The sequence below is a fragment of the Arachis hypogaea genome, chromosome 17 (assembly GCF_003086295.3).
Source record: "Arachis hypogaea cultivar Tifrunner chromosome 17, arahy.Tifrunner.gnm2.J5K5, whole genome shotgun sequence".
Taxonomy (NCBI): Eukaryota; Viridiplantae; Streptophyta; class Magnoliopsida; order Fabales; family Fabaceae; genus Arachis; species Arachis hypogaea.
This window is the reverse complement of record NC_092052.1, coordinates 114870014-114942102: the sequence shown is the minus strand read 5'-3', so window position 1 is coordinate 114942102 and position 72089 is coordinate 114870014. Positions and strand designations below refer to the sequence as shown.

The 72089-nt window shown below is 36.6% G+C and overlaps 2 protein-coding genes, 1 long non-coding RNA gene and 1 other non-coding gene across 4 annotated transcripts; 2 read left to right on the top strand and 2 right to left on the bottom strand.

The window, feature by feature from the left end:
• The first annotated feature begins 12015 nt into the window (after positions 1–12015).
• LOC112767737 (small nucleolar RNA R71) lies at positions 12016–12123 on the top strand. Its single transcript, XR_003185178.1, has one exon. It is a non-coding gene; the product is annotated as a small nucleolar RNA R71 (small nucleolar RNA).
• A 20177-nt stretch (positions 12124–32300) lies between these two features.
• LOC112764840 (zinc finger protein ENHYDROUS) lies at positions 32301–36123 on the bottom strand. The gene is made up of 4 exons (XM_025810634.3): positions 35378–36123; positions 34845–35241; positions 34542–34750; positions 32301–33311 (listed from the first exon to the last, which is right to left on the bottom strand). Exons 1-4 carry the CDS (start codon positions 35508–35510, stop codon positions 32659–32661), a joined length of 1392 nt encoding a protein of 463 aa, XP_025666419.1. The 5' UTR covers positions 35511–36123; the 3' UTR covers positions 32301–32658.
• LOC140181037 (uncharacterized) lies at positions 34395–36241 on the top strand. Its single transcript, XR_011875547.1, has 2 exons — positions 34395–35287; positions 35390–36241. It is a non-coding gene; the product is annotated as an uncharacterized lncRNA (long non-coding RNA).
• Positions 36242–39642: 3401 nt separating this feature from the next.
• LOC140180687 (uncharacterized) lies at positions 39643–41484 on the bottom strand. The gene is made up of 3 exons (XM_072221964.1): positions 40756–41484; positions 40133–40194; positions 39643–40030 (listed from the first exon to the last, which is right to left on the bottom strand). The coding sequence occupies exons 1-3, from the start codon at positions 41482–41484 to the stop codon at positions 39643–39645; spliced, it is 1179 nt and encodes a 392-aa protein (XP_072078065.1).
• Positions 41485–72089: the final 30605 nt, after the last annotated feature.

The following is a 72089-nucleotide window of genomic DNA, read 5'->3' as shown; positions in this document are numbered from 1 at the left end:
CTACTCGATAGCGACCGTCCCATCTGGATCTCAGCTTGCCTGGCATGAGCCGCAATCTGGAGTTGTAAAGGAGGACTAAGTCCCCAGGTTGAAACTCTCTTCTCTTGATGTTCTTATCATGCACAGCTTTCACCTTCTCTTTATACAGCCTGGAGTTTTCATAAGCTTCTAGGCGAAGGTTCTCTAATTCTTACAGTTGCAACTTCTGTTCAGCTCCGGCTTTTTCATAATCCATGCTGATCTCTCTCACCGCCCAGAATGCTTTGTGTTCTATCTCTACTTGGAGGTGACAAGCTTTTCCATAAACCAAGCGGAAGGGACTCATTCCTATAGGTGTCTTGCATGCAGTCCGATATGCCCAAAGCGTGTCTTGTAGCCTGGCGCTCCAGTCCTTCCTATGAGGCTTGACTATTTTCTCCAGGATACACTTTATTTCTCTATTTGACACTTCTGCTTGTCCATTAGTTTGCGGGTGGTATGCTGTGGCTACTTTGTGAATAACGCCATGCTTCTTCAATAGGGTGTTCAGTCTCCTGTTACAGAAATGGGTACCTCGATCGCTCACGATTGCTCGTGGTGATCAAAAGCGACAGATAATATGGTTTCTAACAAAAGAGACAACAGTGTTAGCATCATCGGCACGAGTTTGCTTCCACCCATTTAGAGACATAATCCACAGCTAACAATATGTATGTAAAACCGCTTGAGTTTGGAAATGGTCCCATAAAGTCAATGCCCCAAACATCAAAAATCTCACAGAACAACATAATTTGTTGGGGCATCTCATCCCTCTTGGATATGTTACCAAACTTTTGGCATGGGGAACAAGATTTACAAAAAGCAGTAGCATCTTTAAAAAACGTGGGCCACCAGAATCCACAATCTAGGATTCTTTTAGCTGTTCTTTGAGGACCAAAATGTCCACCACTCTCAGATGAGTGGCAGGCCTCTAAAATAGACTGGAATTCTGATTGAGGCACACATCTCCTAATTATATGGTCAGCACCATACCTCCACAGATAGGGGTCATCCCATATATAATATTTGGACTCGCTTTTCAGCTTGTCCCTCTCGTGCTTAGTAAAATTTGGAGGGAAAGTATGGCTAACGAGATAATTAGCTACATGTGCATACCAAGGAACTACTTCAGATATTTCATGCAAGCTGTCAAAAGGAAAAGCATCATTGATAGGAGTGGAGTCACCCTTGATGTGCTCAAGGCGACTCAAGTGGTCTGCTACTAAATTCTGAGAACTACTCCTATCCTTAATTTCTAAATTAAATTCTTGTAGCAGCAATATCCATCGTATTAGCCTTGGTTTTGGACTCTTTTTTGGCTAATAAATACTTTAGAGCTGCATGGTCGGAGTACACTACCACCTTAGTACCAAGTAAATAGGCTCGGAATTTATCAAGAGCAAAAACAATAGCCAAAAGCTCTTTTTCAATAGTAGTGTAATTAGACTGAGCAGCATCTAATGTCTTGGAAGCATAAGCAATTACGAAAGGATCCTTACCTGCGTGCTGGGCCAGCGCTGCTCCCACAGCATGGTTGGAAGCATCACACATAATCTCAAAGGGTTGGCTCCAGTCTGGTCCTCTCACAATTGGAGCTTGAGTCAAGGCGATCTTCAGCTTGTTGAACGCCTCTATACAATCCTCACTGAACTCGAACTCAATATCTTTCTGCAGAAGTCTGGATAAGGGCAGTGCTACCTTACTAAAGTCCTTGATGAACTGCCAGTAGAAACCTGCATGGCCAAGGAACGAACGAACTTCCCTCACAGAGGAGGGGTAAGGTAGACTAGAAATGACATTTACATTTGCCGGATCTACAAAAATACCAGTGTTAGAGACAACATGTCCTAGTACAATACCTTGTTTGACCATAAAATGGCACTTTTCAAAATTTAAAACAAGGTTTGAACTAACACACCTGTCTAACACTCTAGATAGACTATCCAAGCAAAGATTAAAGGAATCACCGTATACGCTAAAATCATCCATGAAAACCTCCATACAGTTCTCAATAAGATCAGAGAAAAGACTCATCATACATCTTTGGAAAGTAGCTGGTGCATTGCACAAGCCAAAGGGCATTCTCTTATAAGCATAAGTCCCAAAAGGACATGTAAAAGTTGTCTTTTCCTAATCTTCAGGAGCTATATGAATCTGGAAATATCCTGTGTAACCATCCAAAAAGCAATAATGTGATTTACCTGACAGGCGATCCAGCATTTGATCAATGAATGGCAGGGGGTAGTGATCCTTACGAGTGGCCTGGTTGAGGCGTCTGTAATCAATGCAGACCCTCCAGGCGTTCTGTACTCTGGTTGCTATGAGCTCTCCATGCTCATTCTTCACTGTAGTGACTCCAGACTTCTTGGGCACCACTTGTACTGGGCTTACCCATTCACTGTCTGAGATGGGGTAGATGATATCTGCCTCAAGTAGTCTGGTTACTTCTTTTTTGACAACCTCTAAGATAGTGGGATTCAGTCTTCTCTGGAGTTGACAAACAGGCCTTGCTCCCTCTTCTAAAAATATTCTATGCTCATAAACTTGAGGGTTGATGCCCACTATGTCTGCCAAGCTCCACCCAATTGCCTTCTTGTGTCTCCTCAGCACACTAAGTAACTGCTCCTCTTGTTGGGAAGTGAGTTCCCTTGTAATTATTACTGGGAGCTTCTGATCATCCTCAAGGTAAGCGTACTTGAGGTGGGGTGGTAGAGGCTTTAATTCCAATTTCTGCTCCTGACCGGGCACTGGGTCTTCTGGAGCTGGTAAAAATGGCAAGGTGTCCTCATTGTGTTCAGTGGGTTTTCCCACACTTGGACCTTGCTCCATGTGACTCCCTTCTATCTCTTCCTGATGAATTGCAGCTACAGTCTCATCAATGATGTCGCATTGGAAGACGGAATGATCTTCCGGAGGGTGCTTCATAGCTTCATTCAGATTGAAACTTACTGCTCGGCCGTCTATTTCAAAAGAGTAGGTTCCTGAAAAGGCATCCAGCTTGAACTTTGAAGTCTTCAGGAATGGTCTTCCAAGCAGGATTGATGACGGCTTCCCTGAGTCATTTTGGGGCATCTCCAGGATATAAAAGTCAATGGGAAATGTGAGCCTCTTAATGCCCACCAGCACGTCCTCAGCAATTCCAACCACTTTAATAATGCTCTTATCTGCTAACACAAAACGAGCTGCCGACCTTTTTAAAGGAGGGAGCCTCAAAGCATCATATATGGACAAAGGCATTATACTAACACACGCACCTAAATCACACATGCAGTCAGAAAATATTACACCCCCAATGGTTAAGTTAACTATGCATGGTCCTGGGTCACTACATTTTTCAGGTATATCTCCATTAAAGTAGATATGGAACTACCTAAAGGAATAGTTTCTAATTTATTAATCTTATCCTTATGCATGCACAGATCCTTTAGAAATTTTGCATATTTAGGTACTTGCTGAATAACATCAAAAAGGGGAACAGTTACCTCAACCTTTTTGAAGATTTCTACCATTTTAGGGTCAAGTTCCATCTGTTTCCTGGATTTCCTTGCAAGGTGTGAAAATGGGATAGGAATAGCATCTCTAATGACTTCTGCTTCTTTTGGTTCTCCATTCCTTGGTTGAACTGCTTCTTCTTCAACCATGTCTTGTATTTCATTTTCCTCTCCCACATCCTCCACTTCAACCATGTCTGCATCTGGGGCGTGTTCCTATGGGCTTGGCTCTTCCTGATTCCTCTCTTGTAGTGTGGTTCCAGACCTTAGGGTGATGGTATTGATGCCACCCTTTAGATTGGGTAAGGGTTGAGAAGGAATTCCACTGGAGCTTACAGGTTGAGTGTTAGAAGTGTTGGATGATCCCATCTGAGAGATGAGAGCTTGTATAGCATATGTTAGACCGTTGAGTGTACCTTCCATGTTCTTTTATCCTTGTGCAATGGACTGAAGCAACTCGTCATTGGAAGAGGAGGGGTAAGTGATTTGAGGGACTGCTGTTGGTTGTTCTGAGGTGCTTGGGCTTGCCTCAGGTGAGGTGCTGTGTAAGGCTGGTTCTGGTTCTGCTGTCTGTTGTTGTTATTATTCCACCTCTGATTTCCTTGGTTGTCTCTGCCTCCTCTGTTATAGTTGTCCCTCCAGCCATGGTTGGAATTATCTCTCCAGCTATGGTTGGAGTTGTCTTGCCAACTCTGGTTATAGTTTCCACCTTGGTTGTAGTTGCCGCCTTGTTGGTAGGAGCTTTGATTTGGGCGGTCATAGAAATTATGAGTGGCTGCCAAGGTGTTGTCCTCTTGTTGGAGCTGTGGACACTCATCAGTATAATGACTATAATCAGCGCATATCCCACATACTCTTTGTGGAACCAACTGTTGGCTTTGCTGTGGTGGAGAGGGCTGAGCTTGCTGTTGACTCAACTGCATCTACTTTAGTAAGTTGGTCATTTCACATATACTCTGAGTTAGAGCAGTAGTCTCTTTGCTAGAAGATACCTCTGCAACAGCTTTTGACCGACTTTGTTTCTGCCTGTGATTCCGAGTAGATTCATCTAAGTCGCTGATCAATTGCCATGCCTCATCAGTGGTCTTGTACTTTTTCATAGACCTATTGCTAGCACTTTCCAATGTGGTCTTATCCAGAGGCTTCATGCCCTGTGTGACGTAGCCGAGCAACACTATCTTGTCAATCATATGGTGGGGACATGCTTCCAGAAGATCATTGAAGCGCTCCTAGTATTCGTAGAGTCTCGGATTCGTCCTGAACAATCGTGGAAATGTCTTTCCTCAGTTTATCAGTAACTTCAGCTGGGAAGAATTTTTCCAAAAATTCTCTTCTAAGCGTATTCCAGTTAGAAATAGTTGCTCCGGGTTGAGGGTAGTACCACTCTCTCACCTTTCCCTCAAGAGAGAATGGGAAGGCTTTTAACAAAATAGAAGTTTCATCTGCACCATCACGCCTGACAGTAGAACAGGCTGCCTGGAAATCCCTAAGGTGCTTGATAGGCTCTTGAACAGGTAAGCCATGAAACTTGGGCATCAAGTTGAGTAGTGCAGTCTTTATTTCAAAATCTACAGCCACCGCTGGGTGATGCGCTTGATACGGTTGTAGTGTAAAATCAGGGGCTCCAGCTTCCTGGATAGTAACTCTCCTAGGTGCTGCCATGTCACCTGCACGTAAATCAACCGAATCAGTAGAAAGGGAGCTTGTTTCTTCCTTAAGTGACGTTTCAGATTCGTCTTCGGAGAGGACTAACCGACGCCGAGCTTGCCTTATACGTGAAATAGTTCTTTCAATCTCAGGATCAAATACTGGCAAGCTTGGATCAGGAAGTGAACGCGTCATTCAATGAAGGGAACATGTAGCTCATAGTAGCAAGATAAAATAAAATGCAAATAAATAAATTCCAATCAATAACTTAGCACTCTATTGCAACTCCCCGGCAACGGCGCCAAAAATTGACGTGGCAGAAATTGGCAGATTAAGAATTATTAAGAAAAATGGCATTGCAAGTACAGCTCTTAACCAGCAAAAATCCACTTGTCAATTTAGAAAAGAGTTGTCACAAAATTAGAATTAGAATACTGGGAGTATGAGTCCCAGGTCGTCTCCCAACGAGATGCAGAAAGATGTGATATTTTATTAATCAGAGGTTTTTCCAAAATGGTTTTGAGTTTGATAAACAGGAAGTTAATTCAGAGAATTTATGTAATTTAAATAAAAATCTTGACCGGGAGAAGATTAATCGGAAGTTCTATCCTTGTTGGAATTTTCTCAAGATTAATTAATAATTAGTAGTTGTTCCACTTAGTTAACCCTCAACGAATGAAGGAAAGTCAAGTTAAAAGCCAACTTCTATTCACAAGTCCTAATCCTCTCCCTTGGGAAGGATTAGAGTTAGTGACTAACAAGCCACCAACAACGAACCAATTACAATTGAACTCTTGAGTATTCCAACTCAAGGTTCTCCTTTTAATCAACTCCCAATCAAGTTGGGGGACTACTCCATTATCATAAATATAGACTTCACAAAATAAAGAGGGGAAATAAAAAGAGACATGATAAACAATAATAAAAGAGATTAATTAAAAAAAAATAAAAATAGTCTTTGTATTAAATAATTCTAAAAATAATCTAATTGTACTCTGGACAAATTAAGGATATGGAAGAGTAAGTAAAAAGTAGAGAAAACAAACTAGAGAGATGAAGTCTTGCGGAGGTAACAACTCTTCTCGATATCCCAATCCAAAAAGCAATAAAAACAAAATCCTAAGAACTATGAATGTGTAGAGAGAAAACCTAGAGGATGAGTAAAATCATATCTATAACTCCCAATTATGCAGAATGAATGTCGTCCTTTGTCTCTGCATGTTCCCTGGCTCTAATCTGCGTTTCTGGGCCAAAAACTGGGTTAGAATGCGGCCCAGAATTCACGCCAGCGACTTCTGTAAATTCTACAGATTGCGCACGCCACGCGACCGCGTCGTCCACGCGTTCGCGTCACTCAACATTTTCCGTGCCACGCGTGCGAGTCGTCCATGCATTCGCGTCACTCGTGCAGCCTCCAATCCACCCATTCGCATCATGTACGCGAGCGCGTCACTGCAATTTCCTCTATTTCACGCGGTCGCGTGAACCATGCGCCCGCGTCACTTCTCACTGGTCATCTCCTCAATTTCTTATGTTTCTTCCATATTTTCATGCTTCCTCTCCATTCTCTAAGCCATTCCTGTCCTATGAAGCCTGAAACACTTAACACACAGATCACGGCATCGAATAGTATGAAGGAGAATAAAAAAATATTCAATTAAAAGATCTTTAGGAAGCAAGTTTTCAATCATAGAACAATTTTAGGAAGGAATTGTGAATACATGCAAATCATATGAATAAGTGGGTGAAAGACTTGATAAAACCACTCAATTAAACATAATATAAATCATAAAATAATGGTTTATCAATCTCTCTATCCTTTTGCACACTGTCACTGCGCCCAACATTCGCAAGTTTGAAGCTCGTCATAGTCATCCCTTTCCAGATCCTACTCGAAATACCACAGATAAGGTTTAGACTTTCTGGATCTCAGGAATGCTGCCAATTGGTTCTAGCCTATACCACGAAGGTTATAACCTCTGGACTCGGTCTGTGGATTAGAAACCCAAGAAAATATACTCCGACTGTCGTCCAATGACTACGTTGAACATCATGTAGACCACTTGTGGTTGTCAGGCACGCGGATCTTGGCTAAGCGAGTAACGAAGATAGTGGGTGATTGTCACGGGTCACCCCTTCATTCTGACTTAATTGAATTAAGAATGAGAGTATATCTTGGAGAAGAAGTAAGCGTGAATTGAAAGAGAAACAATAGTACTTGTATTAATTCATGAAGAATAGCAGAGCTCCGCACCTTAATCTATGAGGTGTAGAAACTTCACCGTAGAAAATACATAAGAGAAAAAGGTCTAGGCATGGCCGAATGGCCAGCCTCTCCAAATGTGAATAATGGCATAAGCTCGTTTCCTAATACAATAGTAAAAAGTGCTATTTATACTAAACTAGTTACTAGGGATTACAGAAAATAAGTAACTAAGTGCAGATAGTGCAGAAATTTACTTCTGGGGCCCACTTGGTGTGTGCTTAGGATGAGCATTGAGCTTTACACGTGCATAGGCCATTTCTAGAGTTAAACGCCAGCTTGGATGCCAGTTTGGGCGTTTAACTCCAGTTCTGGTGCCAGTTCTGGCGTTTTACGCCAGAAAAGGGTCTTTGTCTGGCATTTGAACGCCAGTTTGGGCCATCAAGTCTCTGGCAAAGGATAGACTATTATACATTTCTGGAAAGCCCAAGATGTCTACTTTCCAACGCAATTAAGAGCGTGCCAATTGGGCTTCTGTAGCTCCAGAAAATCCACTTCGAGTGCAGAAGGGTCAGAATCCAACAGCATCTGCAGTCCTTTCTCAGCCTCTGAATCAGATTTTTGCTCAGGTCCCTCAATTTCAGCCAGAAAATACCTGAAATTACAAAAAAACACACAAACTCATAGTAAAGTCCAGAAATATGATTTTTTCATAAAAACTAATAAAAATATAATAAAAAGTAACTAAAACATACTAAAAACTATGTAAAAATAATGCCAAAAAGGGTATAAATTATCCGCTCATCACAACACCAAACTTAAATTATTGCTTGTCCCCAAGCAACTAAAAACAAAATAGGATAAAAAGAATAGAAAATATAATAAATTCTAAAATTATCAATGAAGATTAGTTTTAATTAGATGAGCGGGACTAGTAGCTTTTTGCTTCTGAATAGTTTTGGCATCTCACTTTATCCTTTGAAGTTCATAATGATTGGCATCCATAGGAACTTAGAATTCAGATAGTGTTATTGATTCTCCTAGTTCAGTATGGTGATTCTTGAACACAGCTACTTTATGAGTCTTGGCTGTGACCCTAAGCATTTTGTTTTCCAGTATTACCACCGGATACATAAATGCCACAGACTCATAACTGGGTGAACCTTTTCAGATTGCGACTCAACTTTGCTAGAGTCCCCAGTTAGAGGTGCCCAGAGCTCTTAAGCACACTCTTTTTGCTTTGGACCACGACTTTAACCACTCAGTCTCAAGCTTTTCACTTGACACCTTCATGCCACAAGCACATGGTTAGGGACAGCTTGATTTAGCCGCTTAGGCCAGGATTTTATTCCTTTGGGCCCTCCTATCCAGTAATGCTCAAAGCCTTGGATCCTTTTTACCCTTACCTTTTGGTTTAAAGGGTTATTAGCTTTTTCTGCTTGCTTTTTCTTTTTCTTTCTTTTTCTTTATTTTTTGCTTTTTTTTCTTTTCTTTTTTCGCAAGCTTTGTGTTTTTCACTGTTTTTTCTTGCTTCAAGAATCAATTTTATGATTTTTCAGATTATCAATAACATTTCTCTTTTTTCATTATTCTTTCAAGAGCCAACAATTTTAACATTCATAAACTTCACTATAAAAAATATGCACTGTTCAAGCATTCATTCAGAAAAACAAAAAGTATTGCCACCACATCAAAATAATTAAACTATTTTTAAGATAGAATTCGAAATTCATGTACTTCTTTTTCTTTTTCAGAAAACATTTTTCATTTAAGAAATGTGAAGGGTTCATAGGACATTCATAAATTTAAGACATAGACACTAAATGATCATGTAATAAAAACAAAAAACATAGACAAAACATAAAGCATAAAAATCGAAAAACAGAAAAATAAAAACAAGGAAATTAAAGAACGGGTCCACCTTAGTGACGGTGGCTAGTTCTTCCTCTTGAAGATCCTATGGAGTGCTTTAGCTCTTCAACGTCTCTTCCTTGCCTTTGTTGCTCGTCTCTCATGGCCTTTTGTTCCTCTTTGATTTCATGGAGGATGATGGAGTGCTCTTGTTGAGGTCCATGAGTGGGCTCTCTTGTTTGCTCCATCCTCTTTCTAGTGATGGGCTTTTGAGATGAATCTCTCCATCTCCCATGACTCTGAGGTGGAAGCAATTGCCTTCCCTTTCCTCTTTCTAGAGGTTTCTCCGACCTTAGGTGCTATTAATGGTTATGAAAAAACAAAAAGCAAAGCTTTTTCCACACCAAACTTAAAAGGTTTGCTCATCCTCAAGCAAAATAAGATAGAAGGGAGTAGAAGAAGAATGATGCAATTAATTTTGAAAACTTATTACTGTATACAAGAAGAATTAAAAAGAGTTGAAAAGAATTTGAAAAGATATGTAAGTTTTGAAAACATTTTGGAAGGAATTGAAAAGAATTGAAAAAGAATTAAAAAGAATTGGAAAGATTATTAAATTTTTTTTTGGAAATAGAAATTGAAAGATGAACGTTTAAAATATGTTTGATGCAAAAAATTATGAATTAAAACATGAAAAATTGAAAAAAATCGAATTGGAAACAAAATTACCTCCCTTGTGTCATCCTGGCGTTAAACGCCCAGAATGCTATCCATTCTGGCGTTTAATGCCCACTTGACTGCCTCTTTGGGCGTTTAACACCCAGCCAAATACCCTGGCTGGCGTTAAACGCCAAGAATCCTTCTTTACTGGGCATTTTTCTGAACGCTCAGAATGCTGCCTGCATGGGCGTTAAACGCCCATTCTGCTATCCTTACTGGCGCTTAAATGCCAGTAAGCCTGTCCTCCAGGGTGTGCTATTTTTGATGCTATTTTTTATTCCGCTTTAATTCTGCAGCTGTTTTTATGATTCCACATGATCATCTACCTAAAGAAAACATAACATGATAATGGAAAACAAATGTCTATAAAAATAAATATAATTAAATAACATTGGGTTGCCTCCCAATAAGCGTTTCTTTAATGTCAATAGCTTGACAGTAAGCTCTTAGAGAGCTTCACAGAGACTCATAGCTTAATGGTGGCCTCCCAACACCAAACTTAGAAGTTGATTGTGGGGGCTCTGTTTGACTTTGTATTGGGAGAAGCTTTTCATGTTTCTTCTCCATGGTTACAGAAGAAGATCCTTGAGCCTTAAACACAAGGTAGTCCTCATTCAATTGAAGGGATAACTCTCCTCTGTCCACATCAATCACAGCTCTTGCTGTGGCTAGGAATGGTCTTCCAAGGATAATGGATTCATCCTCATCCTTCCCAGTGTCTAGGATTATAAAATCAGCAAGGATGTACAGGCCTTCAACCTTCACTAAGCATCCTCTACAAGTCCATAAGCCTGTTTCATTGATTTGTTTGCCATCTCTAATGAGATTCTTGCACCTTGTACCTCAAAGATCCCTAGTTTCTCCATTACAGAGAGTGGCATGAGGTTTATACCTGACCCTAGGTCACACAGAGCCTTCTCAAAGATCATGGTGCCTATGGTACAGGGTATTAAGAATTTTTTGGGATCCGGTTTCTTCTGAGGTAATTTTAGTTGAACCAAGGCATTCAGTTCGTTGATGAGCAATGGAGGTTTATCCTCCCAAGTCTCATTACCAAATAACTTGGCATTCAGCTTCATGATTGCTCGAAATACTGAGCAACTTGCTCTTCAACAATATCTTCATCCTCTTCAGAGAAAGAATACTCATCAGAGCTCATGAATGGCAACAGTAAGTTTAGTAGAATCTTTATGGTCTCTGTATGAGCCTCAGATTCCTTTGGTTCCTCAATAGGGAACTTCTTAATTGTCAGTGGAGTCCATTGAGGTCTTCCTCACTGAAAATCACTGCCTCTTCCTCCTCTATAGGTTCGGCCACTTTGGGTATATTGATGGCCTTGCACTCTCTCTTTGGATTCTCTTCTGTATTGCTTGGGAGAGTACTAGGAGGGATTTCAGTAACTCTTTTACTCAGGTGACCCACTTGTGCCTCCAAATTTCTGATGGAGGATCTTGTTTCAGTCATAAAACTGAGAGTGGTTTTTGATAGATCAGAGACTATGGTTGCTAAGTCAGAGAGGCTCTGCTTAGAATTCTCTGTCTATTGCTGAGAAGATGATGCAAAAGACTTGCTATTGCCAAACCTATTTCTCCCACCATTATTATTATTAAAGCCTTGTTGAGGCTTCTGTTGATCCTTCCATGAAAAATTAGGATGATTCCTCCATGAAGGATTGTAAGTGTTTCCATAAGATTCTTCCATGTAATTCACCTCTTCCATTGCAGGATTCTCAGGGTCATAAGCTTCTCCTTCAAAGGAGGCTTCTTTAGTACTGCCGGATGCAGTTTGCATTCCAGTCAGATTCTGAGAAATCATATTGACTTGCCGAGTCAATATTTTATTCTGAGCCAATATGGCATTCAGAGTATCAATCTCAAGAACTCCTTTCTTCTGAGTCATCCCATTATTCATAGGATTTCTTTCAGAAGTATACATGAACTGGTTATTTGCAACCATCTCAATGAGTTCCTGGGCTTCTGCAGGCGTTTTCTTCAGATGAAGAGATCCACCAGTAGAGTGGTCTAATGACATCTTGGACAATTCAGACAGACCATCATAGAATATACATAAGATGCTCCATTCTGAAAGCATGTCAGAAGGACACCTTCTTATCAATTGCTTGTATCTTTCCCAAGCTTCATAGAGGGATTCACCTTCCTTCTGTCTTAAGGTTTAGACTTCCACTCTAAGCTTACTCATCTTTTGAGATGGAAAGAATTTGGCCAAGAAAGCATTGACTAACTTTTCTCAAGAGTTCATGCTTTCCTTAGGTTGTGAGTGCAACCATATCCTAGCTCTGTCTCTTAAAGCAAAGGGGAAAAGCATAAGTCTGTAGACCTCGGGATTAACCCCATTGGTCTTAACAGTGTCACAGATTTGCAAGAATTCAGCTAAGAACTGATGAGGATCTTCCAATGGAAGTCCATAAACTTGCAATTCTGCTGCATTAGAGAAACTAATTGAGGCTTAAGCTCAAAGTTGTTTGCTCCAATTGCAGGAATTGAGATGCTTCTTCCATAGAAGTTAGAAGTTGGTGCAGTAAAGTCACCAAGCATCTTCCTTGCATCTCCACCATTGTTGTTGTTTTCGGCTGCCATGTCTTCTTCTTTTTCGAAAATTTCTGTAAGGTCCTCTCCGGAGTGTTGTGCTTTAGCTTCTCTTGCTTCCTCTTTAAAGTCCTTTCAGGTTCAGGATCAGCTTCAACAAGAATATCTTTATCCCTGTTTCTACTTGTATGAAAAAGAAGATAATAGAAAAGAAGAGGAATCCTCTATGTCACAGTATAGAGATTCCTTTATGTGTCAGAGAAAAAGAAGAATAGAATGAAGAAGGAAGAAGAATAAATTCGAACACAAAGAGAGAAAGGGTTCAAATTATGAGTAGAAGAGAAGTGTTAGTAAATAAATAAAATAAATAGAAAGAGATGAGAGGGAGAGTATTCGAATATTAATTAAAAGAAAAGAAAAATATTTTTATTTTTATTTAATTAATTAAGTTAGTTTAAAAAATATTAAAAGAAATAAATTAAAATTAGAATTTAAAACAATTAGTTAATTAAAAAGAATTTTGAAAAAGTGATTAGTTGTTTTCGAAATTAATGAGAGAGAGTAGTAGTTAGGTGGTTTTGAAAAAGATAAGAAATAGTAAACTTTTTAAAATTAAAACAAACAAAAAGTCAAGTAGTTAATTGAAAAAGATTTGAAAATAAATTTTGAAACGATAAGAAGTTAGAAAAAGATTTTGAAATTAAGTTTTGAAAAAAGATATGATTGAAATTTATTTTGAAAAGATTTAAAAAAAGAAGTTTAAAAAGATTTGATTTTGAAAATTAAAATTAATGACTTGACTAACAAGAAATTAAAAGATATGATTCTAGAATTTGAAAGTAACAAACTTGAAATTTTTGAATCAAAACATTAAATGTTAGCAATAATTTCGAAAATTATGAAATAAAATTAAGAAGAAGATTTTGAAAAATTTATTTTGAAGAATTTTCGAAAAACATGAAAGAAAAATGAAAAAGATTTCATTTTGAAAAAGATTTGAAAAGATAGAATTTTTAAATTGAAATTTTGGCTTGACTAACAAGAAACAATTAAATTTTAAAAATTTTTTACTAAGTCAACCCAAAATTTCAAAATTTATGAGTAAAATAAGGGAAAGATATTATTTTTTATTTTTAAATTTTTAATGAGGAGAGAGAAAAACAACAAAATGACACAAGACACAAGAATTTAAGATCAAAACAAATAATGCATGCAAGAACACTTTGAATGTCAAGATGAACACCAAGAACACTTTGAAGATCATGATGACCATTAAGAACATATTTTTGAAAATTTTTTAAGAAAAGAAACACATGTAAGACACCAAACTTAGAAATTTTTAATGTTTAGACACTATGAATTTGAAAATGCATATGAAAAACAACAAAAAACACAAAACAAGAAAAATTAAAGATCAAACAAGGAAAATCATCAAGAACAACTTTGAAGATCAAAAAAAGAACGCATTGCATGAATTTTTGAAAATCTAAGAAAAATTAAAAACATGCAGTTGACACCAAACTTAAAATTTGACACTAGACTCAAACAAGAAACACAAAATTTTTTTGGTTTTATGATTTTATTAAATTTTTTTGTATTTTTTTCGAAAATAAAAAATAAAAAGCTTAAACATAAAATAAAATTACCCAATCTAAGCAACAAGATGAACCGTCAGTTGTCCAAACTCAAACAATCCCCGGCAACGGCGCCAAAAACTTGGTGCACGAAATTGTGATCACACTTTTCACAACTCCGCACAACTAACCAGCAAGTGCACTGGGTCGTCCAAGTAATACCTTACGTGAGTAAGGGCCGATCCCACGAAGATTGTCGGCTTGAATCAAGCTATGGTCATCTTGTAAATCTTAGTCAGGCAGATTGAAATGGTTTTGAGGCTTTGATAATTAAAAGATAAATAAAATATAAAATAAAATAAAGATACTTATGTAATTCATTGGTGGGAATTTCAGATAAGCGTTTGGAGATGCTTTGTTACTTCTGAACCTTTGCTTTCCTGTTGCCTTCTTCCAATCATGCGTGCTCCCTTCCATGGCAAGCTGTATGATCCTCTCGGATGAAAAATACCAGGTACGGTTTCTGCACGGCTAATCAACTATCAGATTTCTCGTCTTGGATGAAAAATACCAGGTACAGCTACTGCACGGCTAATCATCTGTCGGTTCTCACTAGCGTCGGAATAGGATCTCTCTATCCTTTTGCATATTGTCACTGCACCCAACATTCGCAAGTTTGAAACTCGTCACAGTCATCCCTTCCCAGATCCTACTCGGAATACCACAGACAAAGTTTAGACTTTTCGGATCTCAGGAATGCTGCCAATTGGTTCTAGCCTATACCACGAAGGTTCTAACCTCCGGACTCGGTCCGTGGATTAGAAACCCAGGAGAATATACTCCGGCTGTCATCCAATGACTACGTTGAACATCATGTAGACCGCTTGTGGTTGTCAGGCACGCGGATCTTGGCTAAGCGAGTAACGAAGATAGTGAGTGATTGTCACGGGTCACCCCTTCATTCTAAATTAACTGAATTAAGTACAAGATTATATCTTGGAGAAGAAGTAAGCGTGAATTGAAAGAGAAACAATAGTACTTGCATTAATTCATGAAGAACAGCAAAGCTCCGCACCTTAATCTATAAGGTGTAGAAACTCCATCGTAGAAAATACATAAGAGAAAACGGTCTAGGCATGGCCGAATGGCCAGCCTCTCCAAATGTGAATAATGGCATAAGCTCGTTTCCTAATACAATAGTAAAAAGTGCTATTTATACTAAACTAGTTACTAGGGATTACAGAAAATAAGTAACTAAGTGCAGATAGTGCAGAAATCCACTTCCGGAGTCCACTTGGTGTGTGCTTGGGCTGAGCATTGAGCTTTACACGTGCATAGGCCATTTCTAGAGTTAAACGCCAGCTTGGATGCCAGTTTGGGCGTCTAACTCCAGTTTTGGTGCCAGTTCTGGCGTTTTACGCCAGAAAAGGGTCTTTGGCTGGCCTTTGAACACCAATTTGGGCAATTAAATCTCGAGCAAAAGATGAACTATTATACATTGCTGGAAAGCCCAAGATGTCTACTTTCCAACGCAATTAAGAGCGCACCAATTGGGCTTCTGTCGCTCCAGAAAATCCACTTCAAGTGCAGGAGGGTCAGAATCCAACAGCATCTGCAGTCCTTTCTCAGCCTTTGAATCAGATTTTTGCTCAGGTCCCTCAATTTCAGCTAGAAAATACCTAAAATTACAGAAAAATACGCAAACTCATAGTAAAGTCCAGAAATGTGATTTTTGCATAAACACTAATAAAAATATAATAAAAAGTAACTAAAACATACTAAAAACTATGTAAAAACAATGCCAAAAAGGGTATAAATTATCCGCTCATCACCACCTGTGCTATGTCTTCAATGAGCCTCACCTAAAACATATTTGACTCACTTAAATGGAATACAATAACAAGGATTAAATAGAGCTTAAGAGTGATAAGATGTTGTGGTACCGCATATACATCTAGCATGCTCCGTGCTGTATCATGTAGTTTAGTGTGTATGCTATCTAGTACGAACAGCCTTTTCCTGGATACATCAAATTCATACACCCACCAGTGACGGGTCATACATATAGAAAAACTACTGCAACAACATACAATTGTAACTAGGTATATTACGTGCACTTATAAAGAAAAACATATATATATTGTGATAGGAAAAGTTACGATGATAGTAACTTATCATATGGCAAACAGACTTACCCATTTTCTCTTTGAAGTTGCTACCTTATTAAAATACCTTGTAGTGGCACCAAAGTGTTCACCCAATCCAACATACACTAGATTTGGCCCGTCCTGAAAGTGCATCAGATTCTTTGCGATTGATACCATTTCCTGTACAAATACGAATTATCAATCGTTCAAAAGTTGTAATGTACATAAATGATTCATATAGAGGTATCCTTACCAGAATCTCCAGACACACACAGTGGAAGTCATGCATGAATCTTCTTAACCCTGAGTCATTGAATGCGCAACACATCCATTGTACGACCTACAAAACCAGCTTGTAATGCATAAATGTTGCAAAAACATAAATATAAAAACAAATTAGAGTAAGATGATTTTGTGTTACATACACTGTTATTGAGCCAAGCACATGGTCTCAGCGTCCACAAGTCCTCTCTTGTTAGCACTAGGTGTGGTCTACCCTCATATGACGCCACTGTTTGTTGGCTATCAAGAGAAGCGTCCACAACCCACCCTCTGATTCGTTGTTCATCCCGCTCAGTGTGTTTTCGTCCCCAAAGTAACGAATAAATGGGTTGGGGGGACGGTGTCGGTGTTTTGAAGAGCTGCGTCATCCCAATTGAGAATGAGGGGCGTTGTGGACTAGGTGTGCGGTAGGAAGATCTTTTTGGAATAATTGTTTGCATCGGATCGATGCTAATGGGTCTTGAGCCGTAACGCCGTTCGATATCTGCCCAAATCTTTTCATACTCCGGATCTCGCTGAGATAAAATGTACGGATTCCTATTTCAAAAATAACTTCGTGAGGTGATCAACCTTTATGAATTTTAAGGAAGCGAATACAAAAACCTTGCAGACTATTACCGGAAACAAAGTTATTTAGTATTCACTTGCCTGTCAAAAAATTCGGTAGAATATTCCTTAACCCTTGCATACTCAACCAATGCTGTTGACGGTGTTTTTGGTTCGGGATCATCCGTCTCAGGTGGTTGTTTTGTTGCTTCTGGCAGGTTAGATGTGATGGTTTCCCCTTCTGTCCTGTGACGCTGAGGTCTTTTTCTATGTTCGGTTTTGATGCGTAGTCTGTAGCCAATGGGCTGGTCATCATCATCATCCTCTTCGGATGCTACTGAATGAGCATTCGTGTGCATTGACGTGCTACTAGCTCCCCCCTCATGTTGGATTCCTGAAACCGCAACATCAAACAAGTGGTACACAAAAACTTCAAAGTGCTTTCACATCACACAAAGAATGCAAGATAAACTAATACAGCATATCATATAGGTTTTTTAAAACATGGCATCACCAGTAACTGGTTTAACCATAATTCAAACCCGTGCTCGTCTTGTACTTTGAAAACATGCAACTTACAAAGTCTTAAAACGCAACATTTTACTCACTTTTGGGTTCTCTATTTCATTTGTCTCACCGGTCGTGTCGGCCTCCCTTTTTTGTCATACGAGGTTGAGGTGTCCTCGTCGAATCACATCTTCAGCGCAGTCTCTTTGCAATGGGCTCGTCGTCATCGGCATCACCGTCCGATGCAATTTCATGTGTATCCGTGTGCATCGATCCTTCTCTAACACCCTCTCTGCGATCAGATCCATGAAATCACAACACCAAACTATTCAGTCACAACAAGCACATAGTCCCTTCAAATCACACTAACAACACAAATTCAATGTATACATCTCTTTAAGGAATATTAAACATGGTATTAGCAGCAAAAGGTCAAATATAAACTATACAATTTTCACGATCTATGTTTAAACATGTAAACAAAAGATTCATTAAATTTTAATCTTAACTCACTTTTGTGCACCCCATAGGTCTTATTGTATGGTCCGCGTCTTCTCTTTCAGGACTTACATCTATTGTGTCCTCTCTTGCAGCACCTTCCATGACCCCACCATTATTCCCGCCGGGTTCATTGCAATCCTGTTTGGGCCATTAACTGGTCAGAAGACACATAGAGCTAAAGACACATCAAGCCCAAAAAAATCAAAATACGGATATAATAGAAGACACACCCGTTATTGACAACTTAGAGTAATTAATAATTAAATGGACAACCATAAATGTCAGGACTTCAAAAAGTCTACGTGTAGTCAAGTACAGCAGAAAACGAGCTTCGAATTATAAATAGCTCATAAGAACACATGAACAAAAACTAGGAAAATTAAAAAGGTTCTGCGTGATACAGGAAATCGTTAGTGCTACGTTGATGAATACCTCCGGTTGAACAATTTCTGCCATAGCGCTAAGCTCCTCGGTAGTCCATGCAGAAAGCCACGACACAGGTTCTAGACAATTCTCGAGTTCACCATGCTTTAGCTTCTGGAAGTACAACACCTGCAGATATTGGATAAATAACTTAGTTTTTGGGATGCAAAGGTTAGTCAGATTACATTGCATTTTAAATTCACAACGTTACCAGCAAGACGAACATGCATCCCTCATAGGACTTGTTCTGTTTATGTTTGTACTTCCTAATTGCTTGCTCTAACAATTTGAAAATATGCAACGGCCAATGGTAACTCCCCGGATCAGATACATCAAGTACTGTATCGATGTGCCACGGTGAGATGACATGTTACACGGTCGGACACAGAAATATTTTCAGCAAGAGCAGGATGAAATGCCTCCTGAACTCCATCCTGTCATCTTCAGTATCCATAACACACTGGTTGACAAAACACTTCAGCTGTATAGTTTTCAACCGGTGAAATCTTCTTTTTTATTGAGACATGGGCAGCATTCATACCGTTGAATGGTGGGAAGTCATCAACTACAACATGGATGGGTATACAATAGTGTAAAATGAGCTATGGCATAGGTAGAATAAAGAAAAAATCACGGAGACCGAAACCATTTTAACCAACTGAATTTTGTGCAACAGATAAAGGTATACTCACCACCGGGCAGGATTCCAAAAACACGCTGAAAAAGCTCGAGCCCAATGCGGATATTCCCATGATCTAGTTTTAGGGTGCTCATTTCAATGTCGTAGGCCTTGGCCAACATCACCATTATGCCTTGTTTCACATGCCACTTTGGGACAAGTTTCAGGAAACCAAAACCAATTGCTTCTATCTCATCAAGCTTTGCTTGAGCCTTGTTGGTTTCCAGGTCTTTGAACAAATCCACGATGTAGCATGGTGAGCACCTGGTCTCTAATAATTTCTGTCAATATATGACGCGATCATTAGAAGCAAATAATTGTTTAGGAACTATAACAAGAGCATAATTTTGTGAATGATGTATTACCATCTTTTCTATGTGTTGAAGGTGGTTTCTGGGGAGAGAGCACAAATTAAATCCAAGTACGAACTTCTCTTGTATTGCCCAAATTCAACTAAGTCAGAGGTACAAAAAATTGGAGAAAATAAGGTCAATATATAGGAACCTCTATAAGTGCAACGGATAACAAAGAATACTGAAAATAACCAAATAAATTCAGATTAGGATAATCGAACGTGTAAGACCAACCGTGTGACGGTACATACGATATTAACTATAGAAAGAAGACACACCCATTTTAACAAAATTAAGAACTCATTTCATCCAGTGTCGCGCAAAATTATAAACAAAATGACAAATAAGACAGAAAAACAAGGACCAAGTTTCAGCTATTGTATTTTCAATATCAACATAAACACTTGTTCAACAATAACAAGACATAGAGTAATTTAACTATCAAACTCTATTAATCAAAGTATTGCAAAAATGCTCAAGACACAAGGACTATATACGCGTTCACACTATTCTAATAATAGGAAGATTTACTTACATGACAATTAAATTATTCAAAACCTGATATATATATATATATATATATATATATATATATATATATATATATATATATATATATATATATATATATATATATATATATATATATCAATCTGAGTAGGTAAAACCTTTTAGGAATATTCCTTAAAAGTTAAATTTGATCACAAGATACACCAATTTAAAATTGAATTTACACAGTTGCACTTATTGCTCCTTGGACGATAAACCAAACAATTATTTAAAAAACTCATTATAAAATTCAATGTATTTTCAATTCCAATTTTGAGCACATACATTAAAACAAGGACTAAGTTTTAGCTTTTGTGTTTTCTATATCAACATAGATACACATTCAACAATAACAAGACATAGAGTAATTTAACTATCAAACTCTGCTAATCAAAGAATTACAAAAATGCTCAAGACACAACTACCATATATGCGTGCACACTATTCTGACCATATGAAGATTTACTTCCATGACAATCAAATTATTCAAAACCAGCTAAATAATGACTATTAGAAACCAGCTATATATACATGTATAGTAATAGAATCAATCTGAGTAAGTAAAACTTTTTAGGAACATTCCTTAAAAGCTAAATTTGATCACAAGATAGACCAATTTAAAATTAAATTTACACCGTTGCACTTGTCGCTCCTTGGACCATAAACTATACAATTATTTAAAAAACTCAGTATAAAACTCAATGTTTTTTAATTCAGGTTTTGAGCGCATCAATTGATTAACAGGATATTACCATCCATGTTGTAAATATTTATATTTGAGGTTTCGTTAAAAGCTACTCTAAGTAGTAATTGAATACACAGGTGCTAAACCTATACTTTTCCTAAACCACTTAATTAACTTATATGTATAGTAATAAAATCAACCTGAGTACAGAAAAATCTTTTAGGAACATTTCATAAAACCTAAATTTGATCACAAGACACACCAATTTTAAATTGAATTTACACCTTTACACTGATTGCTCGTAAAACCGTAAAACAATCAATTATTTAAAAATCTCAATATAAATCACAATGTAATTTTAAAGAAAAATAATGAGCACAACAATTATTTAACAAGATTTTATCATCCATATTATAACTATTTGTTTTTTCAATTAGGCTTCGTTAACAAGTACTCTAAATAGTAACTGACTATACAGGTCCTAAATATACTTTTCCTAAATCAAAACACAACCAGCAAAAACAAATTAAAACAATCCAACCAATTATTTTTTGCTTACTCAACACAATCAACTATGCATATTCAATTTAAAGAACAAGCAACATTGCAAAATATATTTTTGAAGACACATCCAAGATAACATTCAGTTACTGCGAGTACGTCTAATTTTTAACTCATCATCACAAGACTTGGCTTCTAGTCTACAGGAATAAGCTATTTCCTAAAGCAAATTATACATTGACTTATTTCAAAACCATCTACAACAGGACAAATTATACGTTGACTAATTATAAAAAGACACAAAGGATATACTCAATTTTTGTCTCTAAAAAACACAAATAGAAGAACCATCTTGTATTTATCTATCTCAGACCAGTAAGAATCCATGTTTATAAAAAATGTTTATAACCACTAATTCTGTATGGCAACGCGACTAGGTAGCGAGATTGTAAGCGGCAATGGCTCGGGCTCCACAAGCAGAACAAGGGCCACGCTTGCTAGTTGTATGTCCATGCTGGTGTGCGATGTGGCGGAGTAAGATGAGGAGTGGATGTAGGACCGACGGTGACATGTAGCAGAACTGGCAGCGCAGGGGTGGGTCTCCAACAGTGGCGTGGGTTGTTGCGGAGCGAATTGAGGAGTCAATGTGTCTTCGTGAGTCTTCGTGGCGTAGTTGTGACTTTGAAGCGCCCCTGTTTGGGTTGATGACCGGCGTTCCAACGGCGCTGACCACAGGTAGGAGGGTTTAGAATAGCACTGAAAGTGGAAAAGTTGGAGGAAAGATGATGCACGGTAATCCTGTGTATAAATTAGGTTTACATTGGTAAATTGGATACAATAGGATTTACCTTAGGTAATTGGGAATGTGGATTTTTGAGAATATTGGAATTTTTGGTCCAGCCCATTAAAAATTAGCAAGAGTTGGCAGAATCTGTGTTGGTAACGTAGCGGGATTAATTGATAATATTAACTTGAATATTACCATCTTATTCAATTTTATTAAGTTGCATGGCAAATTGACTTTAACTTCTTTATTCAACTTTACAATATGTAATTTTCTAGCAAATTATTTTTTGACTAAGTCAAAGATTACAACTAATTAACTTATCTAATTTGATTAAGATTTTGCACAATGTCAACTTATTTTTTTTACTATCTATGTCATTTTATAATATTGTTTTCTTTAAAAAAATCATTCTTCAAATTTAATTTTAATATCAAGAGGACTTTATGTTTTGCATGATTATTAGACTAAGGGATATAATATAGCAGCGTAAAAAATTTTAGAAAGACACAAATCAAATGGTCCATCTAGAGTACATAAATCGAAGGGTCCAATTTCACTCTTTTTGCTTGGCACATGCTTCTGGTCCATCCACTACTTCTCTTTTTTTTTTTTTTAAGTAAATATCTCCTCTCACCTATCATTGATCACTATTTGATTCACACTCACTTACTCAAAACTCTTTTCACTCTTTGCTTACAAAACCAATAAATTAGAGAAAAAAAATCTCTCTTCCAATCAATGACTCCCTCATCATCAATAAATCTAAGTTTAAGTGTCTTAAAATTTAAGATGTTGATTGTCTTAAAAAATACATAATTTATTATTTTAATTGTCCTAATTATATTGCATAATTATTTTTTAATTTAGTTTTTCAATAATAATAAAAGTAATAATATTATAGATTAATCATGTTTATGTTGATGATTAAATGATAATATTATAATATATTGTGTCTAGATAATATGTATTAGTAAGAGTTAGTTTATGTTAATGTTATGAGTTATCGTGTATGTTATTAGGGAAATTACATAAAAAAAAAAAAATTTTGGGTAAGTTTAATGTTAATTTATTAGCATGATCACGAAAACTAGAATTATAATTTAGATATTTTTGAATTTTATTAGTTATTGTTAGAAGCTAAATTATATTTAGTATTATTAGATATTATAATTTAATATTTTTAAATTATGTAATTTTTAGTGGATGTGAGATTTAGGATTTTTGGGGTGCGATGGTGGGTCTTTTCGAAATATAGATTTAGTATTTTTTGGATAATTAATTAATTATTATAATATTATTTATTATATGTTAATAAAAATAAGATATTTTTATAATTTTATTAATTATATTATTTTTTTATGTAAAATTAGTTATACTATTTTATTAATTATATTATTTTTATTAATTTTATATGTTAATGTTAAATTAATTATTAACTTCAAGAAGGGTTTACTTCTGATACCATATTGAACAGAAAGAAGGAAAAAGTAAAATCTGTTATTGAACTTCCCAATTCAATGTTTATATACATGCACTATAATAAAGTTGATCAAGCCTGTGACTAATTAAGCCCTAATTCTAACTAATTAGTACAGCTAATTTTAATTTCTAACTAACTTTAACTTATGCTACTAGTCATACATCTAATAGTATGTGATAAGAATTAGAATTTTATTTTTGAGGTAATTATAATGATAATATTAGTATGTAATAAAAATTATAATTATATTTTTCTTTTTTTTAATATTATTAATTTTTGTTAAAACTTAGAACTAATATAAATACAAATCATATTAATCTACGAATTCTACAAATCATATTAATCTATAATATAAATACACAATTTTCATCCTTATCATGATAGTCAAGTAACTGCATAACAAACTTAATATTAACCATATTGTAGTACACGAAACTTAACTAAATTTATAATATTAATCTATCATAATATATATATATATATATATATATATATATATATATATATATATATATATATATATATATATATATATATATATATATATATATATATATATATATATATATACATTCAAATATTCAGGAAACTTTGGTGTAGGTATGATCTCCAGATCCAATGCATGTATGAAATATGGCTCTTCAAATGAATGTTAGTTTGCTAGTATATTTGCTACTCCGCTACATCTGCTTTTATAATGCCATCAGTTTGGTCCTCATTTTCATTTGGATCAACAATTGCATAGTTATTTTCAAACTCGTCTTCACTATCATTATTATAGTCTTCCCATTCAATATTTCGATCGACTTGAGATTGTTCAAATTCAATATACAGATTGATGAATGACACTTGTGATCGAGTTTGATAATAGACTAAAAATTAAATATCTCTTATATGCTCGCTTCATCGGGTACATACTTCGTTTGAAAAATTGAACAAATTTACCAAACATTAATATATGATACTCGTACAAAATACATGACGGCACTTTCTTCAATATTTGAGGATCTATCCTTTCTCAAATCACACTTTTTAGTTCTTCAAATGATAATATCAAATGAACAACAAGACAAGATGAATTATCACAACCAAATCTTTCTCCCTCATGTGTTTGTAATAAAATCTACCCACGATAATATATTCTTAACATAATTCTATCATCCATTTTATTTTTCACTACCAAAAAAATTACTAAGTACTGTCGGAAATATCGTCTAAAAAACGATAAAATCCAATGGTAAAATATTTACCATCGAATTTTACGTCGGTATTTATCAGACGGGATAAACATCGCCGGTAAAATATTACCAGCTGATTTTTGTGTCTAAAGGTAATTTTCGTCAGATTTAGGAACGAAATATAGATAGTAAGAAAACAGAATCTGTTGAACGTTATCGTCAGAAATTTGTTTACCAATAGATTAATCCGACGGTAATGCCAATGGAAATTTTTTTTAATTTTTTTTGAAAAAATTGATTGGGTTGTTACCCTCAGTATATTCCCATGGTAATTCTGACGGTAATCTTTTTTATTTTTTTAATAATTTTTTTCGTCCATCTATAATGTACCCTGATAATTAATAATTGAAATAGTATTTTAAACCTGATGTGAAATATCAAACATACATATTAAAATACGGAATGATGGTAATTAAAATATCTGAAATAATATTAATTATATTACATTCTTCTCAAAGTTTGGTAAAGAAATACATATCATAGAACTATATTTATATTAACCTTATTCAGATTCATTATCTTCTTCTTCTAGTTCACCATCCTCCTCTTCCGAGGTAGTTTCCTGATCAACAAACTCGTCTTCCTCTTCTTCATCGCCATCAACCCTGTTTTCTTCTTGAAGATATCGCCCTCTGGTGGTAGTACGTCGTCATCTATTCCAATGTTAATGATGTCATCATCCGTAATAGCCGACCTAAGGGTGATCAGCTCACTGGTATCAACCACCGTTTTCGAAGGAGTTGGGTCATCAATCTGGTAAGGTTCCTGACCCTCTGTCCTATCATCATACTCGATGCAGCCTCTTGGCTTAATCTTAACCACAACCACCCAACTAGACTTTCATGAACTCGGATAAGACAAATAGTATACCTGTCGTGCATTTTGAGGTAGAATAAAAGGATTGTAGTGCCTATATTTCTTAGTTACATTAACTTTAGTAATATCGTAGTCCTTATGCTTTCGTGTTCTTAGTCGCGAACTTGGATCATACCATTCACATTTAAACACACACACACACCTTGTATGTAGTGCGACAGAAATACTCTAATTCAACTATGTTGTGCAACACAACAAACCAATTAGAATGACCACCGCCTGAATTCCCACAAACCTAAACTCTGGTGTTATCTATTTTCTTTTCAATTGACCATTGTAAAGAATAGAACCAATATCCATTAACATTGTATATCGTATAGGTAGTAACCTTATTCATTAGGCCCCACTAAATACAACTAGTTTTGAATCTGTTGTGTCACCTAGATGTACATTGACTTATTCTCTGAACCAACATGGAAAATTGGTCAATGAGGTACCAAGATTTGCCTCTTGGAATAACCTATATGATAGAATAGGATAAAGAAGTTTTGATTAGATTAAGAAGTTATTATCTTACTAATTGCAATATTTACAAACAAACTCACATGAGGTAGGGTGAAATCTAGTCACAGTTAAGCAACACATGCGGATGTGCGGTATCGATTTCCTTTTGCTCTAACCAATAGTTACTGCCCGCACCCATTGCAGCTCCTTCCGAAACAAAGATTGGATATGTTGTTCCACTTGACGAGGATTCTTCCCTCTCATCATTCCTTATAACCCTTGTTCTACGTGACTCAATATGAGGGTGAAAATAGAATAAGCAAAATGCAGATATTTCCTTAGCTAAGAATGCTTCACAGATGTTTCCCTCAATTCGAGCTTTGTTCTTCACAATGCGCTTGAATGAATCAATCATCCTCTCAAATGAGTACATCCACCGAAATTGGACCAACCCACATAGTATTGCTTCATACAACAGGTGGATTGCTAAGTGTTCCATAATGTCAAAAAAGGATGGAGGAAATATCTTCTCTAACTTATAAATTATGATGGGAATGTTCTTGTCCATGACTGTGAGATCATTAATGCTAAGTTTCATAGCACATAACTCCCTAAAGAACTCACTTATTTCTATGAGGAGTTTCCAGATATTGGTTGGAGGTTCTTTGAACATGATAGAAAGCAAAGACTCCATGAAGACGTGACAATTATGACTCTTCAACCCAACAAGCCTACCCTGTGAGATGTTTTCACACCTGCTCAAGTTAGAGGCATAACTATCAGAAAACCTTAATCCTCTAATCCACTTACAAATATTTTATCTTTGTTCCTTCATTGGAGCGAACATCACCATTGGTTTATTCCACTGCTCGTTATCAAATATCTTTAAGTTCAAATCTGGATGCTTGCAAATGTCCACCAAATCTAACCTAGTCTTATCATTATCCTTTGTTTGCTCATCGTCCATTACTGTGTGCATGATATTATCAAACACGTTTTTTTAATATGCATCACATCAAGACAATGTCGAACCAAGTTGTCTTTTCAATAAAACAACTCCCAAAATATACTCTGTTTAGTCCAATTACACTTCCTGCCATATCCCGGTGGTCTCAAACCTGCCTCGTTATCGACAATCCTTGGGATTCTACTAACACGATGCCAAATTTGCCTACCATCTAACCTCACGGATGCCTCTTGTTGTTCAGTTGTATTCTTTTTGAATGAGTCTTTGTTGCGCCGAAAAGGATGATCCATGTCGAAGAATCTTCGATGGCAATCAAACCACAAGCTCTTACTGCCATTCATTAACCAAAATGTCTTTGTATCTTCAGTACAAATGGGACATGTCATTCTGCCCTGAATGGACCAACATGACAAAATCTTGTATACAGAAAAGTTGTTAATGGTCCACATCAACGCAACATGCAGTTGGAAGTTTGTCTTTGTCAAAATATTATACGTTTCTAGGCCATGAATCCACAACTCCTTTAACTCATCCACCAAGGGCTACAAGAAGACATCTATTTTTGGCCTTTGAATTGTTGGGACCGGGTATGATGCAAGTTAGAAACATGTATGTGTCCTTCATGCATATTTCAGAATTCAAGGTATAAGGTGTCATGACTACAAGCCAACATGAGTACGCGTTACCGAAATTGGAATTTGGTGCGAACCCGTCAGAGCATAAAGCTAGTCTAACGTATCTAGGCTTGCTCGCAAATGTAGGATGGACCCAATAAAATGCTTCCAGGCTTCTCCTGTAACAGATGCGTCATGATTCCATCATCTCTCTTATTGTTGCTATGTCAGGTCATGTGAGGGGCCGAACTCATCGATGCATACAATCATTTCAGCCTAAGGATTAAGAGTAACTAGTGCATCTGTTTCATTGAAACTCTCTTTAACTGACATTTACCAATCTATTCTCTCTCGACTTGGAACTTCGGTGATTTACAAAATCTACATTCAGTTAGGTCTGCATCCCTATTGTAATATAGCATACAACCATTCAAACAACAATTAATTTTCACCGAGTTTAGACCCAATTTCAAAACTAGCTTATTTGCTTCGTAGTGGTTTTGGGGGATGCTAGTGGTCCCGACAAGTACCAGTTCGTCGCAAAGAGTGTCCTACTTATCAAAAGTCTATTGAGTATGATTTGACTCTGACTTAATACTCATCATTCTAACACGTGCAGACAACACCGAATGAATGCACCCCTCAAACAAAGGTCTCGCAGCAGATTCTAACAGATGATAAAATCTCTTTCCCTCTAAGTTAGGTTCTTGTTCAGCCTCTTCCAATTCTGTAATACCTCTTGCATCAAACATCATCTCGTTGTGTCTCTCTTGGTTACCCTCCCAAATTATTTCTTCTATGTTTAGTTCTCTCACCACCCGAACCCTCGTTGATCGACATCAAATTTGAGGCAGACTGGTTAATTCCCTACTCATCCACTTCGTCATGTTCCGTCCACATCCAATACCTATCCTTGACCCATTACAGTAGAGGTGAGGTGTTATGTCTGCAAGTCCTAACCACTTAATCGGTCGGCACTTTTGACATGGACACCTAGATTGGCCTTCAGATCTAAACGGTTCCATTCTGAAGACATATGCAACAAATGCGTCAACCCCCTCAAAGAATTCAGGTTTTAAACTCCCCGTCCACCGTTATCCCTATCATACATCCATAGACGATGACTTAGAATCATATTGAAATATATACCCTAGAATTCAACAAACAACATAAGTTATTAATTTTTTTTAGAAAATTCGGTAAAGTGTACCCTATAATTAGAATCTCCCACCAAATACAATTATCATTTTCTGACAAACCAAACATATTTTAAACAATTTAAATGACAATTCGGCATAACTTTTTAATTCAAAGACATCCATCAGATAAATATAACAGTTTTCACAGAGAAAACAGCTGCTGGCATAAATTATAACATACACGCATTCAATAAAATATCAAATTCTAACTGTTCTAGTGTGCAACCACTTATAACTCCACAATTTTTAGCAAACAAGTGTTTCGAGAAGGTGCCACTGCGCGACCTTCTCTCACTTCCATCCTAAAACTCTATCCTAGAAAAAGTAAGTCTAATAAAATTTAATAATTTATTATATTCAAAGATAGAAAATCAACCTGAAATATTATTGCAGAAACAACAAAAAAGCAAACTCCAACTAATTTTAGAGAAAATAATACCGTCTTAATAAAAAGGACAACGTATTAAATTCACAAGTTGAAACTAATTCAAAAACTAATTTAAAAGAATAAGTAAAACTCATTATTCTAATTAATTAAAACTTAACTCTAATTTCACCAAACTAACAAGAGGCATGACAAAAATAAGTGACATAAGTTTAATACAATTGAAAGAAACCCATTCACTAAACTCAACTAAAATCTTCCAATAATACAAGCACTTTTAATCTCACCTTACTTAACCTACTTTAACATTATTTAATTTTGATATCCATTAAATTAACATAGCAAATCCTAAGCGCACACTTCATTAAACAAATTTAACCACTGGTTTAACAAAAACTTTAACAAAATATTAAAATCACAAATTAATATGTAAAAATAAGATAACCATATAACCAATAAATCCAATGATAGTGGCTGCATGGTCTCTTTAACATGGTGGTGACAGAGGTGGCAGTGACGACAACGTGAACAAAAACCACGGCAAAAAATACGGCGAGGACAATAGCAGTAGCAGAATCAACGACGACGTGTAGCGGTGACTTCAGTGGGTACCCCCGGCAGTGGCAACAGTGATAGTTCGACGGTGAGGGAGAGAGAAGATGAGAAGAGAGAGAGAAGAGATGGAGCATTCGCACAACTGAGGGGGAAGGGTTTCGCATTTGAATTTCAATCCAATTTTACCGTTGGATTTTTTCAACTGTAAATCACCAAAACGACGCATTTCATTAAACCGTAATACCAGCGGAAAATCCAACTGTAACATTGGCGCCGGTGAGTTATATTTTCGCGCCAATAATTACCATCGGCTTTAGCGACGGAAAATCTCTTCCGACGGTAACCTTTTATGGCAACGAAGTTTTCCTCCTTTTTGCCGGAAAATCCAATGGTAATTCTGACGGTATTCAACGTTTTTCTTGTAGTATTTTTGTCACTGTTACTTTCACTCATTCTCTTCTGTTATTAAAAGAAAGAAAGAACGAGGTGAAGATGAAAGAGAAAAATGCACAATTGGTAAAAACACACTGCATATTTATAGATTCCACTAATAGAAGTAGGGATAGCAAAAAAATTTGCACCCGCAAAAATTATTCACAACAAAGAGGTTAACAGGGACCTACAAAATTTCTATCGGAACAAAAATCTGTCTCACAAATAAATGAAGACAGAGGTGGAAATTGAGATACTCGCCTCACAGGATTAATGAAATTTTTGCAAAAAAAAAAAATTACTTAAATATTCATATATATAAAAGTTGTGTAAATAACTCTAATTTATTTTATTTTAATTTATATATTAAAAGTTTAATGTGTGTTATTATGTTAATTTTGTGTTAAATTATGTTTTATTTGATATATTTTATTAAATTATATAAAATTTTATTATAATTGTATTAATTTTTTAAATTAAATTTAATAATATTAATAAATATCTACGAATATCTGCCTCCGAAAAAAAAAAAAACGAAAACTCATAACGAAAATGGGAAAAAAAAAAAAAGAAAAAGAGAGAGAGAAGGATAAGAGAAGCGTCTCACCCCTATAAAAATTCCCATCTCTAAGTAGGACACTCTAATTTTCTATTTGGCTTTTAAAATTTTTTTGCATCAATGTAAATCAAACCCAGCAATTTGCAATTTTATTATCTAAAAAAAACATCAAACCATAACTTAAACCCTCCCAATTTTGTCCCCCTCCATTTTGGGCATCATAAAATCGGACTGTCGAAATTCCTTTTACATCATGTCAACAAACAAATCATTGGGAACAATTTGCTAATTTACAATTTATAATAAAAATTAGTTCCATATTAGAAAAAAATTCGAACGACTAGAATAATCGGCGATAACACACAATTTTAATTCATATAAAAAATACAAATATTTTATGTGTATACTAAAATTAAAATTAGTTATTAAAATTAATTATTAATATAAAATATATGTTAAAATATAAATACATATTAAAAATAAATTAAAAAAAAAAATATATATATATATATATATATATATATATATATATATATGTGGTTGTACCAATAGCATTTTTTAAAAAACTTAGCCTCAGAGTTACTGTAAACATTAAACATGTACCGTATCCAAGGAACTCGTAAGCTGTACCGAATACTCTGCTTTGGGGGACGTTACTGTAACTCTGTAAGCATTAGTCTTCAATTCTTACCGATACACTGGTATCAGAACTTTTTGTTTTTCTGGTGGCTACTGATATTAGAACTTTAAAATCGATTAAGATTTGAAGGAATGTTGAAAAAAAAAAAATTAACCTGGGTAGATTTTCCACACAATTGGTGCCTTGGTGGTCACCACACGCCAGCTATACGTACATTGAATATTAAAAAGACGGAGAAGGAAGGGAAGCAGGACCCCCCATAAGCTAAGTCGAATTCACGTACACACACATACACGCCCCACAATTGACTACCGCCACCGCCATCCACTCTCTCATAAATCCATTCCCGAAGCAATAATGATGCCAACACTCCGAGTTTGAACTTGGAAGTTGAAACCCGCCCTCCTCTTGAGACTTGTTTCCCATTTTCAAGGTTATCCATTTTCATGTTAAAAAATGATTTTACTTATCTTTTCTTTTGCTTTTTATCTAGTACTATGTTTTTAAATTACACTTTCAAATTGTTTGAACATATTGTATAATGTACACTTATTAAATTACACTTTCAAATTGTTTGAACATATTGTATAATGTATACTCATAAGTGTTTTTTTTCTTTTAAAGTAAAAAGTGCTCAACACATCAAGGTCGAGCAACAGGAAGTCTAGTAGTAAAAGACAACTCATAAGTGTTAAATACAAAAAGGAGCATAAATATCTTTTCTAAATAAAAACATTCACGTAACACATTGTTTGACTAAGGGTTGTATCAGAAGATACAAAATATAAAGAATAAAACAACTGCAATTCTTGGCGAGCAGTAATCTTCTGAGAAATGAAATTTGAAGTTGAACACTTCTCCAAAGAGATGAACTAACTACCAAGGGAATCTTACCTTCGTATGTACAAAATATTTTCCTTCATCTAAGGCGTATAGTTACAGTAGCTCAGTTCTACATTATCCCATGCATGTCATATTTCATCATTTTTCTACAATTTTAATTGTCCGTTGATCTACCAAGAAGGGGGTAAGGAACCAAATTAAAACACTCATTACAGAGAAAGACAAAAGTACAAAACACTTGGGCATACAATAATTATATCCCGAAAAAGAGGTTTGTATACTACATGTGACGTGAGATTAATATAAGTGTGACTTTATGTCTTTACCCGTCATTTTTCTGACTGGGAAAGCTCAAAGGATATACAAGGGTAGAGTTGATTTCTCGTCACCAAAAAAAGCGCGGCGAGCCACATCAACTACTGGTGGCGAACTCCACCTGCATCTCCAGATGAATCGAAGTTCCCTCCAAAAGAGGTTAACAAAGCAGAAAGACCACCCCTGCTAACATTATCACCGCCATTGCCACCGATCCCAAGACCAAGAAGATCCCGGGTCATGGGAGGGGACCCCATCATCACATCTGCAAAACCCGGATCCCCACATGGAAGTCCAAGCCCAAGGTTATGATCTGCCAAACTCGGATTCTCTTGCTTCACATGGCTGCTCATGTTCCATTGCATTATTGGGTTCTCAATGCCGCTCTCGTCTTGAGGATGATATCCCGTAGATGACGTGGCTAAGCCTAAACCTCGAAGAAGCGACGTGTTGGAAGAAGCTGCACCCATTTGAGCTGCCTTCTGGAGCAATGCGGTGGCAGACAGTGCAGCTGTTGTTGATGGCTGTGGACATGCAGTGTAGTGATGGCGAGGGTCGTTAACGTTGTTGGAGAGATAGAGTGGCACGGAGAGGGAGAGTGACGTGGCTGCCGTGACGTTGGGGAATGAGGTGGTTGATGGTGCTGCTGCTCCGGCTGAGGATGCCAACACAGTTGCAAGAACAGTGCTAGTTGTCACAGCTTTCGCAACACACGTTGTTGGCGGTGACAGCCTCGTCGCATTTTCCGGAATTTCTGATGCCAAAGCGAAAAAAATGTTATATGCATCACTTGTATTTTTTTACTTTTAATATTAAAAATCATTATAGAAAACAGATATACACAAAAATAATACAATCATCGTTTCCCTAAATATGAGTACTAAAAACCAAGACAACAAGCCCATTGATAAATGGAAATATCTGGTACTACTTTAACTTCAGTATCTCACTTATGTCTGTTATTAAATTTGGAGACAATGGCCTAACTCCACACTGGAAAATCAAGGTGTTACTATATATCCGTATGTTTGGATGGGTGGAAAAAAGGTGAGATGAAATGGAAAGAAAAGAAACATTAATGAGTTGTAAGTTCTAAGTTTTAAATTATTCTATAAAAATAAATAAAATGAAGAATAAGAGAACGTACTTCATCTCCGTTTTCTTGCTTTTCTTCTCAAAATAAATTAGGAGAAATGTGAATTTTTAACATTTTCTTTTTCATAAAACCACCACATGACAACGACCAGATTACGGGTTTGTCACTACTCGCTACTGCTTAAATTGCCTTAAATTGTCAGCTTCCAAAAGACCCCGTCCGCAAGAGCAAAAACAATTGGAAAAAAATAAAATAAAATAAAATGGAAACACATGGTAGTATGTATATACTATAGTAATGACAAAAAACGGATCCTCTGAGTTTAATTGACGTCTGCGTCATGCCTCTAAAAGTATCTTAAATTAAATAATTAAATAGCTACAACTATAGAATATAATTTTGGGTATATACTCAAACAGGTTCAAAAGAAATTTTGCCCTTGGCGTTTTTTATTTTTTAAAAAAATTTATTATATTGAAATTATTAAATTTTATAAAAATAAAATATGTAATTTTTTAGTTAAATTTGTTATTTTTATTTAAAAAAATAAATGATGTAAAATATAACAAAAAAATTTATATATCTTATTTTTATAAAATTTTAAAATTTTAAAATAATAAAATTTGTCAATACTTATTTTAATATATATTCTGTAAATTTTTAATAAGTTGAATATACAGCAAAAAAAAATTATTCTAATTCTTTGTATAATACACCTAAGACATTCTTTAGCAAAATTTCATAATTAATTTGAAAATTCTAGCGTGTAATTGAATGTGGATGAAAATAATTTCAAACATAAATTGACAAGAGATTTGACCCGATGTACGAAAAGGAACGTGCAAACAGCAAAACGACGCTCGGAAACAGCCATTGAACAGTACCTACCTGAGCTCTGAATTGACAGAGTCGGAGACACCACCGAAGTCGACGGAGTAAGCGGTGGCTGCGGCGGCGATGAAGAAGAAGCCGCAGTCACACCAGCACCAGCACCAGCACCAACACCGTCCTTGTCATCAGTGCTTAGGGTTTGAGCCTTAGCACTCTCTTCAGCTAACGCATCGCAAAAAGCTCTATGCGTAACAAAGCTATCCCTCCTTTTTCACACACACGAGACACACACTATTAGAAGCAGAAAAGAGAAGAATCAAAGGATCAATGATTTTGAAGGAAATTGAAAAGAAGAAAAACCTAGAGAACAAGGTTCCGCAACCGCATCTGTACTCTCTGGTTCCGCAGGTCTTCATGTGTGCCTTCCAATCGGATTGAACGGCGTATTTCTTTGAGCAACGTTCGCATTTGAGCTTCTTCTCGCCGTGCTTTCTGCAGAAGTGCTTCTTGATGCCGGTGAGGTCGCCGAGCGCCCTGGAAGGATTGTGGTGGACACACGAAGGTTCGGGGCACACGTACACCCTCTTTCTTACCTCCTTGGTGGCACGCTGCCGGAGCTTCCACGGGAGGTTGTGTCCCCGCCGGTGGAGCTGGAGGTTCTGGTCCCTCTGGAACCCCTTGTTGCAGATCTCGCACACGAAACGGTTCGTCGCTAACAGCGTCTTTGGCGACAAAGCAATCACTTCAGCATCCGGATCTGAAGAACATTATTCAAAAGCACTCATAAAGTGACACAAAATGGAGTAAGCTTTTTAAAAATTTAAGACATCTGAGTTAAAAAGATAGTGGTGTTGTATTAATTAGTTAATTAGTTAATTAATGATTGAATGTACCTGGCATTCCAGGGAGGTTTCGCTTCTTTTTTAGGGGCGGGGCGGGTGGTTGAGGTGCGGTTTCTAAGTCCAAAGCCGATAAGGTGGCGGCTTCCTCGCCGGAAAGTGGCATTGGTGGTGGCTCCGTCGTCATAGCTGCTCAATCAATTTATGAATGAGGGCAGAGGCTCATTCATATGCAGATGTAAGTAGTACTCTTTTCTCTTCTCTGGAAAGCTGAAAACTACCTGTTTAGTATTCCATGAAATGAAATGAAACACAAGGATCACCTACGTTATAATCACTGGTCAACTGAGACCTTATGATAATAATTAAAAATGTGTGTTAACTTTTGGTTTTTCCCTAGAAATGGAGAGGAGTGTTGGGATTGGAGGGTGAGAAAAGAGAGAAAGGTGTTGCTGGTTCCTATGAGACAGGGTTTCAAGTGTTCAACATTTTCTGGGTGGAGTCGTGGGCGGTGGGAACTGTGTACAACGGTCCTATAAGGCGGCGGTGTTTGGTAGGGGCTCAAGCCTCAAAGGAAGAGAGAGAGAGAGAGAGAAACAAGGAGAGAATATATTATTTATTTGAAAATGAGTTAAGACTTAAGAAGTAAGAACTTAACATAGTATCTGCATATGCATTAAAAAAATTAGGCTAAAGCGGCGCCACTTAACCATGGGTAAGTACTACGGGAGAGTGAGAAGAGTTTCTTTGTAAAAAAATAAATATTTGAGGGATGACTGGAACATCAGATTTCCATGGGCTATGACCACCGGTGTTAATTTCATTGTTAAGACAGCGGTGCTTTTCCTAATTTCCTGTACTACAACCTTGTACTATTGAATATTCTTCTCTAATCAATCTAGTAGTAGTATTTATTAATTTTGAAATTTTAAAGTTTATTTAACTTATTTTTATGTAAAATTTAGGAGAATATTAAGTTAAGAAGGATATATCACCTCATATCAACCTGATACTTGGCCTTAATTAGATCACCTCATCTTTCATATTGGTTTTTCTCGCAATAGCCACCTAGCCATCCTAAGAGTATGATTCCAATATTGTCCCCTACAGTATAAAGAACGCGTGATAAATATTTGGACCATGAAACACCTATTTGATTATCAGTAATAGTAATGTTAGAGCGAAAAAAAAATTATTTAATAAAATAAATTTTGACTATTTTTTATTAATTTTTTTTTGTTATTAAACATTTTTATTTGATTATTAATTTATTTAATTCTCACTCTTGCAATTTTAGAGTAATACGGATAATTCACGTTAATAAAATTTATGCAATTTAAAATTATGTAGAATTGATTATACATCTTGGGTTATGTTACGTGTACACAAAAATTAGCCATTAAAATCAGCTACTAGTATAAAATATATGTTAGAATATAAATATACATTAAAAATAAATTAAACCACATATATATTTATACACAAATATATTGGTGGCTGATTTTAGTGGCTGATTTTGGTGTACAAATAGCATTTCTCATACAAATCTTATCTTAATTATATATATAAAAATTGAATTAAGTTAAGTCGATTTATACTAAATACATGTAACATATACATGTAAATCGAATCAACCTGATTCAATTTACTATTGTATAGCATATATATAGTAAATCAAATCAGCTTGATTCGATTTACTACTTGTACAGATTATTGATATTTCTTACTTTAAGTTAATTTATTAATTTTAAAGCATAAATATCAATAAAAAAACTCCCATTTGAATAAAATAAAATATTAAAAATCAAAACGAATTAGAATAAAAATTCAAATTTTATGTTTTAGTTCTAATTAAAAAAATTTACATTTTTATAAATTTATGAATTTAAAACGAAACATTAATAAACGATTTTTAAAAATTCATTAAAAATTATCTTTTAACTCATTAACATCAAAAGAATAATTTTTGCGATTTTTTATGTTGAAAAAATTAATATAATAAAGTATAGCCTTCTAAGGTGATATAGGAGTTAAACTAACTTGGCTTTTTTTCAAAATCAAAAGTAACGCACAACATTATCAAAGCGTTTCTACTACACTTAATTTTACAATTTAAATAATAATTTAATTGATATAATATTTTAATTATTGTTCAAATCACATATTTTATAAGAGTAAAGTACCAAAATTGACCATGAAAAATTATATATGCTGACAAATTTGACCATAGAAAAATTAAAACTAACTTGTAATTATGAAAGATGGAATTTCATAAACAAAACTATCCAAATTCTAAAAATCTATCAAAAATGTCTAAATTGCCTCTCTACTCTAACTTAATCACTCTCAAACTCTAACCCCACCTTACCTCCATTTTCCAATCTCTTCACCAACACTCCCAATCTTCGGCAAATTCCTCGTCTACTGTCCTTTTTTTGCATGGGTTAGGCTAAACACAAATCCGACCGAAAAGAACAACTATTCCTGTTAGCCACCATTGCAACTTGATTCACCATTCTTTAGAGATCCTATGCACAGTTTCATTGGTGAAGAAAATCTAATTCGAGCTGCCATATCCTCCTCCAATTTGGCCTCATGACTTCGTTGCAATTTTAATCGTCACTTTTTGTCGCTTTGCAACTAACTGGCACTCCATCCTTCCTGATCTCAGCTACATTCGCCGATGATTCTGGTGTGACATGGAAGATGACGAAGGAGCTCCCTCCACAAATTGCAACAGTAACTGTGATACCATCAGAGATTATGCTACTATGCTGACTCTGTTTTTTTGGACTTTAGTTATTGCAATTTTGATCTTCTATGCATGAAGAACAGTATCATCCATCTCCAACAAAATGCAGTAGTTGATGATGAACTTGAAATCGATAGAATTTTGGAGTGTTACTGTTGTTGTTAGTGGTGTTGAGATTGAGATGGAATAGATGAGAAAAGAGAGAAAATAGAAGAGGAACTGGGAGATTGGGGGTGGTGAAGAGAATTGGAGAATGAAAATGAGGTGGGATTAGAGTTTGAGAGTGATTAGGTTAGAGTATAGGAATAATTTAAAAATTTTTAATAAATTTTTAGAATTTTGGTAGTTTATTTTTTTTTCCAAAGATAAATGTTATTTTATTAATATAAAATAAAAGTGTTTTCATAAGGAAGTACAAAAGAATTGGGTATTCCCATTTATCACCAACTGTGACTAAAAGAGTAAGAGCTTAAAGAAGAGTAAAGTAAGAGTAAAGAAAATTAGCAGCATCTATCAGGTATGGCTCACGAGTTCACGCACTAAATTGCTGGCTTCTTTCATTATCTCTGGTGCCGGGCTTATTACCTTCTCAAAAACACACCGATTCCTCGCTTTCCAAGTGCTCCAACACAGCGCCGCTATGAGGAGGGTCTTTTGTCTACCGTCGAATTGAGCCGCTGCCCAGGATAAGACTCGTTACCACCAATTGAAAAAGATCTCTTCTTCTCTCATCCATAGGTCAGGGGTTATTAAGTTTAGACTCCATATTATTGAAGACAAGGGGCATTGGAACAAAGCATGAGAAATTGATTCAGCCTTCAATATGCATCTTGGACAAGTGGCAGGAGTGGATGCGAACCGGCTGTGAACTTGTTGCAACACCGGAAGCTTTTTATGAAGACTTTTCCATAGAAAAATCTTAATTTTATGTGGTAATTTCAACTCCCAAATGCTATTCCAGACTCTGTTGTGTATGTTCTGGGGCCTCAATGAAGTAGGAGAATGAAAGAATTCATAAGCAATTTTGTATCCTGACCCAACTTCATATATACCAGATTTTGTCCAGCACCAATTAACTTCATCCTCCTCCTCTGTTGGTTTGATTGAAAAAATTTTATTGCATATATCAACTGAAAAAATCGGCTCAATCAGATTTCTATTCCAACTTCTATCAGGATTTAGTAACGTACTAACATAATACACTTGCAGATTTGGCGGAATTGTGAGTGCATTTTGAGGGACATTAAGGGGCACTGGTAGTGGGAGACAGGGGTCATGGAAGATGCGAACATTAGTGCCAGAGCCTATTTTCCATAACAAGCCTTTCTCGATCACCTTGCGCCCTTCAAGAACACTTCTCCAGCCCCACGACGGTACACTTCCTATCTCTGCATGTAGGAAATCTGTATATCTGAAATATTTAGCTTTGAGCATTCTTTTTTTTTTTTTACCAAAGATAGGAGACTCGAACCCGCAACCTCTTAATTGAGTATGAGGAGACTATGCCATTTGAGCTATAACTCATTGGCAGTTTTGAGCATTCTTGATAGAGTAGAATTAGGATATTTCATAGACGCCAACATTGCTTGCCCAATAAAGCCAAATTTTGCACCCTTAGGTCCTTGATCCCCAGCCCTCCATCTTTCTTCGGTCTCGTCATTGTGTCCCATTTAATCCAAACCATTCTTCGTTCTGCGCCTTTTTGACCCCACCAAAATTGCGAGAGCATGCTATGAATCTCAGTCAACAGCGTGTCCGGGAGCTTGAAACAAGAGAGTGTATAAATAGGAATCGCCTCCCCCACCGCTCTCAATAGCGTGTGCCTGCCACCTGATGACAATAGACTTCTTTTCCAACCCATAATCCTCTTCTGAGCTTTATCCTTGATAGCTCCAAAGGTTGCTTTCTTTGATTTTTGAACTATAGAGGGCAGTCCCATGTATTTGTCTTGTGCTCTGATATGTTAAATGTTTAGTGTCTGAGCAACTGTTAGTCTTGTGTTATGAGGTGTGTTGTGATTGAAAAAGATAGCCAACTTATTCAAATTGACTTTTTACCCACTGAAACCCTCATAGATCTCTAGCAATTCTAGAATACTTTGGCTTGTATTAGGTGCGTTCTTGCAAAAAAGGATTGAATCATCAGCAAACAAAAATTGATTAACTGTTTGGCATCTCTGATTAACTTGAACTCCTTGAATTAATCTATTTTGCTCTACCTTGTGTAGCAAGAAGGAAAGCCCTTCTGCACAAAAAAGAAAGAGATATGCAGATAGGGGATCACCCTGTCGGATGCCCCTATTTGGCTTAAAATAGCCAAAAGGTTGACCTTCCACAACAACAGAGTAAGAAACAGTCGTTACCAATTCCTTAGTCCAGTTAATTCATTTAGCATCAAAGCCCAGCTTATCCATAATATACCATAAAAAATTCCATTCAACCATATCATAAGCCTTGCTCATGTCTAGTTTAATAACCATCTCATGCTCTGCCCCACTTCTCTTATTTTTCAAATAGTGCATACATTCGTAGGCAATTAGAATATGATCTGAAATGAGTCTACCTTTGAGAAACGCACTCTGATTTGGGCTTATAATTTTATTCATAATACCTTGTAATTGGTGCACCATAACTTTAAAAATAATTTTATACATAACTGAAGACAAACTGATCGGTCGTACCTGAGTCATGTCATTGGCATCTAGCACCTTTGGAATCAAACAAATTTGAGTATGATTGAAGCTTTTAAGAATTCTGCCGCTGTGAAAGAAACTTCTCACTGCCTTAAAAACGTCACCTCCAACTATATCCCAGAAAAAGTGAAAAAACTTAGCTGTAAACCCGTCATCACCAGGAGCACTCTGAGCATGAACACTAAATGTAGCTCTTTTGACCTCGTCCATAGTTACTGGCCTTTGGAGCCTACGGTTCATGGAAGCTGTAACCTTAGGCTCCAAATCCTCTAAGTATGGATTCGGATAAGCCGAACAAGAAGAAGTAAAAATATCGCAAAAGTAGTATTCAGCTACCTTTGCAATATCCTCCGGTTTCGATGCAATCTCATTGTCCCTCCCCACTAATCTCCAAATTATGTTCCTTAGCATCCTTGATTGAAATTTCTGGTGAAAGAATCTAGTGTTCTGATCTCCTTCTTTTAGCCACTTGACTCTAGATTTTTCTCGCCAATAGCTCTCTTCTTTCAAATATGCCAGCTCCAACTTCTCCTCCAAATTGGTAACCTCCTCTCCCCCATTGATTCCAGCCACCCGTAACTCCTCTAGTTTAGCTTGAAGGTCCTCAATTTCTTTCCGGGAGTTTACTTTGTGAGTTTTCTGCCATTGAACTAGTCTATGTCTACAAACTTTCAACTTTTGGGCCAAAGAAAACATAGCCGAGCCTACAACTTCCATTCTCCACACTTCACTGACAATTCTCTTGACATCCTCTTCTCCACACCAACATTCCTAGTATTTAAACCGCCTTTTACTATGCCAGGATTGAGGTTCGGTTTCCATCAAAATTGGAGCATGATCCGAGCCTGACTCTGTGAGCCTGTGTACCACTGCATTCGGAAACTTCAACTTCCATTCCATCCCAACTAAATAGCGGTCAAGCCTCTCCTTCACCAAATCCTCTCCTTGTCTTCGATTTGTCCACGTGAAAGGGCGCCCCACTATTCCAATATCCACTAATTCGTTACTGTCAATAAATTTAGTGAATGTTGCAATGGTGGTTGCTGATTTTTGGCCTCCACCCTCCTTTTTCACTTGGCTTGTTATAGCATTAAAATCGCCTGCTATTACCACTTTTCCTTCCAGGTGTTGGCTCATTGTTGTAAGCTCCTTAAACTGTAAGGATCGAATTTGTTCCAAACAACTCAAATGGACACCAATGAACTCCCATACCTCACTGCTTCCGACTTCCTTAATTTTGGCTGCCACAAAGAATTCTCCACTGCTAATAATTTGAACACTGATGATGTCCTTCCAAGCTAGCACAAGTCCTCCTGCCACTCCTGCCGATTAACAATATGCCAGTTTTCGTAGCCGCATACCCGAAGTTTTACTTCCACCTGTCGAGATTGGTTCTTTGTTTCACTTATAAACACAATTTCGGGGGAGTGGGATTTACAGATCCCTTTTAAGGTGTGAATTGTCAGGGGTCTCCCCAAACCCCGACAATTCCAAACTATAGTTCTCATGGCGCCTTGGGTGCCATTTGTAGGCTGGCACCCTCCACCATCTGTTCAACTGCATTTTCATCCTCTATTCTTGCTTTCTTTGTAGATCCTTCAGCTATACCACTCATCAACCTTTTTTGGGTTCACTTTTAGTATCTGACTCTGCAACATCTTGTCTTGCTAACCTTTTCCACTTCCTACCTTTCTCTGTAGTGAGACACTGCCCAATAGCGAATTGCATAAGCTGCCCTTCATCTTCCTTGGTATTGGACTGACCAGCTATGATAACCTCCATGTATTCTGTTATAGAATTGGCTGATTGAGGTGACTCAGGTGCTACCCTATTACCAGTGTCTTGTGGTTTCAAACTTTGTTTCCCTTCTTGCATTGACATCCCTGCAAATTCTTCCAATAAGCAGTTTAAGACCGGTTTTTTCTTACGTTGAGTGGCCTTATTCTGGTTTTGGGTTGAGTTGTTGAATGTTCTTTCTCCTTCAGAGTAGATTCGCGTTCCCACTTGGTTGGCTTTAACCCATTCGCCAATGTCATCATCTTTTACCATATTACTCTTTGTGTCCTTCAGCAGATCATGGCAGTTTTTCACCTCGTGCCCCAATTTTGCGCAATAGGTACAGAACTTTCCAAGTCTCTCATAGCGCAGTGCCACTTCTACCTCTTTTTTTTGGTAGTTTTGTTTATGAAACCTATCTTTCATTGTTACATATTAGTTTTAATTTTTCTATGGTCAGATTTGTTAGCGTTATAATATTTCATGCTCAGTTTTGGTATTTTACTCTATTGTATAAATATAGTTAGTATTTTTATATTATATAACTATCTGTTACTTCTAATTTTGAAAAAAATCTAAGTTTTTAACTCTTATGCCACCTTGGAGAGTTATACTTTATATTAATCTTTTCAACATCAAAAGTTCCACTAATGATTCTTTAGATATTAATGAGTCAAATGATGATTTTTAATAAATATTTAAAAATTATTTATTGTTCTATTTTAAATTCACAAGTTTGTAAAAATATACATTTTTTGAAATTTGAACTAAAACACAAAATTTAAATTTCTATTCTTATTCGTTCTGATATTTTATTTAAATTCAAATGAAGGATTTTTTTATTGATATTTATATTTTAAAATTAATAATAAATAAATCAATAATAATCTATACAAGTCAAGGTTTTAAAATTCGGACTAGTCATCGAACTGTTTTAGTCAAGGTTCTGAAAACCGAACCGGTCATCGAACCATTCTAGCTACTAGTTCACTGGTTCATAGGTTCAACCGGTTCGATCGTGGTTGAACCGAAAAATCGTTTTATAATAAAATAATAAATAAAATATAAATAAACACATGAAAATATAATTATATTCTAATATAAATTTTAAAATATCATTCAAATTAAAAGTACTACATAAACCAGAATGTTATAATCTCATTCAAATACAAATTCAAAAGTCAAAAAATAAAACAAAGACATGAAGTAAAATCTCCGGAGTGTACATGAAGTAACAAAGACACATAGACCATAACAAAAACCCCTTTACTGTTACAATAACAGGGATAAGATCAAATTAATGTTTTTGATCTAATTCAACAATAATCAATCATTATCCTTTATCATGGATAAGTGCACAACATACCTTGATTTGTCATATGGTTGTACCAGAAGGGAACTGACATCAGGGGTGCTAATTTGAGCAATGCTCTTCAAGCTAACTGGACTTCCATAGTATTCCACCTAGAAACATGTTATAAAATTGCTTATCTACAGAAATAAACTATTGATGAATACATTGATATCTAGTTCATCGTATAAATAATGCATTATGGTATAAGCAATGTGGTGGGTTGGATCAAAAGTACAAGTTGCCAATTTGGTATGGCAGTTCCTCAATGTAGGTTCCGTAGAATTGTTAGCAATACTAAATAACAATGTGACAAGCAGATGAAGTACAAATGAAAAGTAGTCCACCAATCCAAGTCAAATGTTGGAGAAAAATTGAGAAATGAGATTGATCAATCAGAGTTCACAGTTTCAGAGTTCAATAGTTCATCATGTCACAAAATCAAAGAGCTACTCAATGAACAGAGTTCACAGTAATCCAACCCAATGATCTCAACTCTCAAGTTCACAACAAATGAACAAACAACATCCAAAATTCAAAGTTTAGCAGTTCATCATGTCTCAAAATCAGTGTTGACAAAATCAGAGTTCACAAAATCATGTCACAAAATCAGAGTTCAAAAAATTCTTTGTTCACAGAATCATCTCTCAAAATCAGAGTATACAAAATCAGAGTTCACAATGACAAAATCATGTCACATAAATCAAAGTTCACACAATCATATTTCATAAAATCAGAGTTCACAGTTTCATCTCTCAAAATCAGAGTATACAAAATCAGAGTTCACAATGACAAAATCATGTCACATAAATTATAAATCAGAGTTCACACAATCAGAGTTCACAGTTTCATCAGATTTCACAATTTCATCAGAATTCAGTCAATTCACAGAGTTCACAGTATCAGATTTCATCACAGTATCAGAGACTCAGAGTCAGTTCATCATGCAACAGTTTATAACTAAATTAAAAATTACCTGGAACTCTATTGCTTTCTCTCAGAGCTCGAAGGCACCTTGAGGCTTCAGGCTTCACCTCTTCAACGCTTCAACCGAACTCTATTGCTTTCTCTCAGAGCTCGACGGAGGTGACTGGTCGAAGTGGCTGAGTGCGCGACGGAGCTGATGGCGCGACGCTGCTGACTGCGCGACGGAGCTGACGGCGCGACGAACCCAACAGCGCCACGGAGCTGACGGCACGACGGTGCTGAAGGCGCGACGGATCGTGATGGCATTCAGGGCTTCAGGCGTTCTCTGTCTCACTCTCTCTGACGTGATAGTGCGACGGATCGTGACGGTGATGAATGATGAGAGTGGAGCTGAAGTGCGTGGGTGTGGGTCTGTGGGTGTGGCCGTGTGGAACTGGGAGTCTGGGATGCAACACGCAAGTGCGAATGGCAAAGGAGAATTAGGGTTCACATTTCACAAAACGCAAAACGGCAGCGTTTTGCTGCACAGCTAAAAAACCGGCCGGGTCCCGGTTCGGTTCGACCGACCGGTAACCGGCCGGTTCGTCGGTTCAACGCCGATTTCTTAATTTTGCGGTTTTTCTAATTGTTCGAACCGCTTTAGTTTCTGGTTCACGGTTTAACCGGTTCGACCGGCCGATTCGAACCGGTTTTCAGAACATTGGTTTTAGTCACTAGTTTACTGGTTTAACCAGTCTAACTGTGGTTCAACCGAAAAAATTATTTATAATAAAATAATAAATAAATTATAAATAAATATTCTAAAAAAAGTACAAACATAAAAATATTAACAATCAATCTTTAATGTCAGAAGAAATAATTAAATCACAATAACAATTACACAGCAAGAATACCAATAATTAAATCACAATAACACAATAATAAATTACACAAGGGCAACAAATTTTTTTAAAGATTAACAAGAATTATCAAAATTTCAGGCAGCATCACTACTTTCTTTGATTGATTATGATTAAGGTGGTTGTTGTTCTTGAAGCAATTCGGGTTATCTGAGAGTATGCTTTGAGAGAAGAGTACTTGAAGCTTTCTATGCTTCTTCACTCTTGCATGACCCAAAATCATTGTGAAGCAAAGAAACAACTTTCTTGGACCTTAACACAACTTCCCTAGTTTTCACCATTAAATTCCTATTCTGAACTTGATTCCTTAGCTGAGACAAAATACTAAAAACTCTATGGCATCTTTCAACAGCTAATTTATTAGTTTGTTCAACTTCCTCTATTCTTATCTATCTATCTATCTATCTAAGTTAATAAAAAATTCTCAAATCAAAAGCTAAACATGCCTTGATACTCAAAAAATATGAACATCTTGAGTTATCAACACAGATACTGTACATTTAGCTATAAATGGCATACAAAAGACTCAAATATAAAGAATCTCATTTTTTTCAATGGGAGCCACAAAAATAGATTTTTCATGTTCAAGTCCCAAATTTTCATCAAAGGATGAAAAAGGGTCAATTTTTTTTCTTTTTTGTTTATGTTTTTTGTTGTTGGTAGAACAAATGAAGACCCTGGGATCAGAACTAACTAATAGGAGTTAGAAAAAATTGAAGCATATCTATATCTGCTTTAGAAAATAAATAAAAATAAAAAAATTCAACCCAATCTTATCTTCAATGAACCCAAGAAAAAAGAATAAGAAAGAAGGAGTTGGAAGAGAGCAAGAGTTGGAGAGCACGGACGGCGGCTGAGATTGATAGATGGACGGCAGCAATGGCTCGACAGACAGGCGGTGGCAGTGGCTCGAAGAAAGGCTAGGCTTAGAGAATGGCGAGTGACTGAAATTAATAAATCATTCACGAAGTTAAAAACAGCAGCATCATAGCCAAATATCAATTAATCATCCATAATTCCATAGCTGAAATCAATAAGGCAACACATTACTAGCAGCTCTCAAAGGATCCCAATAAAAAATACCATTACCAACACCACAACAGATTGAACAGCAGCCAGGAATCAAGAACAATCAGCAACAAAAATTAAAAACAGCAGCAACAATTAATCACCTTAAAACAGAAATCAATAATATATCAATTGAAATTCAAAAACAGCATACTCACTTCCTCAGAAATTAAAAAGAAGAGCAGCAGAATAACAAATCCATTTTTAACAACACAAAATCAACAATTTAATTTCAATCTACATTCAGAAATCAATAAATCACTAAACAAAGCATAAAAGTAAGACCCGAAGAAGTGAACAACCCTGTAAGTCTGTAAGCAGTGCCACTAACCTCCGACGGAGAGCACAGCGACAAACAGACGACGAACGGCGAGGCGACGATGACGAACAGACGACGAGCAGCTCCAACCCTCAACTAGACGACGTGCCGAGCTACAAGAGAGTGGCTCGGCTCGAGACAGGGGGAACGAGGAGGCCACGGAGGCACCGACAACAACAGACGGCGGCGGTAGAACCCTACTTTTTTGCTTTTCAATTCTGAATGTCACGAGAGGAAGGGGTGTTGTGGGAAGGGGGTGGGCGAGGGTGATGCGTTTAAGCGTTGGTTTCTTTTTTTTTAAAAGTTCAAAATGATGGCGTTTATAAGAACTGGTTGGTTCCGATCCAGTCCAACCGATCAGTTATCGATTTTCGAATGATTTTCAATTGGGCGGTTTTACATACTGAACTGGACCATTTTCTTTGTCGATTTTTGGTTGAACCGGTTCGACCGACCGATCCGATCCGATTTTTAGAACATTGGTACAAGTAGTAAATCGAAACAGACTGATTCAATTTACTATTTATATACTGTATCAGTAGTACATTAAATTAGGTTATTCGATTTATATGTATATACTATACAAATAATAAATTAAATTATATACATATATTTAATGTAAATGGACTTAGTTTAATTTATATAGATATATTTAAAATAAGATATGTAACCGAATTATATTTAAGATATTTGTATAATTTTAAGTCTCATTTATTTTATTCACATAAATTATTCAAGTAATACTGTCAAAGTAAATATTATTTTAAAAAGAAAAGTAAGGTCTCATTTAAATATGTTTTTAAACATTGCGAAAAAGATACACAAAAATGTTACATACACTATACAAATCTTGCTCTGTTTCAATTTGTATCTTTTATTTAAACTAATCTAATTTAGTTGCAAAATGATCAGCCAATTTATTATGACAAAATACGTAACCTGAGGTCAAATGGCTCGTTCAAGAATCTTAGACAGCAATTATTAATTTATAATATTATTAAAAATCATTAAAATGTGACTTTTAAAGTGATGTATAAAGAAACAATATTGTTACTTAAAAAAGCAAATGAGGCTTTTTGTCTTTTTCATGCAAGGAGGGAGATCTGATACGGGGTTATAACTAAATGTCGATTAAACAGCAAAGGGGATGGGCCACTTAAGCTGTACGCGCAAATTGCAAGGGCTAACTCTTTCCATTTCAAAGGGTGCCATGATGATGATGGCGATAAAGGTAAGGGTGTTTTGGTCTTTTCATCAGATGCATATCTATAATTAAGCCTCACTGGCCTGCACTTCATCACACTACAAATTTCAGAATGAAATCGTGTCTGGGACCCACTAACTGTAAAGTCCAGCATCTGATGTGGAACAAGTACAAGAAAAGAAGACGGGTTAGGCATGCAATTGATCCATGGATCGATATCCACACACGCCACCTCACCATTTCAATATTTATATCTATTTTTTATAATCATTTTATCACATTCATAAAATATTTTTACTATATTAAATAAAGTATAAAATTCATATATAATAATTAAAAAGTTTCAAAGCAAATTAATATATATATTGAAAACACAAATATTTTAAAAAGAAAATGTACACGAAATTAATGTTTTATTAGTCAATATTAAGATTTTTTAGTGTTAATTTTTTTAATCTTCACTTTTTAAAAAAAATTAGAATTTAAAATTTAAAATTTAAAAATAAAAATAGAGATTGTGAATATAAAGTAAAAGAATAATTTTAAAGTTAGCTCCAATCGATAATATTGACTAATGAAAAATTAATTTTAATGGAATTGTTCCAAATTTTAGTATAATTATTCAAGGAGCTAGTTACATACTTTAAAATTGAAATCCAATATTTTAATTGATTTAACTAAAATACATGCTTGTTAAAATTTCAAGTATATGTATTGATATAAGATACCGCCTCACCAAAAAAAGATATAACACCCTGAATAAAAACAAATATAAATAAAATAATACTATTGAAAAGTTATCTAACCATATTTGGTGTACATAAAATTAATTATCAAATTTAATTATTATATATTTATATATAAATATATATTATTTAATTTATTTTTAATTTAATGTATATTTTATATTAATGACTGATTTTAATAACTAATTTTAATGTATTAATAATATTTTTAAAAGTTATCAATAGTTTTAAAAATATTAATGTCTTATTAGACAATCTTAGTCATTAATATTTATTATATAATATATATAATAAATAGTTAAAATTACTGGAATATTAATATTTTTAAAACACATAATTTTTCAATACTATTTCCTTAATATAGTATTTCCGTTCAATCTTCGTTTTGTTAATGTAAAGAAAAGTTTTAGTTTTCCAAATGGTTTTAATTATGTATCCCCAAAAAATATGGTGGTAATTATTACAATCACAGTGTATAGATCAATGTGTGCAAGTATGAACCCGATTCGCCTTTTAAGGTTGCTAACTTAATCAAATGACACTCAAGTACTCAACCCTACCTTGAAATAGTAATAAGCTAATTATTTACAGTCAGCAAATTTACAAGTGCCATTGTCAACAATTTGCCGGCTGAAGACACACTTGATTGTGGTTCTCGTGTTTGACATTATGGATTTATGGTGCATTTGAGATTTTGCCCAGAAGTGAAAACATATTTTTGTTGCTATAGATTATTGGTATTTAGACAAATAAATAAACTTTAGATCACTGTTTTGGAGGGAGGGGGTTATAAAGGAGCGTGCAGTAACACTATTCTGTTGTTGCGATGTGGACTTAATGGTACGAAGAAGCACAGCTGTAAGGTGTTGTGAGTAATGTGACCCTACCTTTTGCTTGAAATCTGCACAATGTCAAAAGGTAGAAGAGCAAGATATGTCCATGTGTAATCATTTCCAATTTGATTATCTTTTTCATGCCTTTCAACTCTTTCCTCATTTGATGCGAAGCCCCACTTAGGCCACCCTTCATCATGATGCGTACTAAAAATAATTTCCGGCAAATTTTTTGATGTCTATAAATTTGATATTGAATTTGTTGACTTTATTTTTTATAGTAAATTTTAAATATTTAAAAGTTATTTATTTTTTATATTTTTTAAATTAAATATTATAAAATTTTAAAAATTAATAAATTAATTATAAATAAAAAATAAAAAAATAAATTTTATAATTTAAAAATATAAAAATATTTAAAATAAAAATTAAAATACTAATTTTAAAAATTTTGACTCAAAATTAAAGTAAGAGATCAAACTAGTTGAATCTAACTCATATTTGAGTCTTTCATTTAATCACCCACCATGAACTCGGTTCATTACAAGATAAAAGAGAGGGGAAAGCACGGTGAAAGAAAGAGGGGAGACAAAAACCTTTGAAGTACTATTCACACATCACTTTAATTGCTTATAACTTTTAATTTGGAACTCCGATCGTCGAACTGTTTGTGGCCACGCGTTCGTCTCGTCGAACTCTTTGATTCTAACCGAACAAAAGTTGTAAGAATCTCAAATTTTCGTGCCTAGTTCTCAACCCCTTTATTTTTCACGTTTTTGGATTTGTTATTGAGAGATTTTGATGATTTTGGTAGTTTTGGTGCAATCTAACATTAGATAATTGCTAGATTTTATTTCAATTATCAATGGGTAAGGTAAGAAAACTCTAAACCCTTGTAGTTTGTCTAATTTTATAAACCCTAGTGTTAACTGTAGTGGCAAATTAGAGCGTTTGGAATCGAGCTTTGGTGGCCAGAGCTTGTTAGAATTGATTTGAAATCTTGAAAGCTAGAATTGTGGCATTTTAAGCTTGGAAAAAATCAGCCAAAGTATAGTTTCAATTTTCTTTAGTTAATATATAATACTATGTGAAACTTAGGCTAGTTACCCCTAAGATAGGTTGAACTGCATGAATTGATTATTTGAGTAAAGACTTGATTTAGTGTGTGGATAAAATGTGAATGATGATGAGTATTTGTAAAATTTTGTGTTGGAAGGGAATTTGTTAAAAATGGTGGATTAAGTGTGTATGTGTGCATGTATGTTTATGAACTAGTTGGTGGCTAAAGTTTGGAATTGTGTAATGTTAGGTTATTGATGTTAGTTTGCAAGTTATGATTGTGATAAATGAATTTAGATTTGGTATGAGTAGTGTAAAACCTCGAATAAACGAAAATTAAATAAATAATAAATTAAATATGAGTGAATATGGTTAAAAAATTTAGCAATTAGAATTTGATAATTTAAATATGATATTTAGACTCAATGAATTTTTCTGAGTCGAAAAACATGATTTTCGGCGTAAAAACGCGAAATGGTATTTTAGCCGGCAGTACCGGCTTAAGTATGTCCGGTACTACGTCTGAAAAAATTAATTATGAGTAAAGGGGATAAAAAGTTAAAATTTAATTAAGAAAAATTAAAAATAAGTAAAAGTAAATTAAAACACTAATTTTAAAGATTTTGGCCTAAAATTAGACTAACGGACTAAACTGATTGGACCGGGCCCAAGTAAGCCTAACCTACATAAGCCCAAATTAATGAGCATTCAGCTCATTCTTTCAAAGAGAAAGAGAGCCACGGAAGTGAGAAGTGAAGAGTGGGGTGAAGGTTTCACTATTCACCCTCCTCTTCAAATCATCATAACTTGTGATTTCGAGCTCTGATTGACGAGTCGTTTGCGGCCATGTGTTGCTCTCGATGAGCTCTTCAATTCTATCCAGGTATTGTGGTGAGTATTTCTAAGCTCTCTGTCCAATTTCATTTTCCCCCTTTTATTCCGAATTTGATTTGGGTTTTGAGGAAATCTTGTAGTTTTGGTTGTTTAGGGTATTCTAGTATGAGCCATTGATAAGTTTCATCACTAATTTCATGGGTTAAGATAAGGAACCTCCAACCTTTATGATTTATCAATTTTATGAACCCTAGATTTATATATATGTGAAATTATTTATGTTAGTGTTGTTGGGTAAAATTGGAGCGCTTGTAACAAGGTATTGGTAGCTAAAAGCTTATTGGTGTTGATTGAGAGCTTAAATTTAACTTTCAAGAGGTACAATTTAAGTTTTATTTAAGTACCATGTGGTGTAATGTGAATTCCTAGGTTAGATGCTCCTAGGAATAAGCTTGAATAATATATTTAAATGTGGTGATATGTGTAGTGAATATATGGATGAGATTGATATTAGTATGGAGGGAATTGATGTTGGTGTAGACCATATTAAGATTGAATAATGATTTTGCATTTATGAATTATATATGTATATATATTCAATTGAGAAATGTTGGGACAGAAGCCATGAATTGAGCCGGAGGCCGTGAACTTGGGCCGAAGGCTGGAAAAAGGTAAGAAAAGTGAGTGATATTTGTATTGTGTGATGATGTATGATATGAAATGGAATTAAATGAATGGTGATGATGATTGGGGATATTGTAGGAGTATGAGAATAAATTGGTTCAATGGGTATAAGTTGATATATGAGCAAATGTTGTTGTGTTAATTATTGATGAGTATTGACTTGAAGTATATTAGATTGAGAACCTTGAATGAGTTGAGGAATTGAGAATTTAACAGTTTAAATAGTTGAATGATTTATTAATGGTTAATGGGTATTTAGTATTGATTTTGAGTGTTTTGGAATTGATTTGGTTGATAATAGTTTGGTTTGAAAATGAGGATTTGGAAAGTAGAGCTTTTGAACTTTTTGGGTAAAACTTGATTTTTAATGAACTTCGATGATCTATAACTTGGGCCTCGGATTTTGGATTTAAATGAAATCTATTTCAAATTAAAGATAATGTTAAGAAATTTAAAATGATATAAAGTTTATGGAAATAAGAATTTTGTAGAGAAAGTTATGGGCATCGAAAATCAGGTGCAGAAAACTAAAATTTTTCCAAGTGCAGACAACCAGAATTTCTGGTGTGTGTGCGTATGCACATACCAGGAGGTGTGATTTGGGATGTGCGTACACACACAAGGGTGCATACACACAGGCTGGGATGGTCGTTCTGTTGGGTGCATACGCACAGAACCTATGCATACGCACACTACCCTGTTTTGCACAAAAACTCCATTTTTTACCGTTTGACCTTCTCGGCAAGCGTGTAAACCTCCAAAACTATTGTTTTGATAGAAATTCTCTATTTTTGAACTATCAATCATTCCTCTAATTTTTCAAACCTCTAGAAGTTCTGTTGTCAATCTAGTATTAAATTTCTGAACCCTAGCCGGCCTAAACTTCGCAGATTGCGACTAGTGGCTATTTACTTATGTTACCTATATATATATACATCTTGTCCTTATCTTATTTACACACACACACACACGCATGCACACACATATACTTACTATTATTCCACCTTGAGTCGTACTAGTGTAATATCATTGACTTATGACTCGAGCATAAGGATCTATATATTAGGGTGTTACAAGTAGGTGGGTAATGATTTCGAGTTGACAATTGAATAGTTGGAAGTGTTTTGAATTGAGAATTTTGGAAAACTAGAGGATTTGTAACTTTTGGTAAAAATTGAACTTTTGACCAACTTCGGCCTGCCATAATTCAGCTTCCAGACCCCCAAATCTTGTGAAACTTATTTTGATTGAAAACTGGGTCCGTGTAGTTTATAATGTTCAAGAAACGGATTGAAAAAAAATTTAACAAAAAAATTATGCGCGTTCGAAGTTTGGTGTGAAAAATTTATTTTTGAACTTATCAGCTTTTTGGAGTTTCAGATAGATATGCGTACGTGGAATGTTCCATGCGATGCGAGTATTGGGCTCTGCCTAGATATCTCGCATACACGAATACACAGACACAGGCTCGTGTACGTGTCACTGTCAAATGACCTATTGATTGCCATTACCAAGAAGAGAATCTGACACAACACTCTTATTGATGGATCTGCTTGAACTTGAGAAGGGGAGGTTGAATCAAGTTGGCTAAAAAAATTAATGTTTCAAACTCTGTTTTCGCAGAAGCTAATTTTGCAGGAGATTTTTTCATTTTCTCTCATACTAAAAAAAGAAACAGAGAAGGGAAGAAGAGAAAGAGGCCAGCATGTATCCTGGTTCGGATTCTAAGAGTGATAAATCCTACGTCCAGTCTCCACCACAACCATGGTGGAATTTTCACTATAATCAACTGATTACATTCACCAATACTATTGAATTACAACCTAATTCAACTAGTATCTACCACTAAACTTTTTTCACCAAAGCTCAGCTTTCCAAGTGCTATCCCAACTTGGAAGGGGAACCTAAACAGGTTCAAATTCACCAAGTGCTATCCCAACTTGGCAAGGAAAACTAGTCCTAGTTCAACAGTTTAAATACACAGATTTTTCAGTGGCTCTTTTATTCATCTCTCTTGCCTTTTCTTTCATGACTTTTCAACTCACATATTCAGCCTTTTCTCAATACAAAAGATGACACAGGACAGCCATAACAAAGAAAATCAGAAATGAAGCACTAGTAGAAGAAAAAGAATTCAGCTCGATTGAGAGGATATAATGCTCTGAATTTTTCTTTCTTTTTCTTGCTCTCCAATGTTGAAGTGAGGCATCTCTTATAGAATTAGAGTTCTCTTCAAGTTGCCTCTTTCAATTCCTTGTCTGAGCTACCCGTTGGAGCTGTCTATGAAAATATGCAGTCCTTTTTCTATCTTACTCTACTAACTCTGCAGGTTGAGGAGCCATTCCACCACTTCTATTGTCCTTGGATTTGCTTTTTTCCTTGGCATGCATTTCTTTCTCCCTCTGCTCCATTACCTCTGCTATCTGAGGAGCTGCTCTACTGCTTCTGCTATTATGAAAATTTGTGTTTTGCTCTCCCATATTCTGAATATTATTTTTGTTGATGTCCTTGTAATGAGAGTGACCCCAGTTGTCCTTGTTTTTGTCTTAGTGTTACAACTGTCCTTGTGTGATGACAAATGTCCTTCTTGCTTTTTCTTCTTTTTGTTCCCACCAGTTTATTTGATGCTGTCTTCTCTTGACTCATGGGAACTGATTTGTTGTTCATTAGCAAGTAATGGACTTGAGTGTTGGAGGTGTAACATTTTAAGATGGTGAAGCAATACTAACTTGGGCTGAAGCAACATATAAATGAGCCTGTATCACTTAGCACACATTAAACCTTAATTGGGCTTTTAACCCAAATAATGTTTGTCATCACATATTAGTCCAAAATCAAACTTATCTCAACAATCTCCCCCTTAATGACGAACATGATAAAAGAGGATAATTGAAATTAAAAATTAATTTAAACGAGTTGAGAGAACTTTCCTTTGATGACTATCCGAAGTGTGTAGTAGTCCCCCTCACTGTTAGCATTTCTCCCCCTTAATCATGGCTTTCCTCTTCAAGTGGATAAAACTTAAAACAACCAAGAATAATTTCTAAAGCAATATATCACAGTAACAATAACACCAAGCACATAGCAATTAACACCAAACATAGAGCAATTAAAGTTAAGCACAGTAATAGATATTAAGCATCATTGTTAATATCCCAAGCCAATGCTAACTTTTCTTTTCTTTTCTTCTCCTTTTGTCATCAAGGTGGGAAATAACCCTGCAAAAACTGTTAGTGGCTATCCAAAAGAGTCATCAAGCAGTGAAGTAGGTAGGTAATACAGTTATCCAAATGAAAAAAAAATCAAATAAAACAGTCCAATTCACAGAAGAGATGAAAATATTCTAGGCGTCAGAGTTCAAATCATCGGATGCTTCATCATCATCTTCATTGTCAGTAGTTGTAAGACCAACCTCAATGTCTTCCACATAATCCCTGAGTATCCGAATCCTCCCTTTTGTTTTCTTGAGCGCATTATCTTCCATAACCTCATTTCTCTTGCGCTCGGCTCCATAGTTGATTAGAAGGTTGGTGAGATTGACGAACTCTTGGAGCACATTCTTCATGATACCTGTCAGAACTCTGATCTTAGACTAATTAGATATGGGAATCAGTGGATCTTCATCATGGGATGTAACTTCAGTGCCATCATCAGTATTGTGGCACTTGGTCGCTGTTCTTTTTACTGCACCTCCCCCTTTGATGTAAGAGTTACAGTCTCTAGAAATCTCAGCCCCAAAATCAACATTATAATATTGAAAAATTTTTGTGAGCAGCATTGCATAAGGTAAAGCATTTTTAAAACTAACACAAGTACGCATGTGTCTCACTAACAAGTAAGCAAAAGAAATTGGAATTTTGGAGAGAAGAGCAAACATAACCAGTGTGTCAGAGAAGGAGACTCGTTGAAAAGAGCCACTCTGAGGTAGGATTATATGGTTCACAATCCTGTGCAACTGGCACGGACTGGACCAAGAGATTTATGAGTTGGTGTGGTACATTCAAGGAGAGCTATGTTGACACAAGCAGTCCCTAGGGCTTCAAAATACGACACATTAAGAGACTCTTCCCACTTACCAGAGGTGAACACATCAAGTCCCCTGTCCTGGTAATCTAGGGCTTTGCTAAGGTGATACTTGTCGAGGATGATTATGCGACCTTTAACAAAGGATGCGATTCTTCCTTCCTTGTATGACATGTTGCTATAGAACTGCTTCACTAGATCAGGATAAACTTTTTCATGAATGGATAGGATGGGAATCCATCCTTGACATGCAAATAGAGGAGTAAAGTTTAGACCTTTTCTACGAAGCTTGTCTAGATTTACAAGTTTGGAAGCACAAAGAGTACGCTTGTAAATATCCTTGCAGAAAACATGTAGTTCATGAAGGGTTGAGAACGTGAAGAGTGAGCACCACTATGAGAGCTTCTGCAGACTGCTCTTTTCTTGCGAGCCATACTTATGGGACACAAGTTAGTTTCAGAATGGGAATAGTGGGGTGAAGGAAGAGTGGAGGAGTTGAGTGTGAAAGGGTGCGTGTAGTGGAGCGTTAATATAGGCCTTGGGTAGTGTAAAGGTTTCATCTTGAAAAAAGGATAAAAATGAAAGCTTTTGAAAACCATTGAATTTACAGCTGTAACCACTATAATTTCAATTTTGAAAATTTAATTTAAAATGAAAATCAATTTAAAAGTAGGCCCAATATATGTTAAATTTTGGGACCAAAAACAAATTTCTGAGATCCAAGTCTAGAGAGGGCCCAAGGTGCTTCAACATAAGTGACCCATTTGAAGATAAACAAGTAAACACACCAGGTCCACCAAATCTCACTTGCTTCCAATGAGACTAGAATGCATCACAAGGAGTTAATGAAGTCTGCTCATCATCTGTCCAGAATAATCTCATCTTGACCTATGAGACAAAATGCTTAAACCAGAGTATTAGAAAAATTAGATGAATCAAGAATGCCCAGTGCAGTTCGTAATTTGCAGAACCTCTCTTCTATCAATGGTTTAGTGAAAATATCAGCTAGTTGATCTTCAGATTTAACAAACTGAATATCTAAATTTCTATTTTGCACATGTTCTCTCATAGAATGAAATCTAACTTCAATGTGCTTTGTTCTTGAGTGCAAAATAGGGATTTTTGAAATATTTAAAGCACTCATATTATCACAAAATAATGGAATATTAGATACTTTCAGTTTATAATAAGCTAACTGAGTTTTTAACCATAGTAATTGAGAGCAACAAGAAAAGGCTGCAATATACTCAACTTCGACAGTGGATAGTGCCACTGTTGCTTGCTTCTTACTTGACCATATATTGAGTGATTTGCCAAGGAAGCAACACATGCCACTTGTGCATCTTCTATCAATTCTGTCCCCAGCAAAATGAGCATCACAATAACCCACTAATTGAAATGAATCAGTTTTGGGATACCATAAACCATAATTAGTGGCACCAAGTACATATCGAATGATCCTCTTGACAGCTGAGAGATGAGATTTCTTAGGTTTTTATTGGAATCTTGAGCACACACTAACACTTTGAATGATATCAGGTTTTGAGGAGGTTAGATACATCAAAGAACAAATCATCCCTTTGTAACGTGTCTCATCAACATCTCTAGCATGTTCATCTTTGTCAAGCTTGATATTTAGATGCATGAAAATTTCCATCGGCTTGACACATTCCAGCCCAAATTTCTTGACAAGTTCCTTGGCATATTTTTCTTGATGAACAAAAATGCCTTTTGCAATTTGCTTGATTTGCAATCCTAGAAAGAAAGTTAATTCTCACATCATACTCATGTCAAATTCACTTGTCATTAGCTTAGCAAAATCTGCACACAAAGCCTCATCAACTGAACCAAAAATGATATCATCAACGTAAACTTGCACAAGAATAAAATGATCATTGTAATTCTTAATAAATAGAATGGTGTTAGTGGCTCCTCTTTGAAAATTATTTTTCAATAAAAATGAGTTAAGCCTCTCATACCAAGCTCTAGGAGTTTGTCTTAAACCATATAAGGTTTTAGCTAGTTTGAAAACATAGTTAGAAAAAGTTTTGATTTCAAACACAGGAGATTGAGCCACATAGACCTCTCTATCTATTATACCATTGAGGAAAGCATACTTTACGTCCATTTGAAATAGCTTGAAGCCGCAATGAGCCGCATAGGCTAAGAGCAATCTAATGGCTTTCATTTGACTTACCGGAGTAAATGATTCATCAAAATTAATCCCTACCTCTTGATCATAGCCTTGAGCAACCAATCTTCCTTTATTTCAGACAATGGTTCCATCTTCACCCAGTTTATTTTTGAAAATCCATTTTGTGCCAGTGACTTTCTTTCCATTTGAGTGAGGCACTAAGGTCCAAACTTGATTCTTCTCAAACTATTGCAATTCCTCTTCCATGGCTAATACCCAAGATGGATCAACAAGTGCTTCTTGGATATTTTGAGGTTCAATGTTTGATATGAGAACAATGTTGTTGGATTCGGCTCCTTTCAAAGACCATCTAGTAGTCATTCCTTTGGAGGGATCACCAATTATGAACTCTTCAGGATAATTTTTCAGAAATTTCCATTCTCTTGGCCTTCTGGTTTGGGTTGAGGATTCAGGTTCCTCTTGATCAACAATTGCCTCTACATCAGGATTTTCTACTGCGACAGGAGATAATTCCAAATTGTCTCCTACAGAATCAGTGTTTTCATTGCTAGCAGATGTAGTTTCTTGAGGACTTGAGTTTTGTTGAACTGTCTCAGTATTCTTGGTCATTTCAACTTCAAAACCTGAACTATCATCAATACACACACTAGGAACGGAGTTAGACTCACAAAATGTGACATGCATGGTCTCCTCAACAGTTTTAGGGTACTTGTTATATACTCTATAAGCTTTGCTATTAGTGGAATAACCAAGAAAGATACCTTCATGTGTTTTAGGATCAATTTTTCCCAAATTTTCTTTGATATTCAGTATAAAACACTTGCAACCAAACACACGAAAGTAGTTAAGATTAGGTGGATGTCCTTCCCAAAGTTCATATGGAGTTTTTGTCAAAAATTTTCTTATGAGGCTTCGGTTTAGAACATAACAAGCTGTATTCACAGCTTCAGCCCATAAGAATTTTGGAACTTCATATTCAGACAGCATAGCTCTAGCCATTTTTTGCAAACTTCTATTTCTTCTTTTCACAACACCATTTTGTTGTGGTGTTCTAGGACATGAGAAGTTTTGTGATATGCCTAGTTCATCACAAAAAGATTCAAAGTGTTGATTTTCAAATTCTTTGCCATGATCACTTCTAATTGAAATAATTTTTTAACTCTTTTCATTTTGAATCTTTTTGCTGAATTTTTCGAAAACTGAAAATGCTTCATGTTTATAAGCTAGAAAGAACACCCAGCCAAACCTAGTATAGTCATCCACAATAACTATTCCATAACTTTTTTCTCCAAGACTTTGAGTCCTAGTAGGTCCGAATAGATCAAGATGCAACAGCTCTAATGGTTTCTTAGTTGAGACATCTTCCTTGGGTTTAAAAGAGGTTTTTGTTTGTTTACCCATTTGACAAGCATCACAAGTGATGTCTTTATCAAATTTAATATTTGAAAGACCTCTAACTATGCCCCTTTTAACAAGCTTAGAGATTTGGAACATACTAGCATGTCCTAATCTCTTATGACACATCCAATTTTCAGATTCTATTGGAGAGAAACAAGTCACATGTTGAACTTTAAGATCATCTAGTATGAGACCATAAACATTGTCACTTCTTTTTGCAACAAATAAAATAGCCCCTGTTTTCTCATTAATGACCCTACAATCTAATTTCCTAAAGGTTACAGCATATCCAAGGTCACACAATTGACTTATGCCAAAAAGATTATGCTTTAACCCATCTACCAAAAAGACACTATCAATGCAAGTAGAAAAATCTTTGCCAACCTTACCAATGGAAATTATTTTACCTTTACTATTATCTCCGAAAATAACAAATTTTCCATCATACTTGTTGAGTTTGATGAAGAAAGTATCCTTTCCGGTCATATGTCTTGAACATCCACTATCAAGATACCACATATCCAATTTTTTCTTGGATGTAAGGCATACCTGCATGTTCTTCAATTGACCTTAGGTATCCAAATCTATTTGGATCCTCTTATGTGAAATCTTCTTGGTTGCCCAAGAGCATTATAATCATGAACAACTTTATATAATTTATTATCATTACCAAAAGACCTTAGAAAGATGAAGTATTGTTTAGGATCATGACCTTTTCTATTGCACTTATAGCAATGGTTCTTGCTCACTGATTTTTGTGGTATACTGAAAATTTTGGTTTGAAAATCTTGGAAGAAGAAGCTTCAGATTTATTAACATTTTGTTTGAAAATAGCCTTACTTTCTTCTTTAAATCCAAGTCCAGATTTTTCACAACCAAATCTTTGACAAGCAAGTAATTTATCAAGATTTTGTGAACCTTGAACAAATTTTACTAAGTCTTCATTAAGGTTTTTAATTTGCTCATTCATCATTTTATTTTCAGCAATCAAATCAGTGGAGACAGTGACCGTATGCTTGAGTTTGAATTTGTTTAATTCAGCTCTTAAAGCATTGTTTTCTTTTTTTAAAGAAATTTCATCACAAGCTTCGGTTTCCTTTTACTTTTTCCAGTAAAAAATCATTTTCAGCTCTTAGTGCTTCATTATCTTTCTTATATTTAACATATTTATCTAAGAGTTTCTTAGAGTTCACAGTAAAATCTTTGATAATGTAGTGTAATTCATCAATAGATAGGTCAGAGAGATCTACCTCATCTTCATCATCGTGATCAGCCATCAAGCATAGTTGAGCCTCTTGATATGAGTCTTCAGAACTGGTGTCATTTTCAAAGTCTTCTCATGTTGCCATCATCACTTTCTTTTTTTTCTTCTTTGATTTTTCGCCTTTCCTTAATTGAGGACAATCTAACTTGAAGTGATCCGATTCCTTGCAATGGTGACATGTGAACTTGGCTTGATTCTTCTTGAAGTCTTTGGATGAAGAACTTCCTTTGCTTTTATTTTTGAATCTAAGTAATCTCCTCATTTTTCTTAAAAAGAACACCATTTCTTCATCTGAGATAATATCATTAGATTCCTCTTCTTTGGCTGTCATTCTTGATTTCAGTGCTACACTTTTTTTCTTGTCATGCTTGTCTTGAGACATGTGAGTAGTTTCATAGGCTAGCAGCTTGCCTCTTAGCTCATCATAGGTGATTTTTATCAAATCATTTTTTTAGATATGGTTGTGCTTTTTACTTTCCACTTCTTAGTAAGACTCTTTAAGATCTTCCTTACCAAGGTTTTTTCGGAATAGCTCTTCCCCATGGCATCCAAATTATTGATGATTATTGAGAACCTTTCAAACATTTGATCGATGCTCTTGTCCTCCTTCATACTGAACATTTTATACTCCTTCATCAGCATATCAATTCTGGTATCCCTCACTTGTTTAGTACCTTCATGGGTGAGTCTGAGCTTGTCTCAGATTTCTTTAGCCGTCTTGTACCTTAAAACTTTTCTGTATTCTTTAAAACTAATTGTGCAGTACATTAGGTTGATTGCCTTTGTATTGAGTTCAACCTTCTTCTTTTCTTCCTCTGTCCACTCATTGTCTTCTTTTGCGACAACTTCTCCATCAGCATTTGGCTTAGTTGGAACATCTGGTCTGTTGAGAATAATCTTCCAAATATTATAGTCGATTGACTGAACGAAGATTCTCATTCTCTCTTTCCAGTAAGAGTAGTTGCTGCCATTGAAGTAAGGAGGTCTATTATTTGACTGCCCTTCAGTGAGTGTGTACGCCATGATGTTAGGACCCATATTGTTGGCCATGGATCTTTACTCCAAGCTGTGAAGCTTGACTCCTTGAGACCTTGCTCCTGATACTAATTGATGGATCTGCTTGAACTTGAGAAGGGGGAGGGTTGAATCAAGTTGGCTCAAAAATTAACATTTCAAGCTCTGTTTTCGCAGAAGCTAATTTTGCAGGAGATTTTTTTGTTTTGTATCATACTCAGAAAAGAAACAGAGAAGGGAAGAAGAGAAAGAAGCCAACATGGATCCTGATTCAGATTCTAAGTGCCATGAATCTTACGTCCAGTCTCCACCACAACCATGGTGGAATTTTCACTATAATTAACCAATTACATTCACCAATACTATTGAATTACAACCTAATTCAACTAGTATCTACCACTAAGCCTTCTTCACCAAAGCTCATCTTTCCATGTGCTGTCCCAACTTGGAAGGAGAACCTAAACAGATTTAAATTCACCAAGTGCTATCCCAACTTGGCAAGGGGAACTAGTCCTAGTTCAACAGCTCAATTACATAGATTTTTTAGTTGCTCTTTCATGCATCTCTCATGCCTTTTCTCAATACAAAAGATGACACAAGACAGCCATAATAAGGAAAATAAAAAATAAAGCACTAGTAGATGAAAAAGAATTCAGCTCGATTGAGAGGATATGATGCTCTGAATTTTTCTCTCTTTTTCTTGCTCCCCAATGTTGAAGTGATGCCTCTCTTATAGAATTAGATTGCTCTTCAAGTTGCCTCTTCCAATTCCTTGTCACAGCTATCCGTTGGAGCTGTCTCTGAAAGCATGCAGTCCTTTTTCCATTTTGCTCCACTAATTTTGTAGGTTGAAGAGCCATTCTACCACCTCTGCTGTCCTTGGATTTGCTTTCTTTCTTGGCATGCATTTCTTTTTTCCTCTGCTTCATTACCTCTGCTATCCGAGGAGCTGCTCTACTGCTTCTGCTATTGTGCAAATTTGTGTTTTACGCTCCCATATCCTGAATATTGCTTTTGTTGATGTCCTTGTAATAAGAGTGACCGCAGCTGTCCTTGTTTTTGTCTTGGTGTTAGAGCTGTCCTTGTATGATGCCAAATGTTATTCTTGCTTTTTCTTCTTTTTATTCCCACTAGTTTATTCGGTGCTGTCTTCTCTTGGCTCATGGGAACTGATTTGTTGTTCATTAGCAAGTAATGGGCTTGAGTGCTAGAGCTGTAACATTTTAAAATCCTGAAGCAATACTAATTAACTTAGGCTGAAGTAGCATATAAATGGGCCTACATCACTTAACATACATTAAACCATAATTGGACTTTTAAACCAAATAATATTTGTCATCATGTATTGGCTCAAAAGTAAACTTAGCTCAACACTTATTATTAGTTTGGCCACTCTATGAAGACAGTTTCTAATCTCCAAATATGACTATTTCACCATCTGTGATGAATAGAAAATAATACATGTTACCTATGACAATTTGTTGGCTTGGCTCTACAATATAGACTTGTCATTGAAAACGAATGCTAACACTAAACTAGTTGAGGTCTTCCAAAATCTTAAAGAACCCAATTGAAAAATTACCATTTTTAAAAATCCAATTGTCATTGTTAATCACATAAATTTGGAACCTAATGGTATCTAAAGCATTACAACAAGGGATTTTTTATTTTAATAAATAAAATAAATATAATATTTACCAAAATAAATAATTTTAAAAGTATTTACCGATTTAAATTTCGTTGCCATATCTCGTTTACAGTGTAAACGAGATGACAATGCATGTATCTTGTTTACAGTGTAAACGAGATAAGGCACGTCAGTGTAACATGTGTATATCTCGTTTACACTGTAAACGAGATAGAAAAAGACAAATATTCAGCTGCAATAAAAGGATGTGTAACCCTTGGAATTCTCTACATACATTTCATATCCTTTCTCTATCTCGTTTTTCTCACAAAAACAAAGCTCAAAGGCCAGTAACAGTCCATTCATAGTTGTGCTTGTTTATCGCAATTGTCATATAAGAAATGGTGACAACGGGGTGACATTTGAGTGTGAGGATCCGATATTGTTTCGCACTCAGCGTGTGGAAACGTTGTCGGATTTGAGGAGTTTGATATTGAGCAAGCTCGGTGGTACACAAGCAAGGGAGATAGGAAGGGTGAGCTATAGGTTGCTGGCACCCATGGGAAACGGAGTCTTCCGACTTTGACTATTCCGACTTCAAGAGGACTAGCATGTGCGACTGATATTCGACATCCATGGGAGGATCATGGTAGAACAGGTAATAGAACTGTCGGCTGAGGTGGGTCATGGTGGTAGTGGTGGTTCCGTACATAATACCTATGTGTAGGACGACCGACCTCTCGCACCACCACCCATTCATGTCGCCATTCCAGAGCCTGAGGCAGAGGAGGGTGAGGAGGAGTCAGACGAAGATTACGTGGCGGATAGTGCGGACAGTGAGTCATCTGATGGTGGCGATGAGGATAAGTTTGTGCCAGAGACACCTGTCAGGGCTGTGGCGCGTCATGTGCTGCCTCCACCTCACCCGATTCCGGCGTTATCGGCAGTCTTAAGTCATTCTCACAGTCTGCATCTAGACGCGATGCAAGAGAGGACCTCGGTTTCTGACACATGTGAAGAGGATTACAACCTAGACGGTGGGGTAGAGTTTTGGGTCGGCCATAGGTTCAGAAGCCAAGAGGCGGTGCTTCAGGGTGTGAAGAACTACAGTATTTGTAGGAGTGCTGAGTACCGGGTGATCGAGTCCGACCGGTTAAAGTGCCATGTGCAGTGCCGTTAAGCCGGCAATGGGTGTCAATGGACTTCGTCAGAATCTTGGATACTAGTAAGTTCAAATTTAATTGTGATTTTGAGTACTTTTGTATGATATGTTGTGTAGGTTAGAGATATATTTGAAGTATAAATGTTTTGTTGTGATTAGGGAGGTTTGGAGGTTTGGTGGACTGCACAGTTGTCTAGCACCCACCATGTCTCAAGACCATCGTCAATTAGATAGCAGTCTCATCTGTAGGGTCATATTGCCCTTAATACAGTCCAACTCCTATGTCACTATCCCGGTCTTGCAAGGTGCGGTCCAGGCAAGCTATCACTTCAAACCCTCATATAGAAAGGTGTGGATGGCAAAGCAGAAGGTAATTGCACGGATCTCTGGGGATTGGAAAGAGTCCTACAACAAGGTGCTGAAGCTGCTTTAGGCACTGCAGAGCTATTTTCCCGTGAACATTTGTGACCTACGCATCAAACCGTACTACGATGGATACCTAATGGAATGCGACTGCAGCATGTTCGACAAAGTATTTTGGGTTTTCCCATCATGTGTCGAGGCCTTCAATCATTGCAAGCCGTTTGTATCTGTAGACGGAACGCATCTGTATGGCAGGTACGGTAGAGTGTTGCTTATTGCAGTGGCACAAGACGAGAACAGCAACATACTGCCAATTGCTTTTGCCATCGTCGAATCCGAGAGCACCGAGTCATGGTCGTTCTTTCTTATTAATCTGAGCCCACGTCACCCCACAAGACGGCTTGCTAGTTATCTTCGATAGATATCAGGCCATCAAAGCCGCCTTAAGCTCCGATGATAGTGGTTGGCATCCCCCAAGGGCATTCTATGCTTACTATATCAGACACATGGCTGCAAATTTCATGACCCGGTTCAAGTCAGCCGAGGGCAAGCGATACCTCATAAATGCTACTTACAGTCCTAGTTAGGCTGGGTTTGAGTGGTACATGGATGCCTTGAGAGGCGTCTCACCAGCGATGGCAGACTGGGTTGGTCGTTTCAGAAAGGAGATTTGGCATCAACATTGCGACAGTAGGCGGAGGTTTAGACACATGACCACAAATCTGTCCGAGTGCATCAATGCAGTGTTGAAGGGGACACAATACTTGCCGATTTCGGTCATTGTGCGGACCACGTACGAGAGACTACAGAAGTTGTTTATTACGAAGGACCGGGAAGCGCAGTCCCAGTTGGCGGCCAGAATTCGCTTCTCACAGAGGCTCTTGGCCGCCATTGAGAAGAATAGAGAAGGCATTCAGAAGATGCGTGTGACCCATTACGATAGGCGGGCCTCTGTGTTTGTTGTGGAAAAGCTAGAGCCGTTTGAGGGATGGGGGTGAGGTTCCTTCCGGGTTCGGCTTTCAGAAGGTGCGTGTGATTGTGGATTATTCCAGTCTCTCTACTATCCGTGCCGCCACGCACTTGCCGGATGTTCTGCCGCTAGCATTGAGTGGGCCCCGTATGTGCATCCAGTCTACAGACAGGAAGCTGTGTTCAAGGTGTCGAGATGGAGTTTCCACCCATTCCTGACGAGTTGCTGTGGGCGGAGTGGCATGGTACGATGCTGCGTCCTAACCTAGCCATGCGGCGAAAGGTGACCAAAAGACCTGTGTCCACCAAATTCCGGAATGATATGTGTTCCGAAGGTTACCTGAAACTGTAGGTCGATCTCGGACGAGATCTTCTATGCTGGTCGGAGATGACGTGTCTGACTTCTGGGTAGTGGCCGGAGCTGTCGCGTTCGACTTGTTGAACTGGCGATGCTGCCGATCCTTTGTCACCGGAGGGTGATGGTACCTGCAAGGGACTCCGATGCTTAAGTTAGTAAGGGTATTAAGCAGGTTTTTTGTAGAATCAGAGTATGAGTTATACTTGGGTGCTCCAGTGTATTTATAGTAGTGTGGAGTGACCGTCCTGGAGATAAGATAGTTATCTTATTTTATCTTATCTTTGAGTGAAGTCATCTTATCTTCTGGGGGGCCGCCCTTATCTTTCTAGGCTTTAATTGCCTTTAGATTGGGCTATGTCCCTTTATTTGGGCCTGCTTGGGCTCCTTGTAGAGATTTGGCCGAGCTCTTTCAGAAGAGCTCGGGCATTCCTAACCTGAAGAGGTCAGTCGACTTGTCTTTAATCAGCTCGGGTCGTACAGCGCGACCCAGGACATGAACAGTGCCCCTGCTTGAGTGTGGTCTTCCTTTTGGAGTCGTGTTCTTTTGTAGACTTCGATCCCTTTGTTGAGGAAGCCGAACTCGAGCATCTTGATCTCGTTGTAGAGTTTCTATTTAGTGGCTTTAAATGCAGAATGTTTTTCTTTGAAGCGCGCGTTTTTCGCACTTGTCTTGGGAACGTGCGAGGGTTTTAATTGCTTATTAACCTCCCTCTTCATCGTTTCCTTTGCTTCTACTTCTTTTCAAAATTTTTCAAAGAGTTTCTTTTTCCGCTTCTCTTCTTCTTGCTTCATTGCAACTTTCTTCCTTCTTGCATTTTCTGGCTCGTCTGTGACTTCTCCATTTTCGCTTGCTCCCCAGTTTTTAACCATCTTCGCGCTTTTCTCGGAGGTGATTGCCAGTGTGGGCTTGCTGTTTGTTTTCGTTTTCATTACCTTCTTACTTTACAGGTTGGTCATTTTTTCTTCTGCTTTCTTTTCACACTATTTCGGATTTTGAAAAAGTTTTGATCTTTGCTTGGTTTCATGTTTAGAAAGCTTGAATCTTTTTCTGCCTTTGTCATGCATCTGATCAAATGTGTGCTCTGAGAGTTTCTTTGATGTGCATGACTTTTTCGTGTTTCCTGCTAGTTAGGATTTTGAATGTTGGTGTTATCTCTGATTGTATCTTCTTGATTTGCGCCTTTGATGATTTCCTCTTTGAAATGCCGAACCATTTGATTCTGGGAAAGGTTGCGCTCTTGATGATTTCCCCTTTGCATGCTTTGATGTTTGATTATTTCGCTTTTGCTGATAGGCTGTAAAAGATGATGACTTTGATAGATATAGGCTGTAAAAAGTGATGACTTTGATAGATTATTTTGTATTTTTTCTTGTGGAATGTCGCTGTCAAAGGAGGGTTGTTTTCTTGTTTGAGGGATGTCGGGACGTAGGTCGCATTCTTTGGAACCCTTACTCTGTTGTTGCCTCCAAAGGATGCCCCTGGACCTTGGTGTGAGTCCTGTGGTCTCCTTTTGCTGTTTGTATGCTTTAGCCCGAGTTGTATCCATATTTCTCCGAGATATTTTGGTTAGTAATCTATTTTCTTTTTCTTAATGTAGGACTAGTTAACCCATGTCGTCTCGCAAAAACATTGTCGAGACCTCTTCCAGAGTCCCCGAGGGCATGTCGGATTAGCTGTACTCCCTCGTGTTGATGTGTGTCTCTGTGGTAAATTTTGAGTATTGTGTAGAGCTAAGGAAACATCACAGGATTTGTAGTAGACATGAGCAAGAGAAAAATTATGAGCTAGTAGCGCCTGATCCCGATGAGAGGGTTTGTTTCCCGACCTTGGTCTGGGGGAGCGTCCCTTCTTCTATGCCTATGACTATTTTTTTTAGCCAGATGAACATTACTTTTCCTTTTACTCCTTTTGAGACCAATTTGTTGTGGTCGTGCAATGTATCTCCATCCCAACTTCACCCGAATTCGTGGGGTTTCCTAAAGATTTTTCAATTACTGTGTCAAGAGTTGGGTGTTAAGCCATCTCAAACCCTTTTTCTTTACCTCTTTGTTTTGACTAAACCCGGGATGGCTAAGAAGAAGGCTGCTTGGGTATCTTTCCGAGCTGCCCAGGGAAAGAAAGTTTTTTCAATGTATGATAAATCTTTTTGTGATTTCAAAAATTATTTTTTCAAGGTCCGAGCTGTTGAAGGAGCCTGGCCTTTCTTTTTGGATGAGAATGGCGAGCCAAGCTTTCCGTTAGAATGGCGAAAGAATGTAGTGGTATCTAGATATACTTGGGAGATGTGGGATGAAGTCGAGCAAGGCTTTGTAACTGTGTTGGAGGAGAACTGGGGGCAGCCTCCCCATCTTGATACAAAGAGATTTCTAGGAAATCTCTCACTTCTCCGAGCTGAGCTGGGTAGTGGTCGACTTCTTTTGCATCTTGTTATGCTTGTTTACTTTGTCGAGTTCATTCCTTTTCCTTCCACCCTATAACTTGGTTTTTTGCTGTGTATTTTTAGAGATGATTAGAAACAATGACTCCAAAAGGGCCTTTAAGAAGGCAAGAAAGGCTACAGCAACCCAGAACATCTTGACAAAGGAGGCTGGGGAAGGATCTTCCCAGGTTCCTCCTCAAAAGCCGATATCGAGCACTTCTTGGCCGAGGAAGATAATCCCTACTCCTCAGGTTCACTTGGTTGATCCTCCCCAGGCTTCTGCTGCTACCTCTTCTCCTACTACCGTCCCTCCTCCAAAAAGACAGAGGACTGTTGAGCCTTTCAATCTGGATGCCCCCGACTTTGATACTGTCGGGTTTGTTGATCAACAAATTGCTCCTTATGGTATTGTTCCTACTGACTATGTATCCATCCTTTGTCATTTGGACTTCATTACTCAGAGCGGTATAAAAATGGCACACATGGGGCAGCGTTATTTCAGAATGCACAGGATGTTCCAGTTCACGCGACAAAGGCTTTTGTGCAAGAGGCCAAGTCGGAATATGACAGGATCAAGGGGTTAAAGGAGGAGCTTGAGGTGAAGGTGGCTAAGCTAGAAAAGGAGTTGGAGGGTGAGAAGACTTGGGCTACTGCTGCGGTGGCCTCTGCACATCTGGCTGAGGAGATGGCGCATAAGCATAAGGAGAGCTATGTCTTGGCCTATGGCGAGATGATAGAGCTCAAGGAGAGGTTGAAATCTGCTAAGGCCGACTATACCGAGCTCCAGGGCCATCTTGTTGGTAGCGTGAATGCTGCTTATGAGAATTTGAAGGCTCAGGTTCGAGTTCTTGCGCCCGAGCTCGACCTCACCCTATTCAACTTGGACAACATTGTAGAAGATGGTAAGATTATCCCTGATGGCCCGGATGATGACAATGTAGATGTAGACCCTCCTCCTGTGCCATCTGCAAAAGCCTCTGCTGCCCTGGCTTCTTCAACTGCTACTATTGAGGTCGGCTAGCCCGAGTTTGACCCTGATGTCCAGATCTTGAACCGGGATGATGGAACTGTAGATGCAGTTCCCCTTCAGACTCGTCTTCCTTCACCCCGAGATACTGCTACTGGAGAGTCTTTGAATCCTTTATAGTTTTCCTTGATGTATTGTGTATAGCCCGGTTGGTGGGCTTTTGAACTCTTATTTGTGTTTTGGTTTACTTGGATTTTTTAGTTGCTTTCCAAAAACAAATGCCCTTTCAATTCTTGAAGTCGCCTTTTTAGGTGGCCTTTTGATTTATAGTAGCTTTGTTATATGGTTGTCTGCATCTTCTTGACACTTTCAGGAATCTTTAGAGTGTTGGAGTTTTGCTGTCCGACCTCTTTTGATTGCCTTTGTGCTTTATTTCCTGCTTTAGTCGAGGCTAGCTTTGTTCAACTATTCTTCTTCGCATTCTTTAATAGAATATTTGCATATGGCTTTCTGGGTCCGACTTGAGTCCCTTATAGCACATGCCTTCTGCCGGTCGATTTCTTTGCGAATTATTTTTAGTAATCCCTTGGGATTTACTTTTTATAACTCTGTTGTTTTGGTCCGACTTCTTCATGTCGGTCCCTTCTAAGCTATTTTTGGTAATGCATTTTTTTTTAGTTGGACCCTACCAGGTCTCTCTTTATGGATTACCTTTTTGCAGCTTTAGTTGGTTTGGGCCGACTTCTTCATGTCGGTCTCTTCTAAGTTATTTCTAGTAATCCATTTTATTTGGACCTTGTTAGGTCTCTTTTTATGGATTACTTTTTATAACTTTTTTGTAGTTTTTGTTAGGCCGACTTCATCATGTGTGTCCCTTCTAAGTTATTTCTAGTAATCCATTTTCAGGGCTGGCCAGGCCTCTTTTCTATGGGTTACTTTTTATAACTTTTTGTCGCTTTGATCTGGTCCGAGTTCTTTTATGTCGGTCCATTCTAAGTTATTTCTAGCAGTCCATTTTTTGTTTTAGACCTCGTCAGGTCTCTATTCATGGATCGCTTTTTATAACTTCTTGTATTATTCTGTTTTTGTCGCTTTTCATCTTGCCGATTTTAATCCTCGCTTGGCCTATCCTTTGATGAATTCAGTTTTCATCTTTGCCGGCTTTATCATGATCGAGCAGTAAGTTTTGGTTTTCAGTTTTGCCGATCTGTAGCTTTATAATCAGGTGATGAATTCTTACGTTTCAGATTAATGCGTCTTGATAAAGAGGATTTGTAGAAAATCTGAAAAAACTTTATTCAAAATAGAAAATATGCAAATATATACATGTGGGTGCTTTATCCTTCTAAGTCAGGTAGTTCATAGATCTTGGCTCGGCGCCTCGTTAAAAAACCTTTTCAGGAAAAAGAGTGCACCTTATCCTAAGATCTTTATTACCTCCTAACTATAATACCTTCTTAGGTTGCAGGTGTGCCATGACCTTGGCAGCTCTCGCCCCTCGAGTTCAGACAGCCTGTAGTAGCCCTTTCCGAGTACTTCTATGACTCGGTAGGGTCCCTTCCAGTTTACCGTAAGTTTTCCCTCTCCAGGTCAATTTGTTCCGATATCATTTCGGATTAGGATGAGGTCGTTGTTGGCAAAACTTCCCTGTACTACTTTTTGATTGTATCTTGAAGCCATTCGACGTTTTAGTGCCTCCTTCCTGATCTGAGCTTTTTCCCGTATTTCTGAAAGTAAGTCGAGTTCTTCTTTTTGAAGTTGGGAGTTGGCCTCTTCACTGTAGAAGATTGTTCTAGGGGACCCTTTTTCGACTTTGATGAGTGGATAATTTATACGCTTTTTGGCATTGTTTTTAGGTAGTTTTTAGTATGATTTAGTTAGTTTTTATGATGTTTTTATTAG

Excerpts from the sequence above, each read along its gene's own strand:
- LOC112764840 (XM_025810634.3), bottom strand. The coding sequence starts at position 35,510 with ATGACGACGGAGCCACCACCAATGCCACTTTCCGGCGAGGAAGCCGCC. Across the intron at positions 35,242-35,377 it reads AAACCTCCCTGGAATGCCAG|ATCCGGATGCTGAAGTGATT; the intron begins GTACATTCAATC and ends AATGTTCTTCAG. Across the intron at positions 33,312-34,541 it reads TCTGTCAATTCAGAGCTCAG|AAATTCCGGAAAATGCGACG; the intron begins GTAGGTACTGTT and ends CTTTGGCATCAG.
- LOC140180687 (XM_072221964.1), bottom strand. The coding sequence starts at position 41,484 with ATGGAAGTTGTAGGCTCGGCTATGTTTTCTTTGGCCCAAAAGTTGAAA. Across the intron at positions 40,195-40,755 it reads ATGCCAATGACATGACTCAG|AACGCACCTAATACAAGCCA; the intron begins GTACGACCGATC and ends CTTTTTTGCAAG. Across the intron at positions 40,031-40,132 it reads ATCTATGAGGGTTTCAGTGG|AGCACAAGACAAATACATGG; the intron begins GTAAAAAGTCAA and ends TTAACATATCAG.